General features: G+C 39.3%; 4 protein-coding genes across 4 annotated transcripts in view; all 4 read left to right on the top strand.

The window, feature by feature from the left end:
• LYAR (Ly1 antibody reactive) overlaps nt 1–1,315 on the top strand; it is a 7,322-nt gene extending 6,007 nt beyond the window's left edge. Inside the window, exon 9 of the mRNA XM_042872105.1 lies at nt 160–1,315. Within this exon, the coding sequence (XP_042728039.1) occupies nt 160–294 (135 nt within the window). The 3' untranslated portion in view covers nt 295–1,315. The remainder of the gene's footprint in view (nt 1–159) is intronic.
• A 10,746-nt stretch (nt 1,316–12,061) lies between these two features.
• On the top strand, nt 12,062–16,868 carry TMEM128 (transmembrane protein 128). Its single transcript, XM_042871183.1, has 5 exons — nt 12,062–12,183; nt 12,738–12,879; nt 13,891–14,052; nt 14,772–14,880; nt 15,994–16,868. Exons 1-4 carry the CDS (start codon nt 12,066–12,068, stop codon nt 14,869–14,871), a joined length of 522 nt encoding a protein of 173 aa, XP_042727117.1. The 5' UTR covers nt 12,062–12,065; the 3' UTR covers nt 14,872–14,880; nt 15,994–16,868.
• Nucleotides 16,869–19,107: 2,239 nt separating this feature from the next.
• On the top strand, nt 19,108–30,144 carry OTOP1 (otopetrin 1). Its single transcript, XM_042872005.1, has 6 exons — nt 19,108–19,393; nt 22,998–23,134; nt 25,523–25,581; nt 27,337–27,467; nt 28,655–29,601; nt 29,974–30,144. The coding sequence occupies exons 1-6, from the start codon at nt 19,108–19,110 to the stop codon at nt 30,142–30,144; spliced, it is 1,731 nt and encodes a 576-aa protein (XP_042727939.1).
• Nucleotides 30,145–41,107: 10,963 nt separating this feature from the next.
• On the top strand, nt 41,108–43,110 carry DRD5 (dopamine receptor D5). Its single transcript, XM_042871540.1, has one exon. It carries the CDS (start codon nt 41,108–41,110, stop codon nt 42,572–42,574), a length of 1,467 nt encoding a protein of 488 aa, XP_042727474.1. The 3' UTR covers nt 42,575–43,110.
• Nucleotides 43,111–72,089: the final 28,979 nt, after the last annotated feature.

The following is a 72,089-nucleotide window of genomic DNA, read 5'->3' as shown; positions in this document are numbered from 1 at the left end:
TTTAGAACTCAGTAGAATACAGAGGCAAGTTCTGCAGAGGTGTAGCATCTGTGCATTTTAATACATAGAATCTGTGCTGCTTTTAATACAGTAACATGAACGTATTACTGCTTTAACTGATCTTTACTAACTCAAAGCTGTTCCTCTTTCTTTGTGCAGGTTATAGCTCAGTACTATGCAGTAGCTGGTGAACATCACAAATCAGAAGAGGATATTCTAATCATATTTAATAAGAAAGTGAACAACAATCCCAAATTTAAAGTTTTAAAGGACAAAGTGAAACTCCTGAAATAAGTTTTCATCCTTTCCATAATGTTTGCATTGCAGACTGAGTCAAATCCTGCTGTCAAGTGGATAGACATCATATATTGGTCTCAAATTGTTTGTGTATGAGAGAACAGAATTTAAGACTGGATTCATCTTCTTTTTCTAGATCTACTGCAGAATATTTTAGGAGTGCTGCATATCTGTTTCAGATATTTTTTTAATTTTTAAGGAAAATGTCTATTTTTTGTACAAGTTTTAAGAGGCATTGAAAATAACAGGCAACAGCTATATTAAAATTCTTCCGGGAATGGATTTTATTTATAGGCACGAATGTTTATCAGGACCAGGGTAGAAACTATTTTAAGAGCAATAGGATTTTCATATTCAAAACCTCACTGTAGAAAAATGTTTTGTTATGATACAGTTAAAAAAATTGTATGACTGATAGTTCCTTTATGCACTGTAACTTTAATAACCTCTTAATTTTGTGCTGTGAAGTGCATAATTACAATGTCTGTAAGATTTATGTATGTAAAATTGCACATTCAGTGAATATCTGAAGACTGTTACCTGTACATGCATAGCTACTTGGTGTTATAATTAGCACTACAACTGACTAAATAAGTGATGTCACTTAGACTAAAAATTGACCAACAAAATAAATGACTGTAAAATACCACCTTAAATTTGTTAAATCTTGTCAGTTTACGATTGTACCAAAAAAAGAAACAAACCAACCCAGAAGAAATCTGTGCATGAAATCCACAAACTATATATATATTTTTTTGTACTTTGCAGTCACTGAAAGAATGTTAAAAGGTAGAAATCTTAAAATACCTGAATTTGTAAAACTAGTGAATATATTAGAAGTGCGAAAATGTTAAATGTCTGGGTCCAGTTTCTCTGAGTACATATTTGTCTTGTTTATAAGAAAAAATTACAATGGAAGTCCATAATAAGTTTCTCTCTTCACTAAATGGTTGTTTTCCAGTTCATGAAAATGGCTTTGGATGTATGTGAATAAAGTTTATTTACAGCCCTGGGAAAACTGAGTTCTTTCAATGCATTCCAAAAGCTTATTTTTACTTTTTTTTTTTTTTTTTCCCAAATACAGGAAAGGACATAAAACTAAAATGAATACACTCCCATTTATCTTTTCACTGTTTATTTTACTACAAATATTAATGTTATATAGAGATTTTAAGTAGTTTTGTTGGAGTAATTAATTAGAGGTTTTAATTTTTGTTTAAAATTCATTCCAAGTTATGCCATTTTCTTTGTATCTTCCTAAGATAAAAAGTTGTTTTGTTGATGATATGATGGTGACAATGTTGACCATGTTGTTGACCATAAGAAATAAGAAAATAATAAGAAAAGGAGAGAGAAAGAATAGGCTTTGTGAACTTGTATTTTTTTCCTTATGAATATTGCTGGAAGTACTGCAGAATGGTAGAGGAATCTATGTCCCTATAGATCACTTCAAATGCTACTTAAGTCCATGCACAGTTGCATTACTGACGTGCAGCTCAACATTAAAAATAATAATAGAAAAGGAAATCTATATTTTTTCATTAGACAATTAAGAGATTCCTCAGAGGTCTGAACTTAGCTTTTCTACTTACAACACATTCAGGATTCAGTTTACTGCTGCAGCTAACAATGTCTCTATCCAATTGAAATTACCCTCTTAATAATCACCTGTTTAGTGGTCACCGTTTCAGAAGAGGGCATGCTGCCTTGCATTCCATTCAGAATATTTCACCAAGACAGAAAAATAGCAAGACCTTCCTACTTTTATCTCAAAAATAATTAATCAATGTATTTACTGATTTTTTTTTTTTTTTTTTTTTTTTTCCAATCCTGTCAGTCTGTTGCAAGGAAGTTACATACATTGGGTGCTCTTTTGTTCTTACATGAAGGTTTTAGCAAATCCAAGGGGGCGATAGCATAAGCTTATCTGGAGATCTTTAATTGCATTCAGACAGCATGCAATATTTTAAAAAGATTATTCTAGGCAGTATAAAAGTGCAGCAGGGTACAACCCACAGTGGTAACTTGGAAACTTGCTGCTTGGAGTTTAATTAATATGTTCATTAAGCATTATCTGATTCCAGTTTCTGGGTCAGATGATTAATTTTATTGAACAGCTCTTAAATCTTTTGAGTGACTTTGGGGTCTTTTACATTCAAGAACTAATGTCAAGTTTGACAGCCATCTACACATGCATGTATTTCATAGAACCCTTAGAGTTGGAAGGGACCTTTAAAGGCCATCTAGTCCAACTCCCCTGCAATGAACAGGAACACCTGCAGTTAGATCAGGTTGCTCAAAGCCCCAACCAGCCTGGCCTTAAACATTCCCAGGGATAGGGCTTCCAACACATTTCTGGGCAACATGTTCCAGTGTCTCACCAGCCTTATTGTAAAAAACTTCTTCCTTATGTCCAATCTAAATCTCCCCTCTTAGTTTGAAACCATTTCCCCTTGCCCTGTCATAACAGACCCTGCTAAAGAGTCTGTCCCTTTCTTTCCTGTAACTCCCCTTTAGACACTGAAAGGCTGCTTTCCAGTCTCCCCGAAGCCTTCTCCAAGCTGAACAGCCCCAGCTCTCTCAGCCAGTCCTTGTAGGAGAGGTGTTCCATCCCTTGGATCATTTCTGTGGCCTTTCTCTGCATGTGCTCCAACAGGTCCGTATCTCTCCTGTACTGAGGACTCCACATCTGGACGCAGTACTCCAGGTGAGGCCTCACCAGTACAGAGCAGATGGGCAGGATCGCCTCTGTCACCCTGCTGGCCACACTTCTTTTGATGCAGCCCAGGATATGGTTGGCTTTCTAGGCTGTGAGGGCACGTTGCTGGCTCATGTCCTTTCGTTTGTGAAGATCTAACAGCATAACTGCAATGATTTTGTGCATGCTGATCACAACTGCCATTCTTCCACTGTGCTCTATCTTTGACCATCCAGCTCAACTGCAGCATGCTACTGCCATCAATACAAAGTTTGATGTCCAAGGAAATTGAGCTGACACAACCTACAACTAACATTTTAATACAGTTGTTAACAAACACATGATGAACCAGAAAGCTCATCATCTTCGACCTAGTTTCTTTCTAGCAGTCAATTATTATGGTTTTGCATGGACAGGAAAGTTGTGGGTGCATTCATCAAGCACACTACTGAACTCCTGTTCAAAAAACACAAAAAGTACAGAATATGTTAAAGAATGTCATGATAGTAAAGTAAGCAGCCTTTTATTTTAACCTTTTATCTGACAGAAATGCTGTGGTATTGAAGTTTCTTTTAACAACTAATCAGTGTACTGGGTTTGTGATGCCACGGAGAAATTTAACTACTGAACTACTGTTTTCACCTTTTGTAGCCTTTTTTTTTTAAAAAAAAAAAAAAAGAAAAAACTTTCTTCCCCATAAATTATATGCTTAGCAGTCAATTGGTAATGATAGCAGTCGCAATAAAGTGCTGAGAAACCATTAGATATCAGTAACAGCATTACAAAGTGTTTAAGCACGTTCTGTTTGTTGATTTTCTAAACAGCATAGTAAGAAAACATAAGAAAACATAAGAAAATATGCCTTACCATTAAGATTTTTCCTTCCAAAATACTGCATTGGAAATTGAATGTCTCTGGATGAGTGAGAAAGATGGAAGTATTGTAGATCAGAAAATGAATTGTTTAAAGTCGGTGGCCTTCTTGGTAAGCATAGCATCAGAATTTAAGCAGGGATTTTAATCACTGAAAAGAAGAAAGCTTCAAAGGATGTCTTGTTTGTTGTACTCAGCACTCCACCATACGGGTGCATTAGAGTATTTCATTCTCCTTTCTCCCAGTGAAAAAAGATCCTCCCACCTGTTGCTTTAATCTGATTGCATCAGTACAATGCAATCAGCGTCCAACATGAGTACTGGCTTATAACTGATGACCACACGATACAGAGTCCCAATACATTACTCCATTCGGAAACTTTTAAAGCTGTAATGCTCACCCCTATCTAGGAAATGAGAGGGCAAATATTAAACTCCTTGTGCAAGATAAGCAAAAAAAAAAAAAAAGGTATATTGTTCTATACATTGGGCTGTGCTCACAGGTCACAAGATATCTCAATCAATATATTCAACATCTATCCCTTTCTTCTCCTGGTTTAGCTTTCAAGAAAAAAAAAAAAAAAAAAAAAAAAAAAAAAAAAAAAAAAAACAACCAAGAATAAGCCCTCTAAGTTTCTTTTCTGCTCTGTCAGCCAAGAAAAGCAGCACACTGTGTTCCCCATTAGTTCTTTTTCAGGAAGTGTTATTTTATATTTAATACTAAATTTCACTTGGAGCAGAGAAAGTTTCAGTGGTAACTGTTCTTTGCACTTGATGAGACAATTCCTTTTGCACCTGTATTCTCATGCTTTTACATTCTCACAGGCTGAGACAACTTGAAGAACATATTTTGTTTCATTTCTGTCTCCAATTTATTCTAAATGACGTGAAACAGCCATTTCTTCAAATAGACTGTATACTTTGATCTTCTGATTTGAGATTTTAAATAGAAACCTCTCTCGACACCCTCAACCCCCCTCCCCAAGTTTACATCAGAAGCAAAACAACTCACTTTGCATAGAATTTGTTTTATAGTTCCTGAAATGACTTGAAAGCAGCAGGATAACAGAAATTCTGTTTCTGTATACCTACCAACTAATCAGGTAGAATGCATTACTACTAAATAGCACTGAAATCCTTAGTAAGGCCTGATTACAAAATCAATCTCAGTTCTCACATGCATTTGTTCTATTAGAAAGAAGATGCTTTAAAACATATGGAGATATTGCTCAAAGTCAGCATGAATACAAAGGGAAGAGAATGATGTGTATCGGTATCTGATAGGAATGCAGGTTAACATGACCAGGAAGAAATAAAGGGAAACTTATCTTTCATATTCTCTTGTAGCCAGTAAAACAAATAAAAAAACAACTTTTATCAAGAATTCAGAATGCCCTTACAAATTATGCTGTAAATGACCATTTCATTGGTCCATCCTTCAGTATTGGTTTCCCTCTCCTGAAAAATCAGGGTGAATCTACACTTAAACCTCAACATTTCATTTTTTGCTTTTATATTTTAACACATCTTTCTCCTACTAGATATCAGAACTTTAGCATAACAGCCTCCTCTTTCCACTAAAATGCATGAGGCATTTGATCCATATAAAAGCACTGAAATCACTACATCTCATTTAGATGACAAACAATGAAAAATAATACCAGAAACTTGCCTGCATTGTAAATGGTTCAAGATATGTGAATTTTACTCCTTTGATCTGTTCTTTGCAGCAGCCATGTAATGAACTCTTAAGATTCAGACACTGAGTTATAAATAGGAAGCATGAAGTGCACTTTTATGTGCTTGATTTTCTGCCTTTCTGATGGCCTTTGATTCTTGGTAATGAGAAGGAATTCAAGGAGGAATATGCAGCTTTTGACACTATACAGTACCCATGCAGAACAAAAGCTGATTTTTTTTTTTTTTTTTTGTGAATGAGACAGGGCCAGAATTTTCTCCTAGACTTTTATTGTTTTTTTGTTTTTTTGTTTTGTTTTTAATGATTAAAGCAAGCGCTTCACTGACTGAAGTCAATATATTGTACCAGCATTTTTGCTTCGGACTTCTTAATCAACTGCTAGTATGAAAGCTTTTACTGAATTTATAGACATTATGCATACAGGTCTTTATTGATTCTTTTTTCCATCTATTCACTCTACCATTTATTATATTTTCATGGACTCTTTTTCCTACAATTTCCCTATTCTACACCATGAAATCTGTTTCCTCTTCCTTTCCTACTGCAACATATCTCACTCACCTGCTCTGTGTTTGAAAATTCAGCTTTTTTGTGAACACTTGGCCATTTCCAGGGTTAGCACTGGGCAAGTTCTCTGTGAGAAGAAAAAAATGTCAACTCTGTCTTAGTTGTACACTTTTTAAAACCTGCTAATACGAAGCACATTTGTCAAAGTAGTAACAGGAATTGCACATCTCCCAGCTAATACTTCAGATTGAGATACTGCTGAATTTAGTTCTCGTACTAACAAACATCTTTCTTTCTCCTTTTGACAATATAGCATTCTGTAGGCTCCTTCTAACTCAGCTGTCCAATCAGGTTAGCAAATCAAAGCATGTATAAAAATTGATCTTACAGAAAGTAAGTAGCAATGGACTGCAAATGACAAAAACAAACAAACAAAAAACACCCCCTGACCTGAAAGAAATTTATAAGAACTTTGTTTCATGTTTACTTTTGCAGGACTCCTCAGAGAAATTTCCACAAGCGAAGAGCATGGGCTGAATTCCATGCAGTATACATCAATGAGAAGTTCCTATACTGTACGTGGTGCAATTTTTTTTCTGTACTTTGCAATCTTGTAGCAGTGATGTCCACAGTGCCTGAGCAACTTTGTTCCACTGCCTCTGGTAGTGAAGGCACTAGACCAGGTCTGAAAAATAGTTAATGCGCTACCAGCAGCCTTAAAAAAAAGGGCTCTTTATAACTTCTATAAAGTGTCAAGTCTAAAAAGAGCAATACTCCTAGAGTAAGACATTTCAAGTCTAAATAGAGCAAAATGTTCTATCAACAATAAACCCGAATACTCTTTCCCCTGACTGATACACAGTCTTTCCTACATAAATTAGACCTGCCTTGATTATAAAAAAAAAAAAAAGAAAGAAAAAAAAAAGAAAAAGAAAAAAAAAAAGATACTTTAGGATGTACCTATGTGCAGTGAGGATGCAGAACTTGTCATAGTTTACAGATGTGCATGGCTGCACAGGCATTTTCCTCAGCGAGGACATCAGTTTCAGTAATTCACAAGCGTTCCCTTTCCCATCCTCTCACATCTGGCCATTTCTTTTTGCCTCTTTGCCATTTCCCTGCATTTTTTTCGAAGGCTTTTAAAACCAGATCAAATCCTCAAACTGAGAGGTATTATATACCTCCACTGAGGACTGAGTAGTCAAGAACAATTATAGATGGAGCACTGCTGCCAAATGCTTTGTATCTTTAAACTGTAGTCTTGGGAAAACATTTTGAGAGCCATTGTACTCCCTAAGAAAGTCAGCATAGTTAAGTGAAACTAAATTCAAGAAATGATTTAGGAGACAGACTAAGAAGATTTACTTACCAGCTTCTAGGAGAATGGTTTGTCCAGATTTATTTCATGCCTCTTTTTTTTTTTTTTTTTTTTTTTAACACTTTGAAGATTCAAACTGGAATGAACAAAGTTGTCTCATTATATATTCTTAATACCGATTATTGCAAAAGGCAAGAATACAACACTGACGATACCGAAGATTTTTAAACAGGATAACTGACGGTGTTGAAACAGTCTTTAATCAAAGAGACATTCCAGACTAAAGTGATGTCCTGGACCAGCCACATTTTTGTATTTGACTGCTTTCAAGATGAAGAATAAGATAACTTGATAAATCAGATCACGTGATGCATTGATTCTTTTTCATTTCTTTTAGATATTTACTTCCTGTTTTTAACTGCCTTTATCTTTTCTGCCTTCTTTTCCTTCAAAAGTTTCAGATGTTTGCATGCTGTATTCTTCAAAGCAAAGAATAATGTAATTCAAGCAAAGAATAATGTAAATATGTAGTGTATTCTTTGCATCAAGCACACTATTATATCTATTGCTCCTTTCTTAAGGGTCAGTCTAAGGATGCACTGACATTTAATACTCAACTTTAGTTCTGTAGTTTGTATATGTACAACATTCAGATCAGATTAAGTTTTAATCTCTGATTGATATTCATGTTTGTATGAAGGTACTAATACCATGTGGTTGGTTTTTTTTTTTTCAGTCCTTTGGTGATATTTTTTTTTTCCATTTTTTTTTTTTTTTGTACTGAACTGAACAATTATTCCTCAAAATGAAGAATACACCTACACTATAGCCACCCTCCTTCAACTAAAAATGCCCTACCTAGATAAGTAATGAAGGCAAGGCCAAGCAAGCTTCTTGTGAACAAACAGCGTTCGGGCTCACACAGCTACTAACTTTTGCAATGGGGAAAAATTTGCAGATATTTGATAGAATACTAGAAAACAAATTTTACTTTTTTAAAAGTCAAATTAGAAATCTCATTCTAAAATACACATGAACCTACACAGGGAATATACAATAACACTTCTGTATTAAGAGTTACTTGTAAATGAACATTAAACTACAGTCAGTAAGTGGGAAATACTCAAGTGAACACCAAGAGAACAAACTTAAATATATGCAAGATTGGAAAACTCAGTTTTCATTTATAATTGCACAAGCTTGAATGTTTAAAAGCACTGAAATAAAGCATTCTTTTCTCTTTAAAAGAAAAGAACTTGAAGGTGTTGAATGCAATTTTTTTGCAAATGAATGCAAATGAAACTTTTACTTACAAGAATTATCCATAACGCACCCACAGTCTGGATGCTTTGTTGATTATGTTGTTGACTTTGTAACAGCCTCAGTTCAGCTCCTGATCATTATCCTTTAGCAGATTAATAATGACTGAACCAGAGAAACTCTGTGAAAAGATCACAGAAAACATCTCGGCTCTACAAACACTGAACATGAGTGGTCTAGGTTAAGGTCAAAACTGAGCCAGGGAAGGGAAGCTCTTATTTCAGTTCTTTGCACAATGCCTACTCTGTAGGTAAACAGGAGTCTTCAGTTTAACAACACTAACAGATCCTAACCTTTTCAAGCATACATATTTATTTAATTACTACCTTTAAATCAAAGATATTTCCTATGAATAGCTTTAGCAAAGAGAGTGCATGATTTCCTTTGTTTCCTATTCCAGTTACCAGCATGAAAGTAAAGGCTGATGTAATCATTTCATTCAAGGAATAAAACAAAGAATCCTTTATTTCATTGCTAAGAAAGCTGAGATCAGAGACTCCTATAAGCTGTTAACTTCAAAATATTCAACTGAAATATACAACACGTAATCACAGACATTAATGCTCATGATGTGGATATAAGGCATGTTCTACAGCAAATGAAGTAAGCAAATAAATTCTTGCATTTTTTTTACACTGAATTTACTCAAAAGTCAATGCAAAGTAATAATCAGAACTCTTGCTTCATTCAACACAAGAAATCCCTACAAAACAGATGATGGGACATTTTAGGAAAATATACTGTGTGAATCACTGTTTGCAGCCCCTTGGCTGAAAAGATTACATCTTCTGGCAGATGATACAATGCAGTATATCTGCATACCAGGCTACATGGCAAATAGAATCACAGAACAACCAAGGATGAAAGGGACCTCAAAAGATCATAAGGTCCAACCCCTTGTGGGAAAAGGAAGCCTAGATGAGATTATCCAGCACCTTACACAATTGCATCATGAAAGTCTCCAATGATAGGAACTCTACCACGTGCCTGGAGATATTGTTTCAGTGACTGATTATTATCACCATTAAAAAAATTCATATCAAGACAGAGCCTCACCCAGTGCAGCTTGTACCCATTACCCCTTATTTTCCCCATATCACCCCTTTGTGAAGGAAGTGCCTCCATGCCCTCTGTAGCAAGTACAAGAGTACTTGCTACAAGTACTGAAATACTGTAATGAAGTTCCCCCTAACCCTTTACTTCTCAAGGTTGGAAAGTTCTCTTTCAGCCCTTCCTTATAGCCAGGTGTTTGAGCCCTTTGATCTCCTTCATGGCCTTCCTCTGGAACCTCTCCAGTCTGCCCACATCTGAATTGAACTGGGGAACAAGAACGGGACTCCAGGTACAGACTGACAAGCGCTGAGTGGGATGATTACAACTCCATCTCTGCTCGTAATGCCCCTGTAGGTACAGCCCAGGATCTGCTACGTCAGTACAGGTGCAGGACTTTGCAACTCACCTGTTAAATGTACACCTTGAGTATCCTAAGTAATGAAGCCTCATTTCCTTTATCTCTGCAATAATTGCTGCCAAGTCGCTCATCATCAGTCCTGTGCCTTGCTTCACCCATATGCTGGGCTGGACGTAAAATGCACAGAAAAGTACATGATGAGCGAGTAGAGACATGCTATTTCAGCTGAGAAGTCATATAAATGAAGAATTATTCTTCTTCCACTTGCAAAATGCACAGATTAAGCCAAATTCTCCAATGCTTAATCACCTGTAACTCAAACCAAATATAACATAAATTGTGTATGTACTGAAAAACTTGGTCATAACTACTGTTAGGGCTATCATTACACAACTTAGATTAGTGCAAGTCTACTGAGTTGTGAAGCTGCTCTAGCACTGTACTGAATTAGGCTGTACCTATAGAAGACATATTATTTCTTAAAGATTTATTCAAGTTGGTTGTTTGGTATTTTTTTTTCCCCGTTTCAAAAGGCCTTTGATAAGGTCACAATTATTAACCACTGCCTACATGCCATTCATCTTGTTTTTCCTGTTTTCTGAACGTGAAACTACAGAGAAAATATCCGCAAAACATTTATGCTGAAGAATGCATGTGGTATTGTGAACACTTATTTTTCATACTCACTGATTTCATGCAAAATACTGTTTACCTTCTAAAAGGGAAAGTAAAATCAGATAATGAAACATTTATGTTCTGAATTTCAATTTATATACAACTAGAAGGATGGTAAATATACTTGATGGTAAATATACTTTTGTTAAATAGAATACGTACTGAAATTATTTTTTCTTCAATCTATCTCATACGAATCTCAGCCTTTATGGAATAGTTCTCTGAGATTTTTATTTGAGTCCTATGCTACCTCTATCATACAACCATTAAGGCTGGAAAAGATCTCTAAGGTCACCTAGTGCAACCATCAGCCCTTCCCCACCATCCCACTGACCATGTCCCTCAGTGCCCCATTACACATTTCTTGAACACTTTCAGGGACCGTGACTCCACCACCTCCACAGGCAGCCCATTCCAGTTTCCCATCCCTCTCTTTCAGACATTTCTCCAAATATCTAACCTGAACCTCCTCTGGCACAGCATGAAGGCATTTCCTCTCATCCTATCACTGTCATCTGGGAGAGGAGGCTGACCCTCACCTCTCCACAACCTTCTCTCAGGCAGTTGTAGCAATTAGGACCCCTGAGCCTTCCCTTCTCCAGACTAAACAATCCCAGTTCCACGTGGTCTGCAAAATACAAACAGCAAAATGTTTATATGCTACCCAATCTCTGCTTATTTTTCCTATTTTCTTTTTTAGCTACTTTGATAAAACAAGCCTCTTTTTTTTTTTTTCTTTTTTTTTTTTTTTCACTTGGATTTACATAACACAGTTTCCCATTTTCAACGACGACTGGCATCATTCACAACACCACTAATTTGTAATATATTGCTGGTCCATTATCAGAGTCATTATTTGCTACAGCCGCACTCATAAGGCACGCTTTCATCAATTTTCTTTAGGGACGAATAATATGAAGTGTTGTTTTATCAGGTGAGCATTAATTGACGAATCCAAGAAGGCAATCACCTGGGTGAAACAGGCAAGCAGCTACACCTAGACCAGGCATGGAGAACTAGCTCCTGGTAACGCTGCACGGCAGGTCTTTCTGCTCGGTCTGGTGGGCTTACACAGCCGCAAGGTGTGACTCCATGAGGCTAAGCACGGTGCCCACAGTACCCGCTTTGGAGAGGTAACAGCCGTAGAACCGGTGACGAACCTAGCCGGCCGCGACACCGTGCACACACCACAGGTTACGGCCATCACGGCAGCACTACGCGTTGAGGGAAGCGCCCGCCCCGTCGCGTCACTGCCGGAGCGGCCCAAGATGGAGGGCGGCGGGCTGCGCGGGGAGCCGCTCCCCAGGCTCAGGCGCCATTTGGGGCAAGGGGCAGAACGCCCAGCCCCGCTGCTGCAGCCGCTGCTCCGGGGCGGCGGGACGGCCGGTGGGTGGTGCCGGGAACGCTGGCGCTGCCGGGAGAGGTTGGGGCTGGGGGTGTTGTGCTGTGGGGCAGTCGGTGGAGCAGGCGGGAGGACGAGCACGCTCGGGATGTTCGGGGGTTCCCGGAGCTTCGCCCCCACGGCTTGCTAGCGCTGCCTTCCCGCTCGTCCTCGGCCGTAAGACAGAGGTGCTGCTGATGGTGGCGGTGCTGAAGGGCAGAGAGGAGGTCCGAGCGCTTGTAGGGGGCTCAGCCGGTGGCAGTGCTTCTGCGAGGTGCAGGGCCGGTGTGCGTCAGGCTGCTGAAGGCATGCAAACCACCAGTAACGATCAGAACAGTGCGTGAAGCACCACATACGTACCTCAACAGGTACCTCTGCTCCACTGCTTCTGCCCAGCTAAAAGCGCAGTCTATTTAGCTGTGCATGTCCCTGTTCATGGCAAGGGAGTTGGACTCGATGGCTTTTGAAGGTCCCTTCCAACTCCGCCAGTTCTATGATTCTGTAATGACACTGCAGTTAGTGACTGGCTTTGGTGGTATCATTATGTTCATGTTTACAGAAGAGTCTACAGCTGGAGAAAAGAAAAAGAAGCCCTCTCCTAGACTGAACGTTCATTCTGCGTTCTGGATTTTGGCTTCCATTGCTGTGACATATTACTTTGATTTTTTTAAATCTATTAAAGAGACAATTCAAGCAGATAGGTAAGATGCCTTACAAAGATTTCTTACAAAGAAAAGTTGTGTTTTCATCTTATGTTCAGATTGTTACATATAAACTTTGTGTTTTGAATCTTGGATAAACAAGATCCACAATAGAAACAGAGTGAGTGGGGTCTGTTCAGCCTGGAGAGGATAAGGTGAGGAGGGGAGAATCTCATCAATGTGTATAAATATCTGAAGGCAAGGTGCAAAGAAGATGGAGCCAAATGCTTTTCAGTGATGCCCCAAATTGAAACAGAGGTTCTACCTGAGCATCAGAAAACATTTCTTTATTGTGCACTGGAACAGGCTGCCCAGAAAGGCTGCAGAACCTCTGTCCTTGGAAATACTGCAGAAAAGCTTCCTGGATGTAGTCCTGGGTGACCAGCTCTAGGTGGCTGTGCACGAACATACAGACTGGTACCACCTGGACCACCTGAATCCTTGTTTTTTTTTTTTTCAGGCTTGACCAAGCCGTTTATATGCATGTAAAATGTGTTCTAGTAACATTGTATCTTAATATGTACCTTCATATTTGTGCCTAAGTACAAGAAGCCACTGCCTATTTTGTTGAAAGTATTGGGGTTTTGATTTTAATTAAAAAAAAAAATAAATCTGTAAGCATCAGAAGAAAGGTTTTTGCTTTTTTTCCTTCTTGTTTAGGTGTCTATTGAGTAGACTGAAAATATTAGAAATAATTGCTATGAAATTGTTGAGAAATAATTTCACAGAATTATATCTTTTTCATAAAGTTAATTCTCAGTGGGGTTGATAGACGTTAAATATTTTCAGATAGCTTCACCTGGAGGTGCCTTTTAAACAGGAGTGATGTATTGTGAAATTAAGTAGCTATGTAAGTGTTTCATAAAAGTAATTTAAGAAAAATATTTCAGGAGTTTTAGGCTAATCTGTAAATTTAACAGGTATTGTCTGTTCTGTTTCTGGAATAGAATGAAGAGTAATATGAGGACTGAGATGTTATTATACTTAATGTGATTTTCCCTTCTGCAACAGTTGGTGGTTTGCCTCTGGCAGTTGTTTACTGGCTGCATGTTTATCTGTTGCCTTTTACTGCATAATATATCTTGAGTGGTATCGTGGAATTGAGGACTACGATGTGCAGTATCCTGTACTGATACCTGTCACGACTGCCACTTTTATTGCAGCAGCAGTTTGGTGAGTTGAAACGTATACACAGACTTTTGCTGCACCTGAGCAGTTCAAACTGTATTAATGGATTCATTTGGTCAGAAGTATAATTCCTCTAATTCCACTTAATGTATTGGAGATAGTATAGCATGATTTCTTTGTTTTCAGCATTCATCCATGATGCAAGATTTATAATAGTTGAAGCTGTCATTAAAAAGCTTACTTTCAATATACTGGATCTTTTCTGATTGAAGAAATAGTTTAGAATTAGTAAGATCCGTAATCCTTGTAAACCATTTGTAAAATAAATTTTCTTGCTATCCCTTTGTTTTAATTCATACTCAAATCGACTTGGCTGTAAGTACAAATTAAGGTTTTATTTTCCTCAGATACTGTGCTTGCCCATGGAAAAATCAAGAATGTTTCTCATAACTTTTACTTACATAATCTCTGTGCACGTTTACCCTTGATGAGTCTGAGTGGTTTTATTCAGAGTAGAATAAATCTGCAGGAGTTACTGAAGTTTCAGGATGAGATGTCAGTAAATAAGCAGTAAACTAAACTATCTATTTTATAAATATGTGCTCTTTTTGCCCTATTTTCTTTTTATCTCTGAAGTTGTAAAGAAATAAGTATTCTTCAGGTTAAGTTATTTGAACTTCATTTCTTCTTGTGCTATGATTTACTTCTGTGCCTGGCTTTTCCACAGTGTGAACTTCTCTAAAGCCTTCTTCTTTTATTCCCAGTTTTAACGTTGCCTTATGGCCAGTCTGGTCATTTATCACACCTGTGGTGTTGTTCATTCAGTTTATGGGTGTTGTGATGCTTGTGTCGCTCCTAGGATAAGTCTTACAGGTAAATAATTGAATTATTCAAGCACACAGAAGCGTTTATCTTGTTGCATGAGTTGCTTTGTTATATAAACCATTTAAGGATTCTTTCTTTACATTTTATATACAGTTTTAGAATGCTGAAATTTTATGGCAAATGGAGTTACCTGAAAATATGCAAGTATCTTTAAGGAAAGAATACCTTTTTCTTCTTCTGAAAGATTCTCTTGTGGACAGTGAAAAGAAGAGATGAGTGAGAGTGGATGGTTTTGGGGAGTGTAGGCCGAATACTTGCAGTTTCTATCCAGGCTGGGAAAACTTGTTCGGGAAGTTGCTTGACATGATAGTAAAAGGGAGAAGCTATCCAAATGCAGTTGTCTTCTCTTAAACTCAGATTGTCTTACCTTTATCACTGAGTATGCTGCTTTGATTTTTGTGGTGAATGGTCTAGTTCTTCCTTAAAAGCAACCTTTTTATGGCAAATACAGACAATTTCTCAACTTGAAAAATTCTTTCTCAACAGCCACCGTGTTGAAAAGGGCTTTTCAGATTTTGTTGATATTCTATTCAAATGGATCCTGTGAAAATGGAAAAACTCAGTAGGGAAAACATTAAAGACAGCTCAGTAAGTGGAGTGAGAGATGCTGCCCAAATCACAGCTGTATCATCCAGGGAGGTGACTCCTTCAGAACTGCTTTAGTATATTTTGGGACCTTGAGTTATGTTTGCTGATGCAAAATTCTTCAATGCATGTTTATTCCTTCTGTCATTAGCAATGCTCTGTTTAAGTGCTGGAAAGGTGGGGAAAGAGTACATTGTGAGCTGTTAGAGCTGTGCTCATATTAATAGACTGAAACAACCATACTGCTTTAATTTGTACTTAGAGGTAGAAAGTAAGAAGTATAAGTGAACTGCAGATATTCTGAACAGCTAAATCTTAGGAAAACATCCTGGTTTTCTCAATGAACAGCCAGGTAAATTATTTTATACAGCATATTATTTACTTGATGATGTAAAATCATCCAACTAATGTATATCAAATTAGTACAGGATATGGCTTGTGCAGTATGTAAAGCCTTGTAGTGTGTGTATATATGTGTATGCATAACAGTTGATGTGTTTTTTTCTTTTCTTTCAGCTTCCTGTGGAGGATTCAAGTAACAATTATCCTACGGAGTGGATGTTGCTTTAGTTCCATTCCGTTCTGATTATACTAAGCTACCTGATTTTATAAATGAAATTGACATTAATCCATGGTTCAACCAATGGCTGCAAGAAGGCAGATGATTAGCAAGTAATTGAAAGATGGATAGATTTTATCTTAGTGACATAATGCATTTCGTACTTTCTTTCTAACAACATTATAGAACTGACTTATTAATCATTCACCTAGTCTTAAATCCCATCTGGGGACTCCAGAGGTCACTTAGTCCAACTTCCTGCTTCAAGCGTGTTGATTGATTTGAAAATAAGTGATGCTTAAATTTAAACGTTATGGTTTTTAATATGCTATTTTTACATTTGAATTGATAGCTAAAATACTAATATTTGGAATCTCTTTGAGCTTATAAACTTGGAGATAGATGACAACAGAGGAGACATTTATTGATCCACTAGATTTATAATTTTATGTGTGTTTCAATGAAGGAAATATTTCATTGATCTAACCCTTGACTTCAAATATGTAAGTATTTGAAAAAAAGATGTGGATTTGAGTAAGGGTCTAGAAAGCTGGTTGAAATTTACATCACTGATAATCTGACAGTGCCAACAGTGAAATAAATGGATTATACTTGTATTGACATAATTTGTCTACAGCCAAAGGCGAGCTATCAAGTTGTGAGTAACCAGCAATACAATGAACAATAGGAACGTTACACAAGAAATTAGGAGCATGAAGAAAATTATTTTGATGTATGCACTATGTTTTATTCTATGTATTTTATTCAAAAAGTAACTTTTCATTCTTTGAAGTGCCTGTTAATAAAATTGCCATTTTTCCTTCCTCAGCAATAGAGGTCAATATTAAATGAAAAGCCATTACCCACACACATCTGGGTAAATAAAATAACATTGTCAGTTTGTTCAGCTTGGCTGTGATACTAAAGTATCTGGGCACCATTTAGTTTCCAGACCATTTTGTATATGTCATTGTGATAAACATTTTTTATGGAAGAAACGAGAATGTAAAAGCTGGGTGCTGAAACTTGCTTAAATTTACTCTTTGTGGTTGTTGCTTGAAGTCTGGACAGTTAGAAGAGTCTGTGTTCGTTATCCTGACTTTCAGATTCACAGCATTGCTGAAAAAACAATACGTGAAATTTTTAGTAATGAAAAATGTAGATGTCTGAAGTTACTGCTGCTTCATTGAAGAAAAATTGCTGTCAGTATGCAGTTTAAAGGATCAGTCAAACCAAACCAAAATACATTAACACTACTGCTAAGTTGGTTGTAAACAGCTTGATATTTTTTTTAAATAAAATATTTGAATTTTCAAAAACATTTGTACTGAAAAGATCTTAAAATCTTTATCTTTTAACAAATTCCAACAATTTTATGTCTGCACAGATGTGCACATTGAGTTACTTTGTTCATTATGATATTTAAATGCACTGTTGCTCAGGGATGGTAATAGTCATTGTATTTTTATTTATCAACTATATAAATACTCTGGGTGCTTTAAGTTGTTTTGTCCTTTTGAATTAATATTTGCTACATGTTTGTTTCAAATGTATTCTTTTGGACATCTTAATAAACTTTGTATAAAAGTGATTAATTATTGGTCAGTACTTAATTGTTTAGCCATCAGATTCCACTGTTCTTGGTCTGTCAGCCCATCATTTTGCCCGTGTTTGTCTTTCATGACCTCTCAGCTGGGTTAATTGATTGTGTAAAACCAGTTTGTATAACTTGGTTAGAGGTATTTGCCCTCTGACTACTTTGTCTTTTTCTGAGAATCCCAGGTAGAGAAGCTTACTGCACAGAAGTCTTTTGGTAACCATTCTGAGTATGAAATGCAATGCTCATATCCTTGTATGCTCAAAAGCAAGTAGTGGTGAATCTGGTAACAATGTTTGCTGTAATTAACAACCTGACAAAATCTTGTTGCTACTTCCAGTTCTGTCAACTTTCCTTATTTTCCTTCTACCAAATCAAGAACTTAGGGCAAGACATCAGAAAAAGATATCTTAATAGGTTCCTGAAAACAATGATTAGGTTGTCAAAAGCCTTACTTGCACTAAAGCATGAATATATTTGCTGGCTTCAAACCATGCTCTCTCTAGATATATATTATTTTTTGTCCATTTCCATTGATTTCTTTTGAGAATGAGAATATGTGCCAGTGTCAAAGAGCTCTTCTTCACAGGTAAAACTAGATGCTTTAAAATCCCCTTAAAAGGAATGGAAATAAAATAGCCCAGACAGTTACATGTAGAAACTCTGTAAAATGAAAGCACCTACCTTTCTTTTCTTTAGATGTAACAATTGGGTAAGATACCAAGTAGAACATAGCAGTTCTACAAGCTTCAGAAAAGAATGAATGTAGTTCTGAGGTGATGGAGGGCTTATGTGTTCATCTGTTACCAGAAATGTCCTTTGTTACTTTTGTTCTTTAGCTTCAAAAGAGAAGCTTAAAACCTTAAGTTTTGCCAGTGGGAGTAAAATAGATGCCATCTTCTCATTCCTTCCAGTTGTTTAAGTAGTTGAGTTAGTGGTTTAATTTCATTTGAGACATAGGTTGCAGAGTGTTAAAAAACAAAATAAAAACAAACACCATTGCTTTGGATGTTTGATATGCCACCACCAGGGTTAGGGTAAAGATGTGAGACCTGCCTGGCCAGAATAAGGACAAGTCTATCTTTGTATTTGGCCTCCAACCTATGGCTACGCGAACACCTAGCATTAGGAGAATTCGTGTTGTACACAAACAAAATACCACCTGAAATATTTCATGTTTTACGCTGGGATGAGTTCCTGTCAGCCCCCACGGGCAAGCAACTGGTGCTCCGGATCTGGAGGTTTGCGTGAATTCCTGTCTTCTGGCTATAGGTCACAGAACGTTCTCTCCTCTGGTCCTGCTGCCGTCCCCAGCTATTGGCCGAACCCAGGGCACGGTGCCCGCCGCCCCTCAGCAGCCCCGCAGCGGCTGGAGGCACGGCGGGGGCCGGCGGTCCCGCTCCGCCCCCGGTGCCGCTGTGGGCCGGGCTTGGGGCTGCCCGGGGAAGCGGGGCCCGCAGCGAGCAGCTGGGAGATGGAGAAAGCCGGCGGTTCGTCCTCCGCGGGAGGCAGCTACCCGCAGAAAAACGCCGAGATCCTCAGCAGCCAGTACGGCATCAACCTGTTCCTGGCCGGGCTGCTGCTCACCTTCGCCTGGGCTGTGCACGCCGTCGGTATCAGCAAGAGCCATCTGCTCTCCTACCTCATCACGCTGATGCTTGTCCAGCTGCTGTGGATGCTGTGGTACCTGTGCAGGAGCTGCACGCAAAGGAGGCTGATCCGAGACAAGGACACGCATGCTGGAGCCCGCTGGCTGAAGTGTAAGTATATGGCATGCAGGTGGCACCGGGCCATCACCCACCTCCATACCGCACCGATCCCCTCTGCATCTCTATCGGGGAGCATCCTGGTGCTGGGGATTTGTGCACACACAACGAGTGCTAGTTAAATACAGGCATAAAGATCCCTAATGAGGGATCATGTGGGAAAACTGTCTCTAAACATTCCCACTTCCCAATGTACTACTTACAGTGCTGAAAAGTACAGAGCCTTTTTTCCCCTTTCCCGCATGTACCAGGCTAATTTGACAATACATAAGAAATAAAATACAGATTTTGGAAGAGGCAGTTGTTACATGCAACATTCCCACAGGATTTACCACCTTTTCCAGGCAATGAAATAGTCTTTATGGTAGCATCAGTCAGAAATGTCCCCAAGGGTTCTCTCCACTCATGTATTCCATATATTCCCATTTGTACGTGTCCAGTGATGCCTTAGAATAGTTTTATGGAATCACAGAATGGCTTAGGTTGGAAGGGACCTTAAAGATGAAAAGCTTCAATCCCCGTGCCATGAGCAGGGCTGCCAACAACAGGTCAGGCTGCCCTGGGTCACCGTCTGTAGGCTGGATCTTCAAGATCACCAAATTCAACCATCAAACCATAGAATAACCTAGAATTAGAAGAGGGCAAGATACTTGTCCAAACCAGTGTATAGTTTAGTAGGTAAAATATATAAACATGTAAAAGTAATCAAAAGCTAGCATTACTTGTAAGAAAAATATACAATTCCAGAAGGATAATGGAGGGCTGTCATGGCCATTACTTGCAGTTCAGGTGCCTATTGTAAGGACACAAGTTATATCAAAGACTGGTGGAGCACACTGCAGTCCCACCGAATGCCATATTTCTGGTTCCCAGGAAAAGGAAACCCAAATCAACATTACATACAGGAATAGACAAGCCCAGCTTTACTGACTGATTTTCCAGTCTTGGTACTGCAAATAGTTGATTGGAAAGTAAGTATGTTGAGTGCTATAAAACAGCCAAGGCATGAAGTATTTTCTTGCTCTAGCAAAGATACAACAATCAATTATCACAGCATCAGCTAATGAAAAACTTAGATGAAAATCCCAAGAACATCTAAAATTTGATTAGTTTGAGAAGTAAGACTGTGATGTGAAAGTCTAGTTTAGTCTCAGTGGCTGTGTGTCTCTCGTTTTTCTTTGCACCTGCTAGCAATTATTTTATAAAAATTACTCTGAGGATTTTTTAGGGGATTTTTTTTAATTATTATTTTTTAATGTATAACAATATACAGCCATGGTCTGTATACTCTCTTGAATGTATGGACTTATGTGCCAACTGTTTCTTTTGATTATTCACTGTTTTCCAAAATAATATTTAGTTCTCAGGCATTTTTTTCATTTATTACCTTTTGTGACTTAAATCCTACCAAAATTCATAATTGCAAGCTTTAATTTGATCCTATTTTGGATCAAGCTATGCTTTTCTTACAAAGAAAAACTTTCTCTTCCTAAGTATGAAATAAATACTACTTAACATGGGTGAGAAGAGCAGAACCCCCTGCCCTTTCTTCTATTGGCATAGAATTCACAGCATTTCATTTGTCCTACAGGATATAAGGAGCCACAGACATTGAGAAATAAGATCCTGGAATGCACTACTTGGTTACCTTATCCATTTCTTTTACTAGCACAGGGCTGCTCTTTGTAATATATTCTTGGCTGTGGCGGCTTCCACGGTTTTTCTTGGATGTCTACTCTGCAATTCAATAAATTCGTCCTTAGGGAAAGTCCTACACTTTCCTATTCTTAAGAGTTTCTTGTAGTTACATCAAGCTCGTAAAACTCCTTTATTCTGTACTAGTAAGAGAAAACTTAGCTGAGCTAAGGTGGCAGTTCCTCTGCCAAGATCCCTCTTGTTCTTCCCTGTATCAATGGTTTGGCATAGAAATCTTTTATCTGGCAGAGAAGTCCAAAAATGAGGGGCATTGACACATTTTCATCAAGTCTTTCCACAGAAAGCTCTTGGCAATTCTTGACTAGCTTTATCAGCTGCTTTTGAAGAACATGTCCTTGCTTTCATCGCTGGAGAAAATGTCTGTGAATCAACTAGTACAACATGTAAACACAGGCTCAGTGTATTTTCATGATTCCCTTCAAACCGTGATCATCATTTTGGTGAAAGTGGTGGTAGGTGGCTATGGCAAATATGGGAAGAGAATAACTTAACAAAGACCTTTTGTAGCAGGGTCCTGGCACACAGTTAACAAAGCTAGGAGAAATGGCCAATGACAAGAACTGCCTACAGAAATGTTTCCTGAAGTCTTTTTGTGCCTAAATATGAACTTTGTGAACTAGAGCAGTTCACTTCCAGCTTGCATGGTAGACCAGCCTCTTCTACTTACTGACAAAAGTTCCTGTGAGATCATTGTCTTAAACAAAGTCCTGCTGTCCTGACCCAAATAATCCCGGAGAAACTGATGAAGCCTTGTATAGATGGACTTCTTCCCTTTTGTTGTTCCAAATTTTATTCCCCTGAGGACACTTTCCTGTAATGAAAAGCTCTGTAATCATTATTTTGAAGTTCAGCCTGCTGAGACAAAGAACTCGAAGGGGAAATTGATTGGTTTCACAAATGGCTTTATTTCTTTATGTTCTCCAGCAGCACATCTTCAGTTTAAAGCATAGGTGGCTGGTCACCTTGCCCAGCTCTTGGCAGACTTCAGCTTACATCTTTTTCTTACTTGCATTAAATTGTCCTTTATTTAAATCCAAACTCTATTTTTAGAGTGACACTTTCACAACTGTATCATCTTGGTTTCCTGCTTTTTAATGGCTAATAGGAAGAATTAAGCCAACGCTTTGCAATACTGAAAATCCTATTCTTGATCTTCTAAAATACAGAAATTTCAATGAACATTAGAAAAATAATCAAATTTTCTTAGTACAGTGCTCAATAGAAATTATATAATATTTCTTAAACTTACAAATACAAAAATAGCGGGACCATCTTCAAAATTTTTAATAATGGTATATATCAATAGCTAGGATTAAGTTATAGTACTGAAGTTTTCATCTTTGGCTCCTTTCTAAAAACCAACCCGCACAGCCTGTTGCAGTTTTGGTCTCTGACATGAAGTGTAGCCTCCAAACAACGGAGATGGCATATCAAGTGATTGTGTTACTGCCTGCTATAGAGTTCTTGGGTCTGGAAACTGTAACATTATTGTTCAGTTCCCCTGATTTGTATAGTTGGTTTTGTGACCACATGAAGCATTAATTTATGCACTATATGGCTGCTCCAGAGCTACATTTTGAGAGGCTGATCTTGCAAGGATTTGAGAGCCATCTACAAGGTGCTGAGAGTCTTCAGGTCCGTCGCTGGATGGACTAGTTGTGCACAGTGGTATGCTGTAGTGATGTGCTGGGCAGAGGCTTTCAGTAATCTTACCTATTACTCTGAGTGAGTCGTCCTCATGAACACAGATCCACTTTTATTTCCCTAAACAAGAATATGAATAGCAATTTGCATTTATTTTCCTAAACAAGATTTTGGCATGAGGTAGAGATTGTCTCTAGTCTATGTACAATGACATTTTCTAATATCTTTTCATTTGCAGGTGGAATTACATTATTTGCAGTGATTACTTTAATTCTGGACTCCTTTAAAATTGGATACTATATTGATTTTTCAAACTGTTTGTCGCCAACTGAAGGCATCTTTCCTGTTACACATGCAGCACACACCATCTTACAGGTAAAAGTCACCAGTTGCAATTTTATATTATAGAGGTACTTCTTACTAAAAATATCTTTTTTTTTTTTTTTCCCTTCTCATCATCAGTGGATTTTACATTATCTAATATCTAACTATTTAACAAGATAATTTTGAGGGCTAAGTTTTAATGCATGTATATAAATTTTATGCACACATTCAGACTATGCATCCTGACATTTCAGTAATTGCTCAGCTGGAAAACTCCTATGGGTTCAAAAAAGAAATTAAAAAAACCCCTCTGTTGTAGTTGAAGTTACATGTTTTTCAGTTTGTTACGTATAAAGCTTTTCAGAATTTTGTGGCAGAAGAGAGGAGCTTGATGATAAGACAATTCACTTGTTTCTGCATGCGCAACTTGCCACACAAAAATCAACCTATCTGTTCTGATATCCCTGATAGGAAAGGATGCCTGATTCTTCAAGTGGAAAAAAAACAACTTTTCTTTGTGGGTAATAAAATACTTGCACATCTTTTGTGTAACAAACAAACATAGATTTTGCTTCCAGAAGCATTTGGTTATGCTTCTCAGTAGCTGTGCAGTACCAAAGATGGTCGACGACACCTGTAAAATACTCCATCCACTTGTTTACTTTCAGGCTTTGTCTCTGTATTACAATGTGACGTTCCATAGCAAATTTGTTATTGCATGAATAAATATTGCCCTTTTCTACATGACATAGCAAAAAAGGAGCTGGCCAGTTTTCTTAATAGTTTTCCTTATTTTGAGTGCCTGGATCATGAATACTGCCTAGTTCTGTTGCAGCTTGTTATCCAGTCTGTGTGAAAGCACAAATAATGAAAACTGTTGATATCTGCAGGAGCCAGGCGTGTTTCATGGTAAGGTGAAGATAGAGATTTTTATCCCCTTTCTTGTCAGGACATTCCAAAATTGGAATTCCTTTAAGCCTCTATGAGCAGATTTGTGGTGAAGAAAGAAAGGAAGAGCCACTAAAGAACGATAATCAGTTGCAGCCAGGTGATCTGATGCTCTTTTGAAGATAATTAAGTAACACACTGATGAGAGCAAGAACAGGAAAGAAAATAATGGTTTTTCTAGTGATTGTGGATGCATGTAAATGAGCCATCAAACCACCTACATTCCACATTTCTGTAGCAGAAAAGAAAAAACAAATCATTGAAATTTAAGCAGTAATCTCTATTTTTTTGTCTGAGAGCAATATTCATATTTGATGGAAGTAGACATAATTTTACATTCTTATACTATTCGCTCTCCATAGAATCACAGAATGGCTTAGATTGGAAGGGATCTCAAGGATTATCAAGCTCCAATGCCCTGCTGTAGACAGGGCCACCAATGTCTAACTGTTTAAATAATTTTGTTTAATTTAATATTACATCACTCATGTTGCTAATTTTATCATTTGCTTAGCTTAAAATAATGAAATCTTGAATGTTAGTATGAGCACTCAAAGAAAAGGTAAAGTGTGTAATTTACCACATACCTCTTACTGAAGAAAAATCTCATGTCCTTGAAATGCAGGCTGAAATTACACCAGAGAGGATTCCTAATTACTTGTCATCTGAAAGCCTAGGGATTCATTTTCTGCAGAACATGTGTTGGATGCTGTTGTATTTTACTATAATGAGACATCCTATTACTTGCCAGTAAATGAACAAATATATCCTGCAACTGTGCAAACAATGAACTAGCACTGACCTACCTCTGATCTCCACCGTTCCAAGGCAGCCTTTGCATTAAGCTCTTTCACAGACAGAGCCCTTTGTTCCTTTGATGCAACATGTGCTCTGGGAGCAAAAACTAGATTGTGTGTAATTTCTTTACCTTAGTTATTTTTCTATCCCTATTTTCGTTCCACTGTCTTGATTTCAGTGTTTGAACTGAGCTTCTTTTTTATTTTAGTTCTGAAGAATGTTTTCACATCTGCTGTTAGATTTTACCACGTATATCCCATGGCAGAGATAAGGCTAAGGTGATAATTATTCATTTTAGTTTGAACTTCCATGGCATACTTGTGTTTAGTACATTATTCAAAGATAGCATCAGCACACTCTGCAGCAATCGAAACATTGTCTATTTTATTTCCTTTGTCATTAAAATAAAAGTCTCTTCAGATACAGAAACATAATATGTTTTGATGAGTCATTTTGAAACTTTCTACTCTTGATCCACTGGCTAAAAATCCTAGTCTCCTCATGCCTGGGAGGTTATGGCAGAGTGTTGGAAAGGATCAGCAGTAATTTTACAGGTGTGGATATGGAGCCACCATGGTATAAGTCATCAGTGGATTTAATCATCAAGGTTTCTGTTTTCAGATATGCCTTCCTTTTTGAGTTTCATACATATGCATTAGTATAATGACATTTCTCTTTATTTCATTCATTTAGGTATACTTTCTTTGGTGTCATGCAAAGGATATTATCCAGTCTTTCAAAACACTTGAAAGGTAAAGTAGATCTGATCCTCATTGAGAATGCAATGAATGCATGTCTGCACAGTGTTTTAACACCTATGGTTTTACTGTGTAAGGGACACTGAAAATTCACAAAGCTTCATTTTCCTCTTAGTTGTGTTATTGTAAATAAAAAGTAACACTGTTCACCCAAGTTGGAAGATAATAATCTGAATTATTTTTTTCTTCTTTTAAGCATGCTTAAAAGCATGCAATAGACACAGAATGTGTTTATTACGAGAGAAGGAAAGAGTGTAACGTATGACATGTCCAGAATCATGTATGTTTGTTAGAGGAAGGAAGCATCAGATTTATGTCTGAGAACTATGCACAACTCTGTTTTCTCCTGCTGAGATGGAATCTGCATCATCAACCTGCAGTCAGTGCAGTGTATCTGGGATATTTTATAATGACCTTTTAGGAACTCATCTTTTGGAGCTAGGTGCAGGCATGCAAATACTCTGACAAACACAGCCTCTCCAGCAGTATCCTGTGCACCCAGCTCAGTAAGGGTTCTGCATATTTTTGCCACCAGATCTTGATTCTCCTGCTGTAATTGGTGCGTCCTCTGAAACAAGTGAGTACATGCATTTGGTATGGAACTGAGGACTGGTCTTTGAGGCAGAAGAGCTAGCTCTGATGTATTTTGGTTCTGTGAAAGCGTAGATTAGTGAACATGAATTGTCTTGACACTAAAGTGAAATAAACAAACATAGGAACTTTTTAAATAATAATGTCAAGTTGCCAGTGAGCTGGCCACTTCTTGTAGGAAGTAAAAGAAATGTAGTCAGATACTTCAGCTCTGATGATGGCTCTCCTTTTTTCAGCTCCCTTGGGTAAACATTTCAGCTTCATAGCAGAAAGCAGAGTGATCACAGAAGGCTTGCAGTGTCACATGGAGAAACCAGCTCTGTTTCTATGTAGAATTTCTGAAATACCTGATTGCAAGTCATTCACTGCAAACAGTTCAGTAATAAAGAACTGATTCTTAGTGAAGAAACATCATGAGTCTTGGGTGCAAGAGAATAATGCTTGGCAGAACAGTGAATGAAAGGATTGTGCCCAGGAAACAGATACCATGGTCTTCTATAATAAAAAGGGAAATGCTGGGCAATTAAGAACAAATATTGTATGGATTTTACCAGAAGCTTCAGAATCATTAACCCACTTCTTTCTCTGATGCTATTCTGTTTCACCAAGCCATGACATGGCTTGTCCAAGAGCAAGATTCTTAAAACCACTTGGAGACCTAGCCTCACTGTACCAGTAGTCTGAATGGGATAAAGCCCTCTGTTGTCTTCAAGCTATCTCCAGGAGACAAAAATGCATGGACTAGAAGTTAGACAAAGCAGTGGTATCTCTTAGAAGAAAGGCCAGCCACAGTGAGTATGAAGAAGCACCACAGAAATACAACTTGCAGAACAATTAACCCTGGTCAGAATGTTAATTCACTGTCATTAACATATCCAGTCCAAAGAATAAAAAACATCACAAAAGAGAGCATGAAAGCATCCCATCTGTGCTTTAATATATTAATCCATTTTGTTTCTGTGCTAATTTGAAGGTCTAACATTGACTGTGCTCCACTGTGGAACATGTTTAGAGAGATCATTTGATCATTCACTATTTTTTCTCCCTGCGCTAACTAAGTAGTGCCACATGTGGTACTATTAATCCATTGTACTTAACAAACATATAGATATAAATGTATGTTGTGCAGATTCCTTCAATAATTACCTTGTTTTGTAGGTTTGGGGTTATCCATTCTGTGTTCACAAATTTGCTCTTGTGGACAAATGGAGTGTTAACAGAGTCAAAGCATCAACTGAATGAACATAAGGAAAGACTGATCACACTTGGCTTTGGGAATATAACAATAGGTAAGATGAAGTGTTGGTACATTTTGGAATTCCTGCTCCCACACAAAATGCTACATTTCTGCAGGACAGAGCTGGGTACCTGCTGTATGGGCAAGAAGTCAACTGATATACAGTCTTTTTATATAATAACTAAGATGATGTATTACCATGATCATGTATGCAACTCAGGCTGTGGTTTTCTGTCATTTTATCTACCCATTGGTTGAGGTCCAGAATAAAAACAATTGCCAGAAGATACAAGTGAATCTTAAAAAATAATTCTTTTGAGGAATAACATCACTGAGTAACCTTTTATTAGTAAATGAAAGAAGTAAATTGAATACAGCTATTGCAAAAACATAATTTACTATTTTCTAAACTATCAGTAGAGAAACAAGAATGGATAATTTTGGATAATGGAAAATCCTTCCCAGGAGAGAGGTAACATGTGGTATGCAGACCCATGGAATTTGGCAGAATGATTCAGAGTGTTTTTAAATGAACACATTGTAAAAATGCTATCTTCTGGCACTGTGGAAATGCATGCTTTCTTAAATTACTTGATTGGGTTATAAATACACATTAAGTACATTTATTTTACACACATGTGCAATTTGTTCTTTGAGTTTACAATGCAGGTTATTGCACAGCAGAGGGAGACTAATTTCACAGGTTCCTCTCAGAAGGAGTAGACAGATTCATAGTTATTTTACCTTCAAACTATACTGGGGTATCACAAGAAAGTATCTGTGGTTTATTTTATCTTTTTCCTAGACATAAACAAAAATTTAATGAAGTGCTGTGGTTATTAGAAGTGACACTAGTGTAAGTAACTGATACAAACGAGAGGAGCTTTCTTCTCATTAACTTTGTGCTGTCCATCTGACCCAAATGATTGAGGACTCAACCCCTTGGCATCTTTGATATTTGTGTAATAGAATAGTATTTCTACAAAGGCTCCTCTGCACTTTGCTGCAGCATTTGTTCATGGTGTGGTTACTGCTAAGCAGCTAGAGATCACAGTTTGGGGACCATGCTAATGACTTAAACAACCTGAGCCCATTTTAGATGGCTGAGTGGACAGCACGATGTGTTATCTCACTGAAATCTTACCCTTATGTTTTACTGTTTTATTTATGTTTTATTTGTTCACTTGAAGCAATAATTCTGTATAGTTCACAGTTCTAATCTCTCTCCCTTTCCTTTAGTTTTAGATGACCATGCTCCTCAATGCAATTGTACAACAACAACTCTCTGTTCAATATTTTCTCAAGGAATATATTACCTGTACCCCTTTAATATAGAATACCACATTCTAGCATCCACAATGCTGTATGTCCTGTGGAAGAACATCGGCCGCAAAGTAGAACACCATCAGCAATACAAAACTCCATTCAAATTCCACGGCATAACCGTTGGGATGATTTTTGGACTAATTGTGTTAACTAGCACAATAGCAATTGTTGTGGTGTATTTAATCCAGATTGGACGTTCGAAAATCAAAAGCGAGTTAGCACTGACAATGTTTTACCTCCATGCAATCTTTGTGCTGGCTCTCATGTGCACAGCTGGAGTCATTGCCCTGCTGATCTACAGACTGGACGATAGGTCGTTGGACAACTCCAAAAATCCCGCTCGAAAACTGGATGCAGAGCTGCTGGTTGGCACAGCTGCTGGGTCCTGGCTCCTATCCTGGGGCTCCATTCTAGCGATTATCTGTGCTCAGGCTCATCCCAAATACACCTGGTATAATCTGCCCTATTCCGTCCTGGTCATCATTGAGAAATACATTCAGAATCTCTTTATCATTGAATCCATACATCGTGAGCAGGAGAAGGTGAATGATGATGTTAAAACGCTTCGAATAGTGACAGTGTCTCGAGGGAGCACTTTGACACTTACACCCTCATACAAGGAGATTTACAATGGCCACGCTGCCCAGGATGTTGGGGAGTTGCCATGCCTGTTCCGTGGCAGTATCTGTGCCAGAGAACCTGTTGGGAGCAGCGGTGACAATGAAGGGACAAGTCAGGGAGGTGATTCGGGCATGCATTTTGCCTCTGAGTTCTCCCTCTGCAGCAGGAGCTCAGTGGCTGACAACAAGAGGAGAATTCTGAAGAACATTGCTGCATTTCTATTCCTCTGCAACCTTTCGGTAAGGCATTTTGAACGTAAATCACAAGCTAATACCCAAATCTTCCTAACCCATCTAGCCTTATAAGTATGTTAAAATTACAGGGCTCTGTAGTCTGTAGCAAGTAAATTTTAATTCTTCTGGAAGAGTAAGTAGATATGCCTTTGGGGAACAGAGTTTATCTGAACATGGAATCTAACTTTTTCTAGTCATCATAAAGGAAGTGTAAAAAAACTATTAACAGTAAAAGCTGAAATCTCTGCCGTTGTGCCCCGGTAACAGGGAGGGCTCAGGTATTTCCAGAACTAAACTGCAGGCTTATGGGAGCACAGTCATCGTGGGCTGGTCCCTCATCATTTATAATTAATATAGCATTGCTTTCTTCCCTTGCAGCTTTGGATACCGCCAGCTTTTGGGTGCCGCCCAGAATACGACAATGGGCTGGAAGAAATCGTTTTTGGCTTTGAACCTTGGATAATTGTTGTGAACCTTGCGATGCCTTTTTCTATTTTCTATCGGATGCATTCAGCTGCCTCACTCTTTGAAGTCAATTGCAAAACATAGATCATACACGGTCCCTCAGTGAACAATTGATTGAATAACTAATTAAACAAATAACAGATGAAAGAGTGAATGAATGAGTGAGCAACAGCTGCTCAATAGACAGAAGATTCAATAAATATTTCTAAGAGAAGGGACCATAGCTAATAGCATGTAATATTTTTTTTATTTTTTATCTGTGCATTTTGTTACATATGTAGTGTTATCATTTAGACTTTTCAAAATCATATTAGTGTTAACTGTACACAGTCAAGTTAATTTAATCTAGTTAATCCGTGTTTTGTCAAATTCAGCAATTTGTCCTGAATTTGAACAGTTTGCATTGCTCTTTTTTCATTCATTGTGACCTGTGAAAGTTGTTTAAAAAAGGAAAAAACAACTGCTCGACTTCTGAGGGAAAGGACTGCTGTACCAACTGATGTCCCTGAGTCACGGATGCTCTGAAAACCCCGCTTTTTAATTCCTAGACACATTTTTAATAGTAAAACAGGAAAATATTTTCTGCTTTGTTGGGTTATGGGAATTATATTAAAATTTCTGAATATTTGGAATATATATCTGGAAAATCAGTATTTAACTATTTTTTTTTTCCTAACTATATGACATGAAAACCAAATAACTAACATGTAGGTTAGATACCATGCTGTGTGTAAGTTCTTCTGATAAAATATATTCCTATTAATGCATCTCTCTTGTCTTGTAATTACTCTATGACATAACCGTGAAATAAAGTTTTTTCTTCTGTTCTTTATTCACGCATCCTTGAAACGTTTTGAAAGAGAAAAATCTAATCTGGTAGCTTAAATTACATATGTTCTGTTCCCATAATGCTTTAAATTTCCTGTACAATTTCTCTTAGTAGCTGCTAATTTCTTTGTACTTCATTCTCTTGGGTGGAAGGTAACCGTATACACTCCTACAGGGGTCCGATAGAACGCAGCTTTCAGCTGCTTTGTTCACAATCACGGATCAGAACGGAAATTTTGGCTTTGTACCACTAGAGGGCAAACACAGACCATTGCCTGATGCCTTCTAGGCGTTTCTTCATATAGTAGTTAAATTTCGAATCTACTCTGTGGCAAATACAGCCGTAACATACATAGGAGCTTTGTTACCTCCTTCACCTGATGCAAAACCCATATCAAGTAAAGCAACCTGAAGTCTGAATTAGGTTCACCACCACTGAGTTTGAGCATGAGAACACCTGTGTTCCTGCCGAGCAATTTCAGCTCCTTAGAGCCACCCCTGATCACATCACTGTAACCTCTGCCTCTTTCTGGTGCTGCTTGTTGTGCTCGTTTACCACATTGCTATTGGTTTCTGCCCTCATTCTCTCATAGCCTTTTCTATCTTTTCCCTGGAACAGAGTAGCCTCATCTCACCTTCTTGCACACTCCTTTCATGAAGCTCTCTCCACTTGGTTCTCTCAGACCGGTTTCGTTTCAAGCAGAATAAATAGGGCAAGCTGGAACATCAAATAAAGCCTTCTTCTTCCTTCCAAACCAATGCCTGGATCAACTTTCCAGCTACTTCTGGTATTGGAGAAAACTCATTTTGCTAGGTAGCCCCACAAATTCCATTTCAACCTTTGAACAATAACAAAGGTTTGTTAAAGAAAGATTCCTTTGGCTTCTGCTCTGTTTGTGGGATGGGTCGCATGTCATTCTTCAGCCAAAAGTGGTGCTCTTTCACTGACTTCTAACACTTGTGTTCAACCAAAGCAGAACTCACTAATCCCTAGGGCCAGAAAAGAATCCATATGCTGTACTGAGAACTTGGCACACATTTGGAATTTTCAAAAATAAATAACATTAGCATTTTTGTCTGTCATTACTTAGTCTTCTCTTTTTCTCAGCATCACTACTGAAATAATTTCATTTGCCCTCGCTATTAAATTGATTTTTAGTGCTAAAATTAAAGTTTATTTGGAGCAGCATTCTGGCTGCAAATGCTTTAACCATACTAATGAGCAAATTTGGTTCCAAGCTGCATTGATGAAACCCCACTGACTTAATTGATTCAGGGAACTGGAGAACAGATTTCAGTCTGAGAGACATAAGAGATTTTCACAAGAGGATTTGACCCAAAAATATCATTTTGCCCAAATAGAGAACATCTTACAGAACAAGACCTTAGTGTAAATTATTCTTGATGCAATGGTAAGTCATGAAGTTTCAAGTATGAACATTTTAGAAGTACAGCTTTTGAAGAAAGAAATTTTTAACCAGGAATGTTAATCAGATTGTTTAACTTGATGTCACATCTGCCTCTGATCAGTGTTCAACCTAGTCCATTCCAAACAGCTGCTTTCAAACTTCTTTTTTTTCTCTCTCTCTTTGGTGTATTTCCACAATAGCAGTATATCATAGCCTATATATTCTATAAGGAATAGCAGAAAGTTAGTCTATATAATCAATCACTCAGGCACATAGCTGGAGGTTGGAGAGCAGGCTTACCCTGGTCTCACTGTTGCCATTGCTGCGTTTCAGAGGTGCCTATGGGAGAGAGTTTGTCAACTTTTGTGCTCTCCAGTGAATGCCATTAAGACCAATTTAATACATCTAAAAAGAGACTTTTTAAAAAAGAGAACATGGTCAAGTCCGATATTCTTTAGGGAAGTAAACTACTCTGAATTTTTGCTGCACAATATAAATCAGAAATTTCTTTATCATGACTCTCCTACTCCCTCAGTTTCCCTCCCTCCCTTTCTTCCTACATCATCTTATTATGCTTAGGTAGCATTTGAGCTCATTTATGTATAAAAATAAAGGCTGGTAACATATTGAAGTACTCCTGCTATCCTCAAGCATTTGCCTGGAGAGTCAAATTTCTGTGACCACAGACTTTTCTAAGTGGCTTTTAGAGTCACTGACACTTGATCTAAGATGGAAGAAGGTAGAAGCATCATGGTTGAGTTTTTCTAAATGAACTGAATTCCCTCTATCAGTATTTCACAGTCCTTAAACTTTCCTCTTTTAATCACATTTAAAAAAGTTACAGTGATCAATTTGATCATTTTGCAAGTATTCCTGTGTTGCATGGCCTACTTGTGGTCTATATCAGTGCAGAGAAGGGGACAGTTCCAAAGAATAGCAGAGAGGGAAACTGTCTGAATAATTTAAGCACATGATCCTTTCCACTGACTGATGAATTAAAGGTGTTTATGAGGATGATAAGCTCATTTAAAAAAAAAAATAAACAACTGTGTCTTCCATTGAGCATCATGTAATAAATTCTCCAAGATCAAATCTGCAGAGACCTTTCTAAGCTTGGGCACCTACTATGTCCTGACTATGTTCTGCCTTCTCCTGCAAAAGCTCTGAGCAGAGTGGGATTATGTCCAGCTGGCTTTGAATCGTTGACTCCTCACAAATGAAGCACAACTGAAAGGCAGAGGAGTGTGTTTACACAACATATATAAGTTTATATAAAAACTTTTGTAAAAAGTGGCTGGTCTGTGCTTATTTCCCAGTAAACTTTTGCTTGAACATCACTGTAGTATCCTGCAATTAAAAGCCAGCTTGTGAAAAAAGCACATAGCAACTGCTGCCAGGGAGTGTGTCAACATTTCAATCAAAGCCGAGTGAAGAACAGCCCCTTCCACACAGCCAAGACTAACAAGAATACCATAACTTCTTCATTTTAATTTATTATGCAATTAAATATTTTTCGGGGCTTTCATTCCTCCAAGCCTTTAATTTTCTTTTGTTTGTTCATTCTGTTGGGAAACCTGTCCAGTACAAAAACAATCACAAATAAAAACGTCAGTATATCAGGAAAATATCATAGAATCATAGAGTCATTCAAGATTGGAAAAGACCACTAAGATCATCTCATCCAACTATGGACCCATCAGCGCAATACCCACTAACCATGTCCCTCAGTGCTACTTTTATATGTTTCATGAACACCTCTGGGGATGGTAATACCACCACCTCCCTGGGCAGCCCATTCCAGTGCCTGACCACTCTTTCTGAGATGGCAGTGCTTGCATCTGACATCAGGTTTGTGCTTGTGTATGTCACTGAGACTGAATCTGTGGTACGCAGTTACAAGTACAGGTAAACCAGACGCCAGCATGATCTGCATGCCACTAGGTGGGGATCAGACACTGAAATAAAGTACATTAGTGAGGCATCATTAACAGATTAAGTTACTCCAGGAGGGAAACCACCTCATAGACCTTTGTGTTATTCTGTCAAAGCAGAAATGGGTGTTAGACTTCCATGTGACTGCAATTCTCTTGACTATATTTTATTTTTAGGTAGAGATGCTGCTCTGCCTAATATAAACTGTCACTTTTCAGGACACAAATCTCTGTCAATTGTACTAAAATAAATTGCATTAGCTTGTTATTTTTAACTTGAAGGGTCATGGCAGCAAAAGTAAGTAGTTGCAAATTGTTCTGAAATTAAAATTCAGATCCTGATGTGGTATTTACTTATTCTAGATAATTATTGCAATCAATACAGCTAATATGCAACAAACAATTCCCAAATTGGGAATTGGAAACTTGATCCACAGCCTTTTCTTTGATGAAGGCATGCAGACAATATCTCAATGGATTGCTCCTGTCCTTGTAATGCCCTGACATTTTGGAACCCACTGTTCCCTTTGGCCACTCTTTTTTCTCAGATCAATGCACATTTTATGCTTGATGAAGACAAGTCTACATACAGTTACCTGTGCTGAATGCCCAAGGCAAAGGTAGTCCTTTAGCATATCTTGCAAGTCAACATATATGAGATTTCTGATTGGCCAACCCTGCCAAAATAACATAGAGAAAATCTCACTGGGTTCAGACTCTGCTTTACTAACACGAGGTTGATAGGGATGAACTGTTGGCTTAACAGCTCAGATCTCACTGGCACCTTCAAACAGGAGGAGGGCAAAGCCATTCCCAGAATGAATCCTCTGCTGACCAGTTGCCACAACTGATGTCAGCCTGGATCAGCTCCACACAGTGCTGTCCTCTTCTTCATCTATTTTTTTCCTGCATTGACCTATGCCAAGGCTTCTTTTCGTTGCAAAGCTGCACACTATGCCAATCCACTGTGGCTATGACTTGCAGAATTTGAGCTATCTCCCTTGAATTATTGGACTGCATGTTTTTGACCCTTATATTCCTTCCTCTGATTTGAAGTGATGTCATCCAGATCAGGGGTCATAATGGTGCTGTAGAGGTTCTTGAAAAAGTGACAGTTTCTGCTTTGCCTTTCCTTATGTGTTTTAGAGAAACAGAAACCAACAGGATGGCAGTTGTAGACATACTGTAGGTTGAAATGCCTCTGTTCAGTATCCCGATGGCTATTCACAAGTTAGAATAAATAGCTTTGCTGTCTCATGTATGGATAGAAGAATAAATTTAGGTTTGTCTTTATCAGTCCCCATACAACTCTGTCCTGTGCTGGCAGACTGATGTCTTAGTCAGCAGTTGCACTGTGCTCTGTGGTAGCACATACACATATAAAGTAGTCCTTAGGCTCATTGCAGTAGGGTTGCTGATGTTGCTGATATTATGCTATTGAGATTAATTAGACAAGTTTATTGTAAAAGAGCATTTTATTTCAAGGCTTACTTGAGGAATAAATAAATAAATAAGCAGGACTAAGTAAAAGCAGTCATTTACAGCTATTATCCCAAAGTGACAAAAGTGCTCATTCATACCACTTGTGTTTATAAATTTGAAACTGTAATTCTTCCCTGAAATAAATCCTGAACTACAAAGTTTAGTCCTGGTCCTATATGGCCCCTAAGAAGTGCAGAGCCACTAATAAATCATCTCCAACTATTGGCCCATCTATAAAGCCACCTCAAAGCACAGTTCTCTGCTGAGCATTTGCAGTGTTGTGAGAACACTGCTGCCACCCATGCCACTGTGGGGGTCCCGTTCCCCTCTGAGCTCCATTCTGTCCCAGAGTTGCCTACCAGGAGAAGGGAAGTTCCTCATCCGTTCCTCATCCAGCCCCACGAGATACCACCTATGTTCCTTGGGAGGTCAAGACGCAGCTGCTGACCTTCCCTGCTCCCAGATTCTTTCTGGCTGGGATGATCCTCGTGTTTTCACATTAACAGCCCAGTCAGGGCTGCACTAAGGTGCTGATACATTTTTGCTGACTTGTAAAAGAGGGTTATGGAGATATTCAAGACCTGTATGGATGCCTACCTGTGTGACCTATTGTAGGGTACCTGCTTTAGCGGGGGGGTTGGACTCACTATCTCTTGAGGTCCCTTCCAACCCCTGCAATGCTGTGACTCTGTGATAAAAGCACACAGAGTGACTGTTCTCTGAGTCCTTGTTTTCGATCAGAATTTTTATGAACATAGCCCATTTTCACCACTGAAATTGCTATTACTATTCCATGCTACTCAAAAATGACTGGATTTTACTGCTCATTTTGTGCAAGACCACCTCAGAATTAATGGGCAGAGTACGATCCAGAGATGTTGATAGCAAACGTTCCAATAGAGGTAACTAACAAGAAAAATCTATAATTTACACATGCCATTCAATAATCACAGATCCAGTTATTGATCCAAAAATATTGAAATGATTAGTATTAGATAATCAAAATAGCTTATATATCTTGATAATTTTCTGAGAACAGATGCTCACATAGGATATGGGTATGCATGCAATGAGAGTACATATTTTATCATTACACAAATCAATATATCTTCTATTTTCTTCATCTTTCTTCAAAACTTCTGATCTTTAGTAGTTCATCATATGATCTCTTCCTGTATTATCTGCACCTTCTGTAGCCCCTGAAAAATATCAATATGAGTTTTTACAATACTGTTATGGATATTAAAAAAAAATCATATTTTATGCGATAGAAATTACAGAAAGAACTAAGTTGACCAGGAAAACATATTAACAAAACTTCTGTTTCCTTTGCCTTTCGTTGTGACTGACATTTGTTTTTCATCTTTTACCATGAGTTTAAGTAGTCAGGGCCAGTATGAACAACAGGAAAAGAACATCTGTGGAAATCTCTTTTGGTGACATCAATTACTTCATGACTTCAAGCAAGAACAACCAACAACTTGTGTGGGAACTATATCACAACCCCCCCCTGCCCCCGGGCGGGCCCCCCCCCCCAAAAAAAAAAAAAGAAAAAATCAACAGAAGTACTGGGAGGGCTGTTTATTCTCTCACCTGGCTAATTAACACTATCCATCACAATCTCAAGTCAACAAAAACACTGATGAGTTTTAAAGCCAGAAGGGATAACTGTAATCATCTGCAATTGCTTTCCTCCCTGCACAGCCTCCAGACCCCTGTCTGCTGCTAGGATGAGCTGCTGGGGAGTGGAGGCACCACCGTTAAGAAATGCACTCAGCCTTGAATTTCAGATCTCAAACCCAGCAAATCCATTACAATCTCAAATCAATCGTGTCAGCTACTAATTGTCCTCGCTGTTCAAACCATGCACCTTATCTATGCCCTGATTTCCCATCAATTCAGTTTCCAGCCACTGCAGTTTTAAAACCTTACCTGAAAGATGAAAAAAGGCCTATTACCAGGAAACATCCCTCACTCATCAGACATTTCCAGCTCTTTTGAACCCTTCTGGTGCTCTCTGCTCAGCTCAGGAAGTTTCCCAAACAATTTCTACAACTCATTTGCCTAGATATATATATACTGCAGAACAGAACCAAGTCTAAAGGATTTTTCTGTGCTGAACAAATTGATGACATCAGTCCTCTCTTCTTCCTTCCTTACTCAACATCTTCTCTTTCTATATATATACACAGCTTTGTCCATTCCTCTGCAGCATTTCAGCTTCAGTGGATGAAACCAATGGAGCTTAAGCTAAGCAGAGCTCCACTTGAGCATACCTCCAAAGCTAAGAGCAGCACAGCTGCCTCACCAATATGGCATCACACGCAGTGACTTCAGGTTAGATGTCAGGAAAAATTTCTTCTCTGAAAGAGTGATTGGGTGCTGGCACAGGCTGCCACAGAGGTGGTGGGGGTGTTAAAGAACTGTGGTAATGTGGCACTGAGGGACGTGGTCAGTGGGTATGGTGGGGATGTGCTGATGGTTGGACTGGATAATCTTAGTGGTCTTTTCCAACCTTAATGATTCTATGATTCTGTGACTTCTAGACCCCTTACCTGAGTTGGAATCTAATTGATCAGAGCTGCCTGGTGAGGAGTTTTTGTAGCCCAGCCCTTAGTAGTACGTCTATGTCTATAGCTTTGACCTTCCTTCTGGCCTTAATTATTTTTTATCTCTTTGCACTAAGTATCTCTTAGGTGAGAGTGTGCTAGTTTTGCTAATCACCTGCTTTTGAATGAATGTCTTTTTTCAGAATAGTGCATTTCTGTATTTTGAAGTGGAAGTAGACTGAGCTGCAAGGAAAGGAAGGAGTGGCAGTAAAACAAACATCTCAAGAATCAGGAACTGCAAACTGTTCTTTCCCTCAGAAGCATTGCAATAGCAGTTAAATTCCATTACTTCCAATCCGCCAGCTGTGAGAGGATTCTAACAGGTGAATAAAATAAAAAGAGAGAAACGAGATGAAGCTCTGTAGGAAAAGCACAAAGCCATTACAGAGATGATATCAGGATGAAAAAAAATACCCCAAATCTCTCAGCAAGTGACAGCTGTGCTTTAATGGACACTCTTAAAATGATATTTATATGCAAACTGCCTACAGAAAGTAAAAAAAGGATGCTTGTATCCTATAAATGTTGAAGGATTTTATCACAGGCTTGAAAGATATTGATGAAATGGGTGAGATACTACAACATCTGTAACTGTCCCCATTAAACCATGGCCCTGGGCCCAGTTCTGCTTCCAGTGATGCACTGCAAGCAGTGCAACTGCTGTTTTTTCTCCCCTTGTCTCCTCTGCTGAACCAATTGCCATGGCACACAGCGCGGCTTTGTCTGCCGCACTGAAGGTATTGTGAATGCCTGGTGCACTGCTGAGGCTTGGAATGAGTTCAGAGTGCACACAGTGCTGGGTCACCACTACAGACTGCACTTCCACGAGCCCATGGATCCAGTAAGTGAGCCAACTTTTTCCATAGGACCTCTGATGGCAACTTCATAGAATCATCATAGAATCATTAGAGTTGGAAGGGGCCATCAATGGCCATCTGGTCCAACTCTCTTGCAGTGAACAGGGACACCTACAGCTGAATCAGGCTGCTCAGAGCCTGACCTTGGTGTCTCACTCCAGCTCACAGTAGCTGGAGCTCAGGAGCATTTGCTAAAAAATTAGATGAGAGAGGGTCATATCTGAATTCTCAGCTACACAGGAATCAGAGACATCCAGATATTGCTATGCAGATACACTTCAAAAATTCCTCTCGACTTTGCATAGCTCTCTGGAGGTCCTGCAGAAAGCAGAATGCAACTCCATTCTTTAGATGCTGACCATTTAGAGCTCAGACCATCTTGTTCTGATGGGCCAGAGCACCTCGCCTGACACCCTGGAGGAGGGCAGCCAGCCTGCTGCTCATTGGTGCTGAGCCACCAAGCTCTGTGCTGTCCTGTTATTATCAGGCTACTTTTGTTGTCATGCACAAAAGCTATGTGTGTTTGTTTTCAAATAGCTAACACATAGCTGACAACATAGTGACTGTATGCATGGAAATGCATGCATGCTATCACTATTATACATAAATGTGTTTACATGTCTATGCACACCTCTGCACCACCAAAGCAATGCACGCATGCTAAACAAGCAAATCAGGTCACTAATTTTTGTTTTACAAAATGTCCATGTTTCGGGATCAGTGGCTTCAGGGCCATGTGCACAAATACCTGTGGGATTTGTTCCTTCCTACATCCATCTCAGGAGGCACCGCTTGGGTTGTGCAAGCAGCACAGTGCCTCAGCATCTCCGCTTTAGTCACGCTCAGAGCTCAGTGACAAAAGCTATAGCCTCCCTCCAATATTAAATATAACTCCGCTTAAACGTGCAAAAGCAGTGTCAATTTCTTTAGCAAGAGCTGAAGTGGAGCTCCAGTTTTTCTTTCAGAAAATTGCCCAAAAGGTTGCCGAGCTTCTGTTGTTTCAGCATTTAGAAACACTGTCGCTGTATCCTCGCTCTTGTCACTCCGGATCCAGGAGGTCTTTGCGGTTTCTGCCCGGTCCCACCCGCAGCGGAGGGGCAGCTGCATCCCGAACGGGATGTTCAGTCAGGGATGGTTCTGGTCCTATCAAAGGGTTAAAAAATAAAAGAAAATAAAGGTATTTTAAATAAAAGTCACTGCACTATGTTTGAAACACGGGTGTTATACCAGCTCACGGCGAGTCCAATCGCACCGTGTCTGCTTCTTTCCTGCTGGCTGCGTCGAGCCCTACGGAGACAAACGATGCATCCCACGGAAGAGCGGCGACGAGGACACTCGGGAGTCCTTTACCGGCTTCTTTCCCTGTGCCAAACCTCAGACGCCCGGAGAAACCCGCCCTGCCTCGCTCTCCACGGCCCCTTCCAGTCCCACCGTCCCCGGGACCGGGACACGTTTCCCCGTTCCCTTCGGTGGAACCGCGTACAGCGAAGCAACAACTGCACGGACGACCCGTACACGATTTAGCGTTCGCTTTGCTGCTCCATTCTCCGCCGGACCGGACGGGGCGTCCCCGGCGCCGAGCATGCTCAGAGGGCGGCGGGGGCCGGCACGGGGAGCGAGGAGCGAGGTGAGACAAGGGAGGAGAGAGGAGCGGGGACGGGGGAGCTCCGTCGAGCGCGGGGCGGGCGGAGCCGGCGTCGAAGCGGCCACGTCGAGCAGCGCCGAGTGGAACAGAGCTGAGCGGAGCGGCCGGGCAGGGGCGCGCCGAGCGGTGAGCGCGGGCAGGGGGCTGCGGACCGCCGGGGCGGGGGGCAGCGAGCAGGGGTGGCGGCGGGGCGGGGGGGCAGCGGCCCCATGGGGCCGGGCGGCGGGGCGGCGCTGGCTGCTCGGCGCTCCCCGGCCGCCGCCGCCGCCGCCGGTAGCCGCAAGCCATGCTGCGGGGCGGCCGCAGCCCTCTGCCGCCCCCGGCGGGAACCCCCGGCGGGGCGAGGGGACAGGCAGGAGCCCCCGGAGCTGCGCAGGTGGCGGCGGGCAGCCTGCTCGCCTTGCTCATCCTCTGGACGCTCTTTGGGAATGTGCTGGTGTGCGCGGCCATCGTCCGCTACCGGCACCTGCGGAGCAAGGTCACCAACATCTTCATCGTGTCGCTGGCCGTCTCCGACCTGCTGGTGGCTCTGCTGGTCATGCCCTGGAAGGCAGTGGCTGAGGTGGCCGGCTACTGGCCCTTTGGGGCTTTCTGCAACGTCTGGGTGGCCTTCGATATCATGTGCTCCACGGCCTCCATCCTTAACCTGTGCGTGATTAGCGTGGACAGGTACTGGGCTATTTCCAGCCCTTTCCGGTACGAGAGGAAGATGACCCAGCGGCTGGCCCTAGTGATGATCGGAGTGGCCTGGGCACTGTCTGTGCTTATCTCCTTCATCCCAGTCCAGCTCAATTGGCACAGAGGTGGGGATGCTGCCACTGCTGCTGCCACTGGGTACATTGAGGATAGGTTCGGTACTGGCTTGGAGGCAGCGGGTGCTTTCACCACCTGGGCAGAGGACATGAGCACCACATGGGTGGCACTGGCAGCAATGACGCCCTCCGACGGCACCTATGGGAGCAACAACACTATCCCTGGGTCATCGGAGAGCTGCGACTCCAGCCTCAACAGGACTTATGCTATTTCCTCCTCCCTGATCAGTTTTTACATCCCAGTGGCTATCATGATTGTCACCTACACGCGGATCTACCGCATTGCCCAGGTGCAGATCCGTCGCATCTCCTCACTGGAGCGGGCAGCTGAGCACGCGCAGAGCTGCCGTAGCAACCACGTTGACTGCCATCATCACACCACCCTTAAGTCCTCCATCAGGAAAGAAACCAAAGTGCTGAAGACTCTCTCCATCATCATGGGCGTCTTTGTCTGCTGCTGGCTGCCCTTCTTCATTCTGAACTGCATGGTGCCCTTCTGTGAGAGCCCACCCAGCGACCCCCGAGCTGGGCTCCCCTGCGTCAGCGAGACCACCTTCAACATCTTCGTCTGGTTTGGATGGGCCAACTCCTCCCTCAACCCCATCATCTATGCCTTCAATGCTGACTTCAGGAAGGTCTTCTCCAGCCTCCTGGGATGTGGCCAGTTTTGCTCAAGCACTCCAGTGGAGACCGTTAATATAAGCAATGAGCTCATCTCGTACAACCAGGACACCCTTTTCCATAAGGAGATAGTGACTGCGTATGTGAACATGATCCCAAATGTGGTTGATTGTGAGGAAAACCGGGAGGACCCTTTTGATAGGATGTCCCAGATCTCCCCCGACCCCGAGGTTGCCACTGACTCTGTCTGTGAGCTGGATTGCGAGGGGGAGATCTCACTAGGCAAAATCACACCTTTCACTCCAAATGGTTTACATTAAACTGCATCCTCTCCTGGTCCCTTCTGCTTAGATTATACACCAAAATATTAACACTAAATGGAAAAATCTGCTTGATTTATGCTGTGGTTTGATCAGTCACTTCATGCTAACTTCACTTCTCTGTATAGCGCTTTGCAGGATGTTGTTACACTGTCTCTGATGGGACAAACTGACTGCAGCCATGGGGAGGTCTCATGGTACAAGTACAGTCAGTCCAGTTGTAGATGGACGTTGCATTGTCAGTGCTGAGTGTTGCTACTTTTGCGAACAGGGACTGATGTTGAGGCTGGTATAGACATCCAATAGCTTAACTTCTGGACTGCTCATTTGTTCAGGTCTTATGTTTCAGTTCTCTTTTTGTTTGTTTATTGTTTTTCTTTTAAGATAGAAATAGCAAGGTGATGATTTGGTTGATTATTTAAATGTGTGTTTCTGCCAGAACAGTTTATGTGAAAGCCATGTTCTCCAGGCAGAGTTGTTGCCTGTGGTATCCTTGCCATGTTCCCAGATGAATAAATAAATGTTACATTGATCAAGGGGTTATTATCTTTCATTTATCACTCTGAAAGATTTACAACCAGTGTTCAAACTGTAACATTCTTATTTGAATGGTTACATGACTAACTGCTAAACCCTGTTACTGTAAAAGCAAAACGGTCTGTGCAAAAATACAATTTTTGAATGAAAGGAAGGATCATACGCACCGTTGACTTAAAGGAGCTTTTTTATATGGCTCTGCTTACAGCCAGTTAGGTGCTTTTTTTTTTTTTTCTTTCCAGTTTAACTGATGATGTCCCTATCAGTGATTTCCTTTCTGCAGCTAAGAATATCAAGCACGCACACTTACAAGCTGTTAAGCCCTTCCACTTAATTCTATATTTGAAATTGCCTTTATAGATACCATTAATGAGAAGAATTTGGTAATGGAATTAGCAGCTGGATGTGTCTAAAAACATTAATTATGCTTGAAAATGATGTTAGTAATTAGCAGCTCCCAGTGTAGACGTAGTACATTGGAGAACTCAATGAAACTAAGAGAAGAAAACATTTTTTTAGTGATTTACTTTGTCGCTGGAAGTTAATTATGTTTTTCAAATGTGTGAAATGTCCTTGTAATACTTTGACTCTACAAAATGTTTTAGAACAGTCTAAACAAATTGTAAAAGAGTATTTTAAACTTGGTATCTGTTGAAAAATTTGCATCAGATGGAATGGACTACTTAGAAATGTTTGCACGCTTTTGGCTCAGAAGTCAGAAGCAATGCTATTTACAAGACAAATGATCAAAGGTAGTAAAAGCAAGTTATTCGTGCATAAGATTTGAATTAATTAGGAATCTCCATGCCATGAGCTGTACAGATGTACACTGAGCAGTTTGTGCTGGTTCAGTAGCGCTCTCTATAGGGTCTATCCTGACTCCACTCCGCCCCAGCCCACCTAATTGGGAGGTGAAGGTCCCTGTGCTATGAATGGAGGAATAGTAGGATTTACACCAGTCAGCATGCTTCAGGAGAAGAAGTGTAAGTAGCATTTGTGAATGTTATGCACTTAGGATTGAGCCTCTTCGGAAGCTAAGCCTCTAATAATGAGCAATAAGGGGTTGCCTTATCTCTGCTTGGGATATCTGATGGAAGAAGTCTCTGAGGCATCTAACTGAAGTGCCTTTGTGGTTGCATCTGCTATTTCAGTGTAATATCCCCTCACAGCTGTCCTCAAAAAAGGGTGCTATGCTTGTGGCTTAGGAGTTCTCAAAGAACAGAAATCCTATGCCCATAGCCAGGCTCAGCCTGCTAATGGCTCGAGAACTGGGGTGAATAGGTTGTCATTTCTCTGATAATACAATCATGTACTGCCAGGAGTTAACTGCAGTTCTGGCCTTTCTGGTTGGGTAGTACTTGCCTGGAGTAAAAACTATTTCCCCAAGTGAAAATGAAGGTGAGAAATTCTGCATTTTGCTCCTGTTCATTGCAGAAGAGTTGGACTAGATGACCTTAGGGGGTCCCTTACAACTCAAATGATTCTATGATCCTATGATTTTCTAGTTACTGCTCAAGTTTTGAGGCCAGTACTGCGTATTAAACTTTCTGGGTCCATGTAAAAAGTCTGTAAGCAGTGCAAGAGATGTGTGCATTTGTTGTTGGTTCCAGCTCCCAGGGCAACGTCTGTATTTTACCCAATTTTTAATCAGAAACAGCCCAAGGAAATGGGGAAGGAAAGAGACCTTCCAGAGAACCTGTGTGCCAGCAGGGTGTGGCTGGTGAAGATGACATGTCCATCAGTGAGTGCATAAGATAACAGCTCTTCATGGTATAACAGAAACATTGCATTTTATCTTGACTCAGGTCTGAAGGAAGGTAATTTTTGCCTGCCATCAGACTTGGGAGCACAATTAGGACAGTGCAGAAAATCGCTCACATTGCCAGTTTTTATTACTAACTTGTAGTTTGAAACTGGTAAATGATTTCTGATGGCTGCTGTATGAGGTGATCTCTCTCCTTGGAGTAGGTGCGTATCCCTGACTTCATCCCTGAGAACCCAGAAGCATCATAAAGGGAACATTTCTGCTTCAAAAGGCAGTGAGGAGATACCCCTTTTCTTTATTCTTTTTTTACCCTTTTTTTGCTAGAAGCACAGATTGACCTTGAGGATCTGAAGGAAAGCCTTTTTCTTGACTTTGGCTTGTAACAGGGACAATTTCATGCTTCTTAATGTGTGTTAATTTCTTATCTCTGACAAAGCTAGAGATAAGATTTTTAAATATGTTTCTTGCCTTGAAAAGGGCAGACCATTCTGATGTGATCATCCCCCAAAATTATTTTTTTAAACTGATTTCTTTCAGATGAAATGGCTGCTCTACTTTTTTAATTATTTCCTTCTTAAGATCTAATGCATTTGCCTGTCAAGTGAGCAGAGTTCATTGGAACCACAAGTAGGTGTTTATAACAATTATAGCCTTATGGTGTCACTCTGGAACTCACTTCTTTGAATGGTTTTGTACCTCCCATCGGCATCTTTTTTTCTATGCTTCTGTCATGCATTTTTCTCCATAGTTAAGCATGACCACTTACTGCTGGCTCAGTTTTCGGGGATTTTTCTTTTTTGTCCTTTGCACTTTAGTAGTTTGAATACACAGTGCAGTCTGGCTTTGAGTCATCATTACTTAATCTGGTCCTGAATGATGGCTAACCTTTAGGATCCATGATTATTTGCTGTTTCTACTTTGTGTTATTGCTTATAGATCATAGGTTGCAATACTCGTTAAATTACCCCTGAGGCAGTCAGGTCTTCAGATATGACATATTCTGTTAGTCCTGGAAAACCCCATACCAAAGGGAGGTCAGTGTATCAGTAGTCTTCATGTTTTTTGCTTAAGTTAATAGCAGAGGAGTTCTTCTCAATGAAAAACAATGAAACAAACAAACAAAAAATCCCAGCCCAATAATATATGAAGCTATTTTAGTTCGTTTTTAGGAAGCTGGTACATGAAAGACATGGAAGTAACAGGGTTTTATCTGAAATGCTGCAGACATCATAAAGATTCTCTTATTATTCAGACCTCTGTAAAGCTTTTAATAGCATAGGTTTTTACAGTTGGGGCAGTTTTGTGCTTTGTAGTTTGTTTGTTTGTTCCGCGAGCAAAAGAAATATGGATGACTTTCTCAGAGGTGAACACAAACAAAACACTTTTCAAAAGAAGAAGAAAATACTCCTTTTTTTTTTTTCTTTTTTTTTTTTTTTTTTTTTTTTTTATGTTTAGTACTTTATCCCTCTGTTTTCGTTGTGCCAGCCAAGTGCAATGTTTCTGCAGGGAGAAGAACTCCTGCGTTTTTGTAACCCATAACAAAAAAACCTCTTCAAAATTAAGAGGGTTTCTGGTAGAAATAAAACTAAGCCCAATCTTACATCATTCAGAAGTCAATTGTATCAACCCAGCATTCAAGAGGCTGATAAGGCTGTATTCAGACCGTGCATCAAACTGCAGGTATGAGAGGTCATATGTCCTTCAGCTGTCTGTGTGTGCCAAAATTGCCACTCTTGACCAGGAGGGCATTTGAGGCCCTGTCACACAGTACCCACTGTTTACACCTGTGATGGGGGTAATAATAGTGCAGAGATTTTTCTTTCCTCTGAGGCCATCTTTGCAACTGTTTAATTAGATGCATCAGATCTTTAGAATGATTCAGTGCCTATTTAAATTAGCCTAAAACCTCAGTGATGGATGTGGGCTTGGGTCACAGACCAATGAAATTATTTGTCTTGGCTTCTTCTGAATATTACTACTGGTATTCTCTGCTTGTGGATGATGGCATGTTAAAGCTGGCATGCTGAACAAAGTATTATTTTATGCCAGGCTATATGGAAATAATTATTGTATTCATATTTTTTTATTTGTTTTCAAACAAAGAAGACTTTTCAAGCTTTCCAGGAGCTGCACAAAGTCCACACAGGGCATCTCCTCTTTGATCAGCAATGATTGGATCCTTTTTTGGTATACTAGAAACCATATAGTGCATAAAGCTTTTTTTTGGACAGGTTCATGCCTCAGAGTCATGCACGATGAGCTGATGTTTTTAAAGATGAAGATATACTTTTGGTCTAAAAGCACTGACATGCACAAAAATACTTATAAATGAAGACCATTTCCAACATTAATGGGGCACCAAAGATTTGCCTCTTCCTTCATCCTTTTTTTTTTTTTTTTTTTTTTTTTTTTTTTTTTTAATTATTATAATTTTAGCAGTGAAAAGATTGCAGTGAAAAATAATGGGATTAGGGGAGTAAAGACTGAAATACAAATAATAATATCATTTGAAGCAGGTGATGGATTGCTCATTTCGGGAAGTCTGCCAGCCCTACCAGGATAGTTTAGTTTAATAGAAAATTGAGAAGATTATTTTATCTTGTTATATGTCTAAATCCATTCTCAGCTGCAACTGGAGATAATGTTCTTTATGATATATTGTAGAAAGATGGCTGTTAAAGGAGGACAGATATTTTTATTAACTTAATCATTTGTATCATAGTCATAATGTCATATTTGTAAAGTTAGCAATATGCAATGCAGCAATCAGAAAAAAAAACAAAAACACAACATAAATAAAAATTTCCAATCCATGAAAAGTATATCTTCCTATGATTTATACCCCACCTCTAACAACAGTAATTTGTATCTTATATTGCACTCTCATTACTACCAGAATAGGCTGGAATGCTCTGCATACGCTGCTTGCAATCTGCTGATACACGAGATAGATCTGAAAAATAAGGAAATGGACAGCAATTTAATCACTTTGCATGACAGCAAGCCAGTGTATACCGTGTATACCTGTGATGGCACCGCTGTGAGCTATTCCATGTGTCACACCAGTCTCCAACTGCAAATGCAGACTGAATAAAGAACTGGTTAGATTGTTGCAGCCATTGAGACACTGGGGGCAACATCTCACGTGCAGGTGGAGGCTGGTGGAGAGTGGTATCTTCCAGGCGTTTGTCTTGAGACTGGAGCTCACCAACATCTTTATCAATGATGTCGATAGTGGGATCAAGTGCACCCTCATCAAGTTTGCTGGTGACACCAAACTGAGCAGTACAGTTCATACAACAGACAGAAGGGATGCCATCCCTTCTTGAAAGCTTGAAAAGTGAGCACATGAAATGAGACCAAGAGCAAGGTGCTGTACTTAGCTCAGGGCGATCCCAGATGTGTGTACAATTCTCAGGATCTGTGAATTTTTGACATGTGCTCGGATTATTGTCTACCACAGAAAAAAAGACAAATAAGATTTCTCTTATTCAAAGCAACACTCTAAAATAAGGGGTTGCAAATGGTATGGCTTAGACATGCTTGGAGAATGTCCACTAAACTGAGACCTTCATCAAGAGGAGTGGCCTATGAGGTTTAGCAGCTGCCAGGCTATTGATTCATCTGACATAGGTACAATAATTGCTTGGGTTTAGATATCTGAACTACACAGAAGACCCAGTTTAGAGGTCTCATACTGAGCAGATGGAATCCTAAATTCATACAGTTTTCCACGAATGCACTGCAAAACAAAACCTAGTTTTGGCCAAGGTGATCAACAACCACAGTCAAAATGTGGTTGCTCCCACAGACATCAGAGAAGTCTTGTCTGCAGTCCACCTGCTACACTTTCGAAATGTCTCATGAGTAAAATATTAACAAGGAAGTTGAGAGTGCCCTCTTTTAACTTTTGACCCCATTTTTCCAGTTGGAAAGGTTTTTAGTAAAATTAAAAATCTATATTTTCAGCCTTTGGCCTTGACCTTTTGCTTTCTCTGTTAACTTCATATAATTAGTCTCCTTCAGTAAACAGAAGCTGTTGGCATGGTTTGCTGCTTGAGTACCTTAACATCACCAAATCTGGAACAACCTCAAGCTGTACTTAAATTACATTATGTCTCCAGCCCAAAGGAATTCTTTAAGATCTTTTTTTTTCCTTTTTTCCTTTTTTTTTTTTTTTTTTCCCCCAAGCAACATTATTTCCTTCCACAAGATTATTCACCAGGAACATAGGTTAGAGGACAAGCATAAATAGACTTTTAAAAAAGCTTGTAGAGATTTTGCTTGATTATGGAAAGTGAGAATGGATTGGTATTAGGAGTAAACCAGGCAAGATCAATTTGCACCCATGGACTGCATGTGACACAGCACAGCCCACAGTGCAGCCGCCCCGTGCCATCTGCCCTGGCAGAGTTTTAATTAAAAAATAAAATAAAATTAAAATAAGCTTTGCTATTTATGCACATTAATGATAATATATATTTAATGAGGGCTGCTCTGGAAGTAATGCCTCATATTTTATGATCCTGGCCCATGACATCAGAGGTGAATGTTTGTGGTATGGCAGTAAAGGCTGAACCTTCCCACCAATATTCCATTACATGTTGTTGCCATGAGACAGATGGCAGCAGAGGGGCAGTCTGACAAAATGGTGTCTGACATGGAAATGCATATGAAGCAAAGGTATGGCACTGAATTTTTCCATATAGAAAAAATGGCACTCATTGACATTCACTGATACTTGCTGAATGTTTATGGAGATCAAGGAGTGGATGTGAGCAGTGAGGTGGTGGGTGATGCATTTCCAGTGGTGACAAAGGGTCACCTCTGCTGGTGCAGGTTGTTACAAACATGGCATGCATGCTCTTGTTCATGACCAGTGAAAATGCTTTGCTAATGGTGATGACCGTGATTTGTAGCTGAGACCTTGCACTATCAAACAGTGTTATTGTGCTCTTTGTATCTGTTGTGGTTTCTATGGAAATAAGTGAGAGGCTTTAATTTTGGAATGACAAATGTGTATGTGGCCCTAGACAATTTCTTTTCACTCAGCGCAGCTCAGGCAAGACAAAAGGTTGGACACTCATGGCAGAAACAGTGTTTTTTCTACAAGAAGTTCAATTTGGTTTTTAATAGAAATAAAGGCAGAATGTTTTTACTCTGATCGGTGTATAGATGTGATTATATACACACACACATACATGCTTATATTCTTTATATGTGAACACATTTAATCACATTTGTAGGGTAATAAAATAGTTTTCTCTCTAAATAAGATGTGCAAATTCGTACAGAAGAAGCAAGTCAGATCTTAAAATTTTGCTGTTACAATTTTGTCACAACAATTAGATACAAGTACACAGTCTTCTCACATTTTGAAAAGGCATTTTGGCTGCTTACAGTTGAGAATCTTTGAAAATCTAGATTTGAATTATGCAGTGAAGAGCCTGCAATTTTTTTTCCCCCAACTATTTTATGTTTAGACAATTTCTTTCATGATTTGCTAATTGATCCTTATCTGTAAGCATTTTGAGACAGATGGCAAAGAAGATGAGATGATTTAGAAGCACCTCTTGGATGTCTCTCAACAACAGGTATTAAACAGTGTCATTGTCTTGCTGATGGTGAAACATAGGGGAGAGCTTTTTGACAGAGTGCAAAATGCATCTGCATGACTTTTGAAAACATCTAGTTCAGGTAGCACAGTGTCAAAAATTCAAATGGCAGCTTAGACAGAAGTCTTTTCTGTATTAACCAACCTCTACCTTGATAATTCAAGCAATACCTTTTTCTTAAAATAATACTTGCAAACAGTATTTCATAGGTCAGATGGGACAGAAAATTGCAAACTGAAGGTCCAGTTCAGCAGCACTGAATAAAGTAGAAAGACTGACTGCCCTGTCAATAGCAGAGCTGTGTCTGAGGACAGGGGAGAAAACAGGATAAGAGGACAGGAGAATTTTTGGAAGGAAAGAGTGAAATTAGCTGGGAGATCATGCTATTTCCTTAAAAAAAGGAAGCTAGAAATTTGGTTGAAGAAGGTGAGGGATCAGGAGGAATCTCCAAGTTCCCCAGTTACTGAGAAAGGCATGATCAGAGTTCAGTGAACGAGCAGGTCATTGAGCAGGTACTACTTAAGTATCAGTCCATTGAAGCAGATCAACAGCTGTCGTATTTCTAACTTACACTGAACTTTAACAATTACTTCCTCAGCAACAACCTGCATCATATTGTAAGGAATATTTGGTCAAGGAGTGGAGAGCAAAGTACACTCTGAAACCATCTTTCTGCTGTACTGGATGGTGCTGTTTTTGCTGTGCAATGGTCGGACATTTTAAAGGATTCTCCCAGTCCCCTTGGCTTGCTAGAACCAAGTCTTTCTTCCAGAAACATCCTGAATGCTCATAATTCCCTTTGAAATCTCTAGTCAATACTATGATTGCTTTACTCTGTGCACATAAAATAGTGAACTTAGACAAAATCTGATGCTCTTTTTTGTATGCATACACATATTCACTGTCTCCCATGGTTACTTGTATCTACTCCTGTGCACCTTGCAATGCTGTAAACGAAACCAGAGGCCAGCTGGACAGACTTTGAAATGCAACACAAACCTGTGCAAGCTGGGTGTCTTTGAACACATAGATTAACCAGGAGCATGAGCTCCCCTCCCTTTTCTCTTGCAAACACTGAGCATCTGCTCTGTGTCACTCAGCAGGGGAGAAATCCTTCAGTGCCACAGCAGCGTTGTTCCTTCTCTCACCAAGAGCTGAAGTGAAGCTCTGACACTACAGTGTGCCGTGCCCATTCATACACAGGGACTACTGATGTGCCCTGGGGCATGGTTTATCAGCATGAAGATCAATCAGTGCACACTGAGGACAATCCTATAGGATGTGCTCCCACAAGCAGCTCAGACTGGCAAGAGTAGTGCTCGTGCTACATCTGTGCCCGTTTGCAAGTTTGGGCAGCCTCAGGGAGGCTTAAAGCTATCCCAATCTTCTCCTCCTGAACAAAGCCAAGAGCTTTCTTTGGTACTCAAAGAGGCACAGCCCACCTTCTACTGCTTTTTAAAAAGACGGCATGCTTCAGTGCCTTGTGTATAAGAGCAAATGTGATGAGTTCAGGGATGGCAGCAATACAGACTGCATAACTTTAATCTGCTAGGACAGTTCATTCAGTGGTGAAGGCAATGTAAAGAGATGACTTTGCCATTCTAAAATTGTGGTTGTTTTTTTTTCTGTTGTCTCTTCCCTCCTTCAGTTCCTAGCATATTGGTTGGAGTACTAGAGAAAATTATTTTGTACAGGAAAAAAAATATATTCACATTGACTAGATACAATAAACTGAAAGTTTCTGATAATCTCCATAGGGAGTTACTAATCAATAGCAGAAGGACACCAACTTTACAGATCCTTCATCTAGCCAAGATCTTCACTTCCAGGATGACTGCTCCTTTCTGCCAGCCCTTGCTTTCCTGCACACCACACACTCTGTGTGCAAAAGCATTTTGTGTGAGCAGCCTCCTAACTGGTGGCTCTCACATTTCCCTTTAATTTGACCAGTGGGGTCTTCCTTTGTTCTTTCTTGATTTCTCTACAGGATGAGCTACATACAGTGACCAGTCCCCATCACTGAGTTAGAATATCCACACACAGAAAGATAATATAGGAAAGAAGGAGAAAGATCAAGCACAAGAAGTGAGCAGCAAAGACCCACTGCTTACAGCCCTGGCATTCAATGCGGAGCTGTTTTCATGAATTGGCTACAGCTGTGTATTTTCTTCCTCCAGCAAGAAAAGATTTGAAGGCAGCTCACACCTGGGGTCATACTAGCAGTATTTTTCAACCTGATTCTCTTCTCACAGTGGGCAGAGCTCAGAAGGACCGGCCTTAATGTAAAAAAAAAATGTGCTTTGGAAGCTTAGCATGGATATGGTTCCCATTTATTTAAAGGCCCAGTGCAAATCAAAACTCCTTGTAAAACTAGCGACCTGGTATTCTCACCCCCATAGCTGTCACTAATTTTAGAATTTTCTAAAAGTGAGAACTAAAAAGAGTTGGAAATGCTTTTCTGCTCTCTTGGCTTTTGTGCTCATATTTTGCCACAGCACTGACTGAGTTAGTTCCCTGGTGGTAAACCACTGCATTTGTTTAGAGGCAAAGGTGAGATGTCCAGCCTCGAAACTCAATGCTCAGCAAGGTTAAGGAAAAAAAAAAATAATGAAAAAAACTTTCTAGGGTCAGGAAGCGGTAACTTGATTGATTTCTGGCCTCTTTTCAGTCTCAGTGGCTTCCTCCCACTTCTACCTCTTAGTAAATATTTGATACAAGTGAAGATGATACGCACGTAGAGGGGATGATGTGATGTGTCTCTGTGTTTGCTTTCTGGCTGAAATTTAGAACTGATTAGTAAAGACAGGATCAATCACCTTTGCAAGATAGGTTTTACTCCTACAATATGAGCAGCATGGCCTTTCCTATGGGAATCAATGAAGGAAGAGCACTGACATTCTTCTTGTCAAACTTTTAATAAGTTCTGGTGTGGGTTTTATGAAGTGCTCATTTTTACTTCTTCCAAGGTTAAGAAAACTCATGTCCTGTTTATCAGTCTAGTATGGAAGTTACTTAAAAGTGAGCCAATAATTCTTTCCTGGAAAGGGGAGGGAGATTGCTGAGGTCTTCAGGAGGATCTTGCACTGAAATCCCAGAAGAAAGAAACGGTTGCAGCTGGTAAGATGTGCATAGTTTATCTTTCTAAAATTGCAACTCAAAATGAAGGCACTTCTTTTTCTATGGCTGCTCCATGTTAAATTATGCTTGAAATATCAGTGACTGAGGAGTCACATTTTATGTTCTGTCCTTTACTGTTATTGTAGTTGACTATTATAAATCCTGAGAAAGCTATAGTATCTTATATCCAACTAATACAAACAAATGGTTGAACTTTTATGGGGAAAAAAAAGCTCTTTTTCAAGTGTGAACTAGCTTGCCTCTTTATCTTAGGAAGCCAAGTATGTGTGTCTGAAAGTCTGCTTGTTTATCATACAGGGTAGTAAAAGTTATTACCACCTGCTACAAGCACTGCTGTTTTTCTAGCCTTGACAAGCTGCAATTCCTCTACAATTTTTTTACTTTTGATTTTTCTGAAAACTGTGCAAATAACTGACTTGCTCATGGAAGTTCACTATTGTTTCACCTTAAAGTCTTGGGATGTCAAACAGGGGTTGAAAAATTTGCTCCTTTTGGCTTGCTGCCTCTCTGTTTCATCTGATGGCCCTTATCTTGTATCACATGTCAAAGAGAACAGTAACTTCCAGTTTAGTTTATTGGTGAGCTATGTGCATTCAGGTAAATGGGTTCAGACTTTCTAATTGCACTTTACAGAGGAGTTGTTTATGTCCTTTGTAGTTCTTGTGCTAAGCCTCTGCCTGCTACAGTTCTGTCTAATTTATTTGAAGTATCTTGTAACCACTGTTGGCTTCATTCAGAATGAAATTATAATGGTTTTACCCTGGTTTAATACGCTGTCGCAATAACTGCATAGTGTTGTAAGAAATGGAATAGGAATTATTACTTGATAATAGAACAGCAGGAAAAAAGCTGAAAACAAACAAAAAAAAACACCCCCAAAAAACAACCAACCAAACAGCAATAACCAGAGAATGGTTCACCTTTCTTTCCTGTGTGTTTTTTCTTTATTCAGTCTATTAAGGAAAAGTTTTGAGACCAGTTGTTGCCATACATAAAGGTGAGAAAACATTTTAGTTATTTTTTCAATTATGTATCCAAGGTGTTACTGGCTGGATAAAGGAAAATGAATCAAGTCTTACTTAACACTGCCATACATTATTAACCATTTGAGTGAGTGCTGTGCAGCTAACATGGCATTAAAAATTTCCTTCATACAATGTTATTTCCTTGACTGGAGGATATACCTATTTTCATATACTAGCTATTTTCATAGGTTATAGTACAAAAAAAAGTATATATATTAGGCTGAGCAAGCAAATTAAATGCTCTTCAGTGATAGAACACGTTGTGGAACCTGGGAGACCCAGTCTTGCATTTGTGGGTGTGTGGGTGATGGTTGTGGCAGGAGCCATATGTGAATGACAGCAGAGAAGATGCTGGTCTGCATGCAGAGGCCAACTGTTGTTTTCCTTCACACAACTAAGACACTATATATTTCAGTGCATATCTATTTCACTGTTAAAATTTTTGTAGGGAACTTCAAAAAAAATAGTAACTACAACAGTCAGTACTAGTAGGAGTAACTGAGTAGGTTTGTGGATAAGTGGGTTTATCATTTTATCTTTCAGAGGCCAAATCTGATTCCAATCTAATGCCATATAATGAAAGCAGATTTGTTGTGCATCAGACACCAGTTTTCAAGGTGCAGCTGACAGTACACAATCTTACAGTCTAGAAGTTCACTAGGGTTGATTCTTTCCCTTTCCAACCTAAGACATGGTAATTCAGACTCCCAACAAGAAGTTGAAATGTGAATTCAAGTCAAAATATTTCATTCAGATGCATTTAAAGTAATTTGTGTTTCCCCAGTTGATTGCCAAATTGCTAGGAAATTCTATCAGCAATACTTTATTCCCCCAGCTCTTTTCCTCCCCCACAAAAATTACACTAATGTCAAGGCTGATAGGTGCAATTTAAGGGAAGCATTTTTCTGTAAAATGCAAGCAAACCCTCATTCAAATGAAAACTCCAGTTTATGCTCCATAAACAATTCTGACATCAAAATTAGTACGCGTTCCTAAGAAACACTGTTTACTACAGTAACTGTGGAATGCAGTCTTGTAATGCTGACTTTCTTAACCATAGAAAGAAAAGATGAATGTGGTACAGATAATTGTTGTAGCTTCTGGGGTAATCAATTCTTGTCTCCACTTGACAGCAACCAATAGGACCTTTACACAATGTGATTATACATTTGACTGCAAAGCTGTTGCTTCAGCCCCGTGACAAAGGAAACCAGTCCTGTTTAGTAACCCTCTTAACATTACTAGAAGACAAAGTTTGAAACCTTGTGACAGAAGAGAAAAATAATTCTTATGATAGGATATTTTTTATACAGGAGTGTCTGATGTATTCTGAAATGCCTGTGGTGTGTAGAGACCTGTACAGAAGAAATAATACAGCGTTCCTCTGCTCTGAGATCAGCAGAGAAGTAACAAATAAACAGCCAACTCATTCTGACCCTTAAAAATGTGAGTCAGTTAATGATACCACAAAGTGAGAGTAGATGGGAAAGGAGGTTATAAAGGAGATGCAACCAGAGTCTTACAGAATGATGCACAGAGAAAGGACAAAAGGCAACAGTCAGAAGCTTTAACAAGGGAAATTCTAGGCGAATATAAGGAAAAAAATCCCCATGAGGATGATCAAGCACTGGGCAGGGTTGCTCAGAAAGACTGTGGAATTTCCCTTCTCAGAGATATAAAAATTCAATTGAATGATGTCCTGAACAAACTATTTAGTATTGAAATTAGCTCCGCTTTGAGAGGCAAGGTGGGCTAGAAAAGGTCAATAAATATATTCAGCAAAATGAACCCAAAGTGAGCTATTTGGTGGCTGATATGCTATTTGCTATTGAATGGTATGAAACTGCTGCATGGGGAAACTGCAAATGCAGGCTGCTCTGTGTGGGAGCCAAAGGTGGCAGCCAACAAGGGCATGGTCTCTCTGTACCCCAACAAGAGGAACAGGGCAGGTGACAGTAATTAGATTCAGCTGAGAGTCCAGTGGCCAGTCAGTTCACTGAGGTGAGGCAGGTCCAAGGTCATGTTGAGAAGTCAGGTCAGCAGGTTGGGTTCAGGATGAGAGAGGTATATGGGTGCACCAGTATACATGTAGCGTAGCTCAGTCGAGGAGCAAGGCAAGTGCCTGAGCTTGGATGTAGCCATGGAGGTGTAGGTGGGGAGGACCAAAACGTTAACATCATTCTGGTCATCTAAGATTATACAGATGGCCTTGAGCTGGTGCTCCTTTTCTCCAGAAAAGCGGAAGGAGAGCAGACGAGGAATCTGAATGAACAGATAGCTACAATGTAACTCCGTGCATTTTTATCTGAAAAAAATATTACTCAGTTTTTCAAAATTCACTTGATATTTCTTAAAGATTTTTCAAGTTTCAGAGAATCTGTGGATCAGAGAAGGGGAAGGCCTTATTGGACATATTCAGTTTCCCTAGAAACCTGTGTAAGTTTTACAGCCACCTTTGGTGCTCTTTAGGAAGGAGATATAGCAGCTGGCACTAAACCAAAACTGCAAAGATATCTGATCCTCTCGTCGCTCTGTTAATTACTTATTACTTTGAACTGAAAATAATAATTGCATATTTTATTTCCTTTTTGCTTTTGTCAGCTTTCTTAGTTTTGTCTTCTTGATAAAGTTTATTAAATATTTTATCAGGAAAGGAAGTGCCCTTGCATTATTTGTTCTGTCAATCTCTTTCTCATAGATTCCCAAATTCACTTCAAGGCAGCGCTTTGCAAGGTAACAGTGACATTTTGGTCCTTGTTTCTTGTTTTTCCTCAGCAGCAATTTCAGATCTGTTTTGTTTGTGGTTCACCGTTTGACCTGTAGATATGAAAACACCCCACTGCCCACTTCACTGTGAGGTCACCAGGAGACCGAGGACTGTCAGCAGCACCTTGCTCACAGACCTTATTTTACTGTGCTGGATTGAGTAACCATGTGCTGCAGATACTCTTAAATAAAAAACGGAAGAATTACTCTAGTAAAGATTAAGCCTGTAAAATAGAAAAAGTTACAACAAAAGCAATAATGATAGAGGGCAATACACTATACCTTTGCACACACAGGCATAGCCTTTCCTGCTATCCTCTCTCTGTTGTAAACCAAAGAACAAAGATGAAAGAAAACCTGGTAAAACTGGGTTGAAGCTGCATCTGCAGCTGGGCAGAATAGTCCCATGTTCTGGGAGCTGATATTGATGGGAATTGTAGACCCTCCATCCCAAGCTCTGGGCACTGGCTGGGTAGGAACCAGGCACGGCACAGGGGCTCTTACTGTATATTGCTTTTTTCTTGTGGGCTATAATAGCTCCACCCTCTTCCCCTTGTACCACAGCATGTCTAATATGTGGCTGACTATAGCTGTAAAATTGCCTTAAAAGAGGAAAAAAACCTGAGAAGCTGGAGAGGTTGCCTGTTGCCTTCTGTAAGTGGATAGAGAGCAAGATGAAGGCAGACTGATTTGAGGAATTTACTGTTTGCATGGATGATCTGATGAAATTCAATTTTTTGAATACATCCCAAATGTATGTGATTATGTCTCTACTGATGCAAACGTTTGTCTGAGTATTATCTTCAATCATGCATTCAAAGATACTTGCACTGGTGGAATGATCATTACTTCTATAAAAAGAAATCTTTTCTCTTTTTTCTTCCAACAACTTGACTCACCACTCTATTAAGCTTCATTTGTTCTTACTTAGAAGCTAATTTTTGGGTACCTGTTTTCAATTCAAACCAAAAAGTTCTTTTAACTTTTTTTTTCCAATTCAGCTAAAAATAATGCAAACAGAAGTAGACAAATTTCCAGATACTGTTTGCCATCCTACTTTTACTAATCCCTGGTTTTACCCCTGTTTTCCCACTGGCTGTTGGTCACTCTGTAGCCTTTGCTGTGGACGGTTCTGTGGAACAGAAGATGAGGTAATTTCAACATAGATAGTAGGTAGTTCTACATAGTTCTGCATAGATATAGCCCTGAGAAGGAGCAGCCAAGATAGAAAAATTCATTCATTTCTTATTCATGTCAACTTTTTCAGGATTCTTGTGGAGGGAAAAAGAAATTGTCATATTCCATGCCAGGAAATTTCTAAAAAATAGTAGTGATTGTAGGATGTTGGCCTGAGCCTGAGGTTTGAAAATGCTCCAGAGCATTGGTCATTTTATACAAATGCCACCACATTGACCTTGGTCCCGTGGCTGCAGGCACAAGGGCAGTTTGGGACTGTAGAGGACTGTTTATTGCTTTGGGGATCAGTATGATTTCTTTTACTGACATCTGTGTGAATTAGTGATGCATTCACAGGCAGTGAGAGCAGGCAAGAGACATGGTCCAAGGCAGGAGGCAGGACTGGAAGAGGAGCAGAGACTCTCAGTTGTAGGACACTCTGAAGGGTGATCTTGTGAGAATGGGCTTGCATGCAAGCAAGGAAAATAAGGATAAAATGAGGGGGAAATATGTAAAAAGTGGTTGTACACTGGAGGTAGAAACTAAGAAAGAAGAGAATCAACTGAGTAATTGAAAATAAACATTATATTCCTTTGTCTGAAGAGAAGTGTGACAAGAGGTCATGTCACAATTTTCAGAAATATGTAATGGTTTGATTAAGAGCTTGCACATGTACTGCATCTTGCAACTTGTAAAGACTGTTAGTGTCACAAGGTACTGCCTTTATCTGGTGATAGGTTACTTAGACATTACTGTTTCCTCTGATCACCTTCTTTAGGGGTTTAACCAGGGATTCTGAATCATTCCAGGCAAGATAGGTACCTGTTAATGAGATGGATCGTCTCTTTCAGTTTTCAGGCTTTGATTTACGCCCACTGGCAATTCCATGAAGAATGGCAACTGCTGTATTTGTAGGGAGCAACCTGAATTACCTATTTGAGAGATCCCCAGGGACCTTCTTTAATAATATTGTAGTTGCTTTAGTGTTCTGTTTTTCATGTACAGATCTTCTAAGAGTCTCTCAGATTCATCCTCAGGCTCTGCACCCCTTTTAATATCTTTTATTCCAGTTAAGGATAAAATGCTCATTAAGCTTTAAAATTTATGTCAGAATGATTCCTCTCTTTTTTTTTCTGTTGAGGCAAATGACTTGTCAGTGTTCTCTGTTTTGCTCTCCGATGCATATCTCTGTGATCTGACCTGTGCTTTGCAGCTCCCGAGCTAAGCAGAGCTGCAGTTCAGAGCTCCTTCCACCCACGCTTGCCAAATTGAAAGACATTTTTGGAGTGCTGAACTTGGGAACTTAAATATTTTCTTACTCTTTTTTTTTTTTTTTTTTGGTTCAAAATGAGTCATCTCCTGAAGCCCTACCTCTTGACAATCACAATGAATGAAGAAAGCTATTTTCTTTCAGGTAGTTCTTTCAGAGAGTTCAAGATGAAAAACATGGCAAACCAAAGGGTGGCTGTCCTCAGCCTGAAGGTGCAGCACGGTAGTTGGTACAATGTCTTTGGCTTCTGTCTGATCAATGGGTGTTGTAAGTTACTTTAGAAGGTGCATGGAAGAGTCCAGGTAAAGTAACTTGTTTGTCAATGGTCTCTGCCTTGTATAAAAGTATTTGTATCCAGTGAAAACCTTTTAGGTCCAGTAAAAAGGAAAACACTGACAAAAGAGAAACTGGAAGATTTTCTCTCTTTCCTTGTTCCTCTTTTGAAAATAGGAACATAACCAGAAAGTTTTGTGTAACATTTACTGAGGCATGGTGATGATTTGTGTGGGCATTCACTTCAAAAAGTGGAGAAGTAGGTCCAATTATCAGGATGCACCAACTCATCACAATGTCTGATAGAAATGAGAATCTTCTTACCAGGAACTGTCCTTGTCTTATCCCAGCTCCTGGACTCCGCCTGGGAGATTTTTGGTAGACTGATGGGGGGCAAAAGGCATTTATCTCCTTTTCTGGCAATATAGACTGCATCTTCTCTAGAGTGATCTGACAGGTAGTTTCTAATGAAAATAACAATAAATTTAGTCATGGTTTATTATTTTAATAGTTGTCTTGAGCTTAACTAGAGCATTCACCTAATCCTAATCTTTTACATTATTATTTTTTTTAAAGTATGTGAGCGATGTGCCACATTTGAATATAACACCAAAGGAAGAGTGGTTCCAGAAATGACTTGACACATCCCATAGTAAAAGGGTGCACTTTGAAAGTTTAATTCAAATCTTGGTAGGTAAGAAATTGTGGAACTTAATGCACATGCAACAAATAATATAAGAAGTCTTACAAATTTATAGAAAATGATGCTCTTTTCTGGCAGCTCTAACATGTTACACAATTAAGTAAGTTCCAGATCTGTTATATCTGAAGTAGCTTGGGCATGGATGGATGTCAGTTTATTCTAGATGATGGTATACACAGCCTGTGTGTATGTGTTGGCTCTTGAGTACAAAGCACACTGTAACTCTTGTAAAGGTTCTAGATGTGATACACTTGTGTGCTGGCTGTTTCAGAGGAACATGGGACCTGGTTCAGTACCCCAAGTTTGGTACAGTGCTGTGTGGATATAAACAGGAGTCCAGATTTAGGTTGACTTATTCTCAGAAATCTGAGAGTCCTCATCTTCCAGATGAACAATTTACAAACAGTGCACCTATTCCTCCATAGCTGGAGACCAAAGCATGATCAATGGCTGAAAGCACTTGCAAATAATATAGTTCTGCAATGGCTGAATAGATTACAGATATTTGATTTCTTAATTTTTAAGGGATTATCAGAAAAAGATTTACAAGAAATTTCCTGTGAAGATACAAGAGGGAAGGAAAATGGTTTTGGGCATTTGTCCAAACACAGTAACAAGAACCAATCCCACATATTTCAACTCTATTTGCTAGGCACATTCACATGTTCTAACCTACTTCACTCATGTGCTTATATTATTTTATTATTACTTATTAGTTCTCACTGAAAAGCATATGATAATAGAAAATGGATTTTGCTAACTGGGAGAACAGTAGTAATTATTCCATAGACACACTGTTTTAAAATCATATTTAGATAAATTCATAACTAGAATGATTTTTTTCTAAAGCACAAAAGCTGTGTGCTTAATAGTTGGATCATTGTATAATTAATATGCATTTTAGTGTCTGCCTTTGTATTAAGAACCAACAGAAAGATCCAGGAAGAAAAAGATTAGAGCCTATATATATTTGAAAAAAGCAACACATGGTATAAATATAAATTATTGTTTCCATCTTTTCTGACTGGGAGGTTCAGAAAGCATTGTGCAAAGTAAGTCAAGTGATTCTCAAAACATGAGACATGCTATTTGTACATTACCATCAGAAGAAACCATGTGGGTTGACTGTGCACTATGAATAACAGTAATAGCATTTACGCAGCATTTCCAGCCATGAAACAAATGGTAATTAAAAAAAAAAAAAAATTGTAAAATAGGAAAATGAAGTAATGGCTTTTTTTTTTTTTTTTTTTTTAATCATAGTTTTTCACACCATTATCTATGCTTGAGAATAAAACTCTTCGCTGCCTTTAGGCAGATTAGACAATGAACTGGAGGTACAATATCTTGATTCTCCATATGTGACTGAAGTTTTATCACCATTACAGTGACATAAACCCTGGACTAACTTCTGCAAAGTTACACAGGCGCAATAAAAGCCAGAATTTCTCCAGCATTTGAAGGATGACATTTGCTTTAGGAAAATACTATTTTTTCAGCTTCTTGATCTAAAATTGAATTATGTGATCCTGCAGAAAAGCCTTGTTTCCAGGCCGTCTTATAGATGGGGCAGTACCTTTGATGGGAAGCAATGCAGTGCTGCCAATCACTGATCACCATGATATTCAAATGTTACTTATTCATCTGTCTTTGTGCCAGTGCCCAGTTTCTCAGCTGTGCAGCCTCATATATCTGGTGCAGAGTGACTCCAGCAACCCTAAAGCTCTGATGAATAGGCAATGTCAAGATAAACAGTAGAAGAATGATTTGGATAATTTTTAGGTTAATTTCTACCCCTGCGTGTCATCTCTTTCTTTTTAAAATTAATTCCTGTAACATCTAGAATAAGAAGGTGATCATTAGAATATTAAGCAGTTGGACAGAAATCTGACTGAAGCAGATTTGATCTCTGTGTGAATCATGTTGCAAAAAGCACTTTGCTTATGCTTCTTCAACACCAGCTCAAGCAAAGACACTTTTAAATTATTTTGAATAATTTGCAAAGCTAGATTTTGGAATCTCTCTGCATGCAGCACTGGGGCTTGACTTTTTCCCAGTGCTCAGGTGTTGGTAGAAAAGCCTTTTTTCAAAGATGCTCATTGCCCAACTGGCTGTACTCATTTCATTTCAAAATCTAATCATTTCTGCTATTGCTCAGATTCATTGCAAACTCTCTTGAAAAGAACTGCCTGTTGCCACTAGCATTTTAAAAAAGAAAAATTCAATAAACTAAACATTGCCATTCCCAAGTGTTGAGTTGTGAGCAGGAAATGAAGTAAGCACAAGAAATATGACCAACAGTAGAAGTGGGAACAAATTTAAAACTAACCCTGAATTTTTCTTACTGTAGGAGAAGAAAGCTTTAGATGTTATGAGCAGCAAAATTGAGGGTGATGCATTATTTTTAGGGGTACATTTAATTCCTCTTCTTTGTTGTTCTACTATCACAGTCTTTTCAAAAAAGTTTTCTTAAGTCCTTTGGTTGTTCTGCTATTTCAGCAGCTGGCAAAGTCATGCTGGTGAGTGAAGATAATTCTTAATATTTGCCAGCTATTCAGCAACATTTTCATCAACATGAGGGCTTTTTGAACAGCCCTCTCATAGGTAAAGAGAAATTCTGTGGACAAGATGAAGATAAATTTACTGACTAGTAGACTTGTATATAAGAGAAATGGTGTAACACGAAGATGGAGGTTTCTATGATAGCTGACACACCTTGGATATATCCAGACTTCACTTCAGCACTCTTCAGAAGTACTTCTGAATGACTAAACTCCAGCCAAATTCTTTGAGGCAGGGATCGGTATCTCTATTGACTCATCAACATCGTAAATACTTACAAATGGCCAGTACACTGGGTATAAATTAGGTAGCCCATGAAGAAAATACCTAACAATGTTTGACGAGCAGGAGATGGTGATATCTGCCCAGGGTTCCTGCGGCTGCTGTGGACAACAAGTTTGGTTTGTGATGTGGTTGGCTGTAGAATGAGCTAGGTAGGCTCATCCCACAGGAGGTGTTCCTCCCACAACCAAGTGATCATGTAAGCTCTTGAGCCAGAAGAGCCTTGCTACTGGTGAGGTGACGTAGACCAAGTATAGAAGATATGCTTTATCTGCCCAAGAGTAAGAGATGACCCATGAAGTATGAATTGGCCACATCCGCACTGCAAATGGCCTTTTGTAACAGTGATAAAAAAAAGAAATTACGTGATTTTGAGAGAAGGTCCCTTTTAACCCCAGGGTAGTGGATACTGAAGTGGGTTACAACTCTGAACAGCATTATCATGTTGAGCACAGAAAGCTATATCTTCACTCGCAGTTTCCAGGGCCTGAGAGCAAATTGTGGTGACATTTATCTGACAAATGAAGGTGGGCTGTTAAAGTTCTAACCCTCTCCCTGTTCATACGTCCCATGTGGTTCTGCATTCCCTGTTTAGAGTGGGACAAAGCTGTACACTGCTTAGGGCATTCTTCCTTCAAACTACTGCCACCCATGGGCAGCACAGAGCAGTCTCTGGTGAATTCGATTTTATCCTGCTGCTTAGAAGCATGGTGATTTACTTAACTCTGATAAGGATGACCAGCTTCCCTGGCTTCAGTCAGTTTCATATTGCAATCTTTCTGAGGCAAAGTCATCAGATCTCCCATGTGCCTCCAAATATTCCAACACCAAAGGGTAAAAAAGACCTTGAGAGGATGATGAGCAGAAATAATAGTACCTCTTTGGTAGCCTCTGCTCTCAAATAAGGTCTGCAGATAGGAAATGCTTCAACGTGCCTATGGCTCTCACATCAGTGGAACTCCACTGCTTGTCATGTGTTGTGATATTTGGGATGCTGGGAGAAAGTCACGTAGCAATGTCCCATAGATCACTCTTAGCATACGCACTAGAAAAGCCACTAAGCTATGTGAACATGCTGATACTTAGAGCATGTGTTTCTCTCCCCCCAAATGCACATACTATGTAACTACTGAAAACAGATGGAGAGATAATCCAAGAACTTAATTACCTTTGCTGTGAAAGTACTAATATTCTACAACTCTGTGTCATGTTTACTGTGGAACAGATGTTGAGCTTTGGAATATGTATAGAAAAAATGCTTTCTGTTTATTTTCAGCACGGTATTTGTTGCTTGAGTCATTTGGGAAAATTGAGCTTGTGCCTATCAGATTCCTAGTGCACAGCAAGGTGCTTTGTAAGTTTTCTGTGGTTAATGATGGTGTTGACTACTTCACTGCATTGCCTTAATGAGGCACTCATTCACAGTACCCAGTCCTGATGACACTAACTGGAGTCTCCCACTCAAGATTATAAAACAAAAATTGCTGGTGCCACTAAGGTCAAGCCAAGAGAATAGAATTGATCAGCAGCAATTTTTGGTGTGTGGGTTTTACTTCTTGTTTGGCTGCTTTTTTGCCAAATGGTGTTAAAGCGCAGTGTAGTTCAGTACTGTATCTTTTGTATGTTGGAGGTTTCAGCTGTAATTACTAGGCGACTTTCCAGATCGATACATTCAGCATTATAAATTCTAGATGTTAATTAAAGCTTTTTTTTCTATTCCCATTGATTTCCTTTTTTTTTTTTTTTAATTTTTCTTTTTCCGTTACAGTCAAGAGGAGCACTGTTGTACCCTGTCTCTGTGCGACAAGTACTGTCAAGCTCAGTTTGCCACATTTTAGAGTGTTAGCTAAAAACAATACAAATGGCATGGCTATGGCTGGCTCCTCTGCTGCTGTGTGAAACAATTTAAGAGTAAAGTAAGTTTTAATCATGAAAAAAATTGCTCAAGCTTGCTTATTAGAGACAAAAATACACCGGTTAAAAGGAAGAAAGGCTTTTCTGGATGAAGTCACTCAAAAATTCAACAATTGTTTCTCATATCCTGTCAGTTAAGAAAATTTCACTGAAAAGGTTTGATTGCAGTGTAAAAAAAAAAAAAAGCATGAAAGATTAAAGGCACAGAAATACAGGTTATTCCATACAGAGAAGGAAACAGCTGTGCCTGATCTGTGCCCTGGGGGCTCCCAGCTTGCAGTTCTTTCCCAAACAGGGCCATGGGGATTCAGAGGCATTTCAAAGCAGTCAGATAAATTGTTCTATCCCTACTCCCCACACGGCTTCTGGCTATTCACTCTTGTGTTGTGATCCTGTTGGCTTTATTTTGCCTTGCATCATATTGTCAGTGTCCTATTCCAGAAGTTTGAATTTACTCTTGTCAGAATATCTGGCACAGGCTGCCCAGGGAGTTGATAAAGTTGCCGTCCCTGGAGGTGTTCAAGAAATGTGTAGATGTGGTACTTCAGGACACAGTTTAGTGGACAATATTGGTGGTAGATGGAGGGCTGGACTGGATGATCTTAGAGGTCTTTTCCAACCTTGGTGATTCTATGATTCTATTCATTCTAATGGCGTATGGTCTAGCATTCAAGAAGTCGAACCTATTTAATCACTTTTTTTTTAATATGCATTGTGCTAGAGTATATAAAAAGATGCAAGCATCAATATATGAATACAACTGTCCATACTACTGCCAATATAAACTGAGCAATGCATAAGGTACTTCACTATTTCAGTATTAAGATCACAAGAAGTTACGAGACATTCAAGTTGCTAGTTAAGCCATGTGAAAATTTCGGAATAGACTTTATATAGGCCCAACCTAAAAATAACTCTTGAAAACTTATTTTCAGTGATATTTTAAGCTTCTCTAAGTTCAGCAACTACGATTTGAAGTGTTGTGCTATTTGGCCCTAGATTTGCTCAGACAGCTTGCACAGAAGTATACTGATAGCTAATACAACCTTCGCATCAGTGAATGAGAATTAATGTCTAAAATCCAAGTTGGCAGGAAACTGTGTTCCCTCTTTGCTACTTGTGCACAGCTGCATTTATATTCTAATGGATAGAGCCACCTCAGTGATGATTTCTATAACTACTTCTTTCTAACTAAAGAAAGTAAATCATGGAACTCTTCACAGATACATAAATCATAAGTATCTGTGAACTGTTCAAGAGAAGTACTTCAATATGTATGATTAAAAAAAGTAATACTTAATCCAACATGTGTAAGAAAACAGAGTGTACTGGATTTTATGGATTACTGCTATTAGGATATGAAATTTCTGCTGAAATCTTGTAAGCCACATAAAGCCATTACATACCTATAAATGCATAAACATATACATGGAACCATATAAGTAGATATGCATTAAAAAAGCTCTGCACATGAAAATATATATATAATTCTTTCCCTAGTATGGACATGATATCCACAATTGCAGTAACAGCTTTGATAACAGAATGCACTCATTACCATGGCAGACCATTTTTGTACAGTCTCTGTTTTGAATAAGAAAATCTCTACATTTGTAAATTACATTAAAAATTAATCACACTGCACTATTAACCCTACAGCGAGAATTTTCATGAGTTTGAGATGCATATTTCTCTGCGCATATTATTTGAATATACTGGAGAAGAAACATCTGAGAGCAGCAATTATCCTAAAATAACTACTAAAAAATACCCCAAACATTTTTTCCTCTGGCTGCCTTTATAACTACAAAAGGCTTTTAAATTGATAAGCGTTCTGCATGCCTATACTGAACGCACAGAAGGAATAACTATCTAATAGCTCGCTGTCTCATATGTTTTGCTCTCTTTTTGTAGTGAAGTACATTATCTGATTCAGAGTGATTAGTCACCACTGTGACAGAACTGTATTTGACCCATCAAAAAAAAGTAATGTGAAACCAAATTGGTGCATAACAGCAGTGTCATTGCCAGTGGACAACCACACCTGAAAACAAGCAAACTTTTGACAGTTACGCTTTATTTTTAAGCAGTGATTTTCCCTCAAGGTGGAAATGTTCGTGGGATTTTATGCTATGTGTTAAGCTGAATGTGGTAAGGATGCACCTCAGGTCAGAGGGTCAGTTGGCAGAGCCAAGCTGGTTTGTGCTCAGCATTTCTCTGTTATTTCTGCTTCTCACATTTCCCTCACAGTTTAGTTTTTATCTGAGAGGCTGTTGTAAACATGCAAAAATGCACTTAAGTGGAGAGGAGCCGGTCCTACTTCTGACATGAAGGGAGCTCCACAGTCCCAGAGCTGTGAGAGGAGAGCTGGCTCCGTGAGAGAAGAGAAGATGGACTCCTCCAGCCTTGTCACCTCCTTGGACTTTTAGGATTTTTGTTCCTGTGATGTTTTTATTCAGTAACAGGGGTGAGGCACTGGAACAAGTTGACCAGAAACCCAATCATTGGAGACATTCAAGGTCAGGTTGGACAGCCCTCTGAGCAACCTGATGAAGTTGTAGGTATCTCTGTTCATTGCAGGGGTATTGGACTAGATGACTTTTAAGGATCTCTTCCAACTCAAGTGATTCTGTGATTCTATCATTCATCCTTGTTCTCTTACATGTAAATTCAACCAAGAAAAATGTAGACTGTGACAGGTATTGTGAAGATGTTACATGAGGAAGAATTAAATAAATGCAATGCAGGGCTATTTTTTGGTTTTATAATGCAAGAGAATCTGCTCTTTTAAGTGTTTGCAGCTTAGATACAGGAAAGGGCTGGAGTTCTTTTGCTACGAAAGACATTTATAAATGATGAGAACGTTAAAAAATACAGAATGAAGCAACTCTTAAAATCATAAATATGAAACACAGAAGGCCATAGAGCAGATTAAGCATATCAAATATCATCTTAATAAGTTCTAAAAGTTTGTTCTTTAAGCAAATGCTAAATTAAAGAGGAATTCTGCTGTTGGCAGTGACAGTATGTGGAAACTCAGCCTGACTTTACCCTTTGTAAGGAGGGCACATTATTTGAGCTGTGTATGTAGGTCAGACAAATATTACAGATGCCTAGGGCAAATCTCTTCATTGTACTAATTTCTACAGAGCAGCTCGCAAAGCAAATTGTAGAGTTCTTTTAAATTTCATTCTTCCTAAGAAGCAGTAGTATTCTAATTAACTGGGCAGCAAGATTGGCAACATCTGTGCAATCTACTCTTGACTGGACAAGGAGCCAGTCCTGCAACATTTTCATGTTTTGACTTTCATTCATGTTGGTAATCAATTACTCTTATACCACTGTGAGCATATTTTCAGTGCTGCAAGAAGTTTTTGAGTGAAATCTCAATCTGCAATGGAAACAAAGGTAAAATGCCCACTAGCTTTACTCAGGAAAATGTCTACAGTTTATCCCTGTAGATTCCATCTCAAGTATTTAATGGTAACCTCTCTAGGATGCATAGCATGCAGATCCAGAGCTGCATTGGTTTTATACTGCGCTATTTTTTTCATTTTGGTTTTGATTATGAAGCAGAAGCAACCTAGAAGACATCCCGTTTTAAATGTAATGCTAGGAAAAAAAATTGGTCTGATGGCACTATTCATGATATATAATTGATCAAAAGTCACTGTCAAGAAGGAATCTATAATCTAGTATGAGATACAGAAGAAAGTATTGTCACCAGCTACTGTGTGCAGTAAAGAAGGACACAGAATTATTGCAGAGCCTTCAGAGGAGGGCTACAAAGATGGTAAAAGGTCTAGAGGACAAGAAGTATGAGCAAGAGCTGAGTTTGTTCAGCCCAGAGCAGAGCAGCTGAGGGGAGGCATCTTGGCAGCTGCAGATCCTCACATGGAGCGGAGGGGCAGCGCTGAGCTCTGCTCTGTGCGACAGCGACAAGACCTGAGGGAACGGCATGGAGCTGCGCCAGGGAGGAGCAGCTGGGGGTTAGGGAAAGGGTCTGCGCCAGTCAGCAGTGGGCATGGAAGGGGCTGCCCAGGGCAGTAGGCACGGTCCTGAGGTGCTGGAGTTTGAGGAGCATTTGGACACTGCTCTCAGACACGAGGTTTGGGTTTTTGGTGGTGCTGCATGGAGCCAGGAGTTGGACTTGGTGATCCTTGTGGGACCCTTCCCACTCAGGATGTTCTATGATTCTGATTTTATGATCTTTCATTTGAAAGACAAAAGAAATGTCTTTGCCTTCAAATTACGTTTTTAAAGTCGTTCCAAGTAGTGTAATGACAGTGAAAGCATGTATGATGTGTTACAATTTTCTGTCACTTCTAAATTTGGAAAAAAAAGTTGTCAAAAAAACTTTGAACAATTTTGCATTCCAGAGTGATCATCTCTTCATCACCTCCTACATCCTGTGTGCTGACACAACCCACTCGATTTGGATTCCGTTTCTTCAACCCATTAGCTTGTACCACAAGGCTGACCCCATCTACAAATACAACTTGAGAATATTAAAAAAATAACATAAAAAAACTAATAGGCTTTTTAAGTTTTAAGTGATCCATACCAGCTGTCACAGAAAATACAGAAACTTGCCAGACATAATGATCCGCCTCCTACTATTGCTGTATTGTTCCATCTTTTTTTTTCTTACTAATACTCATTTCTATTTCTAATATTTATCAGCCAATGTGAATAACCAAAAAAGTCTTGTACCTTTGTAATATCTTTGCAAAATTGACTGAAGGAGCTCTTAGAAAGAGCAAAGAAAGAAACTTCAGTACACAGTTTTCCAATGCTTATCACTAAGCATAATGTTTCAATTTGCATTTGAAAAGTTCCTTTGTATGGAGAAAATTTAGGGGCTTTGGTATTTTTCTGGAAACATATAAAACTGAATGCCTGATATTTTTTTCCTATTAGTGTTGGAATTTCCCCAATTCTATTGGATTCTGGGTCAGCTCATAGTTCTCACTGCAGATTTATTACAGTGTGACTGAACAATGATCCACATAGAATATCATCTTACCTCCACAAATTATGTACACATCTCAAAAGAAGGTGAAAGATGGATGTAATAGCCAATTACAAACTACTGAGCTCCTTAGAGAAATTTCTTATCTCTTGTTAGTTGTAGCTTTTCTTTTTTCTCTTGCCTAATTTCAATTGGAATGTTACCATAAATTTAAATATCTAATCCTAATAACGTTGATTAATTCTAGTTTGTTCCAATGAATTCTAAAATTTTAGTTATGCATTTAAATTTTTTTCTATTAGTTTTATATTTATTTTTAATTGTGCGTTCCTGAGCCATTCACTGTAAAAACAAGCCATCTGTATTGCATTCTTTTTTCCTCAGCCATATTTCATCCTGTTAACCTATTTAACTTTCCTTAACCTTCCTAAAACATAAAAAAAAAAAAAAAAACCAACCCTAATCACCTAAATGCTTCTACGCCTTTTTTAAAATAGGGGAGAGCAGACATGTAATATTACATTTTTCTCATGTTTCCTATTGCCATTCCTTTGTCCCTTTTTTTCTTTTGATTACTGGTGCAAACAGAGCAGTGGTTTCACTGTCAACTCAGAGTGATACCTGAAACTCCTTCCAGCATGTTTTATACTACATGTTGGAAGACTTTATTTGGCTTAACCCAAGCTAAACACACCTACTGGGATGGGGCACCCACAGCTTCTCTATGCAGCCTGTGCCAGTGCCTCATGAGTAAAGGATGTCATCCTAACATCTAATCTAAATCTTCCCTTTTGTAGTTTAGATCTTATCATGATGTCTTACAAATGGCAGCTTACAAACAGCAGACAAATTCATTCTTGTTCATGCTCTTAACAGGTTGTATTTCAGAGGGCCAAGCAGGGTTATATTCTGCTTTTTACTTTTTGGAATTATCTTAAGACAATCACAAATTCCCATAACCTCATGCATTGCTTTGTTGTACTAACTGGAGTAGGAGGAAATTTAGCAGAATTGTAGCAGAAACATGTAAAGGAGCCCTGATTATCCTCTGAGCCCTGTGTTTCTCTTAGGTCACAGCAAAAGTGACGTTAATGCAGCTTAGCTTACCAAGGAAGACAGTTGTAGTGACTCAGGTTATGCTTGATTGCTTACTGAGCTGTGATAACTCAATTACGAACCCAAGCACCAAGCTTTTGCCATGAAATTCACCTCTTCACAGGGTTCACTCTGTAATAACATCACTTCCAGAGAGGGCTAAGTATGGGCCCAGATTGGAACTAAGAGCTCAGTTAACGTAACAGCTGGAATCTTGGAATTTACATACTTGCTTCACCATTTGGGTCTATATAGTTCAGATTTTAGACTGTATTTCAGATGGTTTTTTGAACTTGGGCTGAAAGAAAAACACGGCAGGTGTCTCCTAATCATGCTTTACTCTGATTTGTTCTTCCTGTTGTGTGAGACGATGGGAGCTGTAATAGTTTGCATGGTGATCTCTGTGAGGAAGAGCACATAAA

This window comes from Lagopus leucura, unplaced genomic scaffold, assembly GCF_019238085.1.
Source record: "Lagopus leucura isolate 7727_CA_CO unplaced genomic scaffold, USGS_WTPT01 Super-Scaffold_100004, whole genome shotgun sequence".
Lineage (NCBI taxonomy): Eukaryota > Metazoa > Chordata > Aves > Galliformes > Phasianidae > Lagopus > Lagopus leucura.
This window is presented reverse-complemented; position numbering and strand designations above follow the sequence as displayed.

Coding starts and splice junctions, on each gene's coding strand:
- TMEM128 (XM_042871183.1), top strand. CDS start 12,066: ATGGAGGGCGGCGGGCTGCGCGGGGAGCCGCTCCCCAGGCTCAGGCGC. Junction 12,184..12,737: donor CCGGGGCGGCGGGACGGCCG/GTGGGTGGTGCC, acceptor TCATGTTTACAG/AAGAGTCTACAGCTGGAGAA. Junction 14,053..14,771: donor TTTATTGCAGCAGCAGTTTG/GTGAGTTGAAAC, acceptor TTTTATTCCCAG/TTTTAACGTTGCCTTATGGC.
- OTOP1 (XM_042872005.1), top strand. CDS start 19,108: ATGGAGAAAGCCGGCGGTTCGTCCTCCGCGGGAGGCAGCTACCCGCAG. Junction 23,135..25,522: donor CAGCACACACCATCTTACAG/GTAAAAGTCACC, acceptor TCATTCATTTAG/GTATACTTTCTTTGGTGTCA. Junction 25,582..27,336: donor TCTTTCAAAACACTTGAAAG/GTAAAGTAGATC, acceptor CTTGTTTTGTAG/GTTTGGGGTTATCCATTCTG.
- DRD5 (XM_042871540.1), top strand. CDS start 41,108: ATGCTGCGGGGCGGCCGCAGCCCTCTGCCGCCCCCGGCGGGAACCCCC.